This window comes from Vipera ursinii (genome assembly GCF_947247035.1).
Source record: "Vipera ursinii genome assembly, chromosome: 3".
NCBI lineage: Eukaryota > Metazoa > Chordata > Lepidosauria > Squamata > Viperidae > Vipera > Vipera ursinii.
In genome coordinates this window covers 30,999,255-31,071,343 of record NC_139516.1, presented here as the reverse complement: position 1 = coordinate 31,071,343, position 72,089 = coordinate 30,999,255, and positions in this window count along the sequence as shown.

The following is a 72,089-nucleotide window of genomic DNA, read 5'->3' as shown; positions in this document are numbered from 1 at the left end:
GGAATGCATCAGCACAGCAGAGAACAATAAATATGAAAATATATTTAATACTAAAAAGTCAGAAACAAGATGAATGTTTGAGACTTGTGATGCTCTTGAGCTGCTTGAAAGCATTTTTAAATATCAGATTTTTCTGTTTTCACAATGTCCATATTGCTTCCACAAATTCTGGAAAGCAAATTCTCCTGAAGATTTCTCCTTGGGAAATAATGTGGCTAAATAAAAATAATATGGCATATAAAATGAAACAATTTAGATCTTTGAACTTTTCTTCAGGAAATTTGCACTTAAGAAGGAAAGGCATTCCAAACCTCAGTTCTGTAAAATTGGTCCATGATACAATTTCTTGTTATGATTGCCAAAGAACTAAAACTTAGGGCTGGGCAAATATATTAGCTATTGCCAAATACAATAAATGCTTTATATGCATCTTTTCTTTAGAATTGTACATCTGCTTCATATGTGAATACAAAGTTAAGTTCCAAAAGACTTATGTGAGCTTGGCCATTGATGTAGCTACTAGAACAATTTAAACAGGTGAGGTTTGTGTGATGCTCCTGCTTGTTCTGAAACAGCTCTTTTGAAGGTTTTGAACAGCCAAATTGAACTAAAGGTTCTTTCATTCTAGGTCCTGAATATAGTTAATATGCTTGTGGAATGCAATTTTTAGACTTGAAATGCATGTGCAAGATAATAATGGGATACCAGTCTGTAGCATAGCACTTATTTTCTTGAATTCCTGTTATATGTAATTAAAAGAATCAGGTGAATGAAAAAAGGGAAGGGGTTTTCTAAGGTTATAAAGAGCCATGTATAACCAGAGTAGGCAATATTCATTAGACAAAATAATTTGAAATGGCAGAAGAGAGATTCTTGTTATATCTTCTTTTGCTAATTGTCCTGATGCATAGCGATTTCATAATCATAATAGTAAAGTTGGAAGGGACCTTGGAGGTCATCTAGTCCAACCCCTAGCTCAGGCAGGAAACCCTATACTATTTCAGACAAACGGCTGTCCAGTCTCTTCTTAAAAACTTCCGGTGTTGGAGCATTCACAACTTCTGGAGGCAGGTTGTTCCACTGGTTAATTGTTCTGTCAGCAGTGCTTTTTTTTTTAAAAAAAAAGGTGCCAGAACTCAGAGGTGCTGTCACTGGGAGTGATGTCAGTGTCTTGCTATGGCATCACCACCCGTCCTTTGCACCCCCAGCCCTGCGGCTCAGAGCCACATGCTGTGGGGATTCCCCTCCCCACAGCCGCCATGGGGTTTCCCTTCCCCGCAGTTGCCATGCTGTGGCCTGTGCTGAGCCTCCACCTGGAACTGCTCTGAACCCCGACCCAGAGCTGTGTTCCTCGTGGCAGTGGTCTCCGGTGCCAAACAGCTGACGGCCTCCGGCACCAGCACTCATTCACATACTGCCCCAATGCTTCCAAATGCACTAAGTGAGTGAGCAAGCAAGTGGTGTTTGGAAGCATTTGGAAGTGATGGGGCAGTAAGTGAGTGTGTGAATGAGCAAATGGCGTTTGGAAGTGACGGGGCAGTAAGTGAGCGAGCGAGCAAGAGGCCTTTGAAAGAGAGGGAGTGAGTGGGGGAAGAGACTGAACGAGATGCCTTTGAAAGAGACGGAGGAGTAAGTGAGAGTGACTGGAGGCTTTTGTGAGCAAAGTGTGAGTGAGTGGGGGGGCTTTTGTGAGCGAACGGTAAGAGAAAAAGGGAAAAGTGAGGGGGAGAAGGAAAAAAGAAAAGGCACTGACTTCTGACTTCCTCTGTTACAGGAGTAGAAGGAAGGATTAACATTGAACCTCAACTTTTTGCTTTTCTATAATATTATAAACTAGCCATTTCTATCACAATAAATGAATCTAACCAATGAAACCCAAAATACCCTCCCCCTTTTTTTTAGTCATCAGGTTTTTGACACCTTGTTAAGCACTGGTGGTGCTTGAATATTGTCATGTTCTAAAAGTGGTACAATTTCTGAAAAGGTTGAAAAGCCCTGATGTAAATGCAGCCTAAAATGTTTATTGCCATCCTATTTGCAAATAATATTTTACTTACCTAGTTGAGATGGTGTAGTTGGGCAGCAGGGAGGGTGCAAAGTTCCTGCCTTCGCTGCAGACAACTTGCCTGTGCAACATTTGCCAGCCGGGTCTTTTGGCGTGCTCAGCAGCAATTCCTATTGGCTTTCGAAAGCCAATAAGCCAGGCATAGGCAACCTTGGCTCTTTTATGACTTGTGGACTTCAACTCCCAGAAGATGTTACATAACATAACATCAACTGGAAGACGTTAAACTGTCCTTCTGTTTCTTTCCTTCCCAAAAATTGTGTTAATGAGTCCTCTCTAAGCTCTGCTGATCAACTTGTCCTGGATTGTTTTGCCGCAAAATGGAACGGTTTGCAAGTTGCAGTTGAGACAGCCCAACTCATTTTAGATATATCACATATAATTGAAGATTGTAATTAGTTGCGTGTGCACGTTCAGCAAGTGTGATATATTTGTGCTGGCATTTCTAGGCCTCTTTCCAACCACATCCAGAAAAATTTGTAACAAACATTGGAATTCTCAAGGCCATGTTTGGTATTTCCCAGCAATCTGTTACTGGAAGGAAAAAGCAATCCCTGCTACATTACTGATCTCATAGAAGCATTTGCATGTATGCAGGCATCCTTAGGGTGTCATAGTTATGGATGAAAAATATTGGTTGCAAAGTTGGCATTTCTGGATGTAATACAGATATTTTGGACTTATTTTTGTTTCTTTGCATTTCTGATATTTTTAAAAAGGCATATGCTACTGACTACACTTATGCACATACTGTATGTAAAATCTTTTGCTAGGATACATGACCATTGCTTGCCCAGAATGTGAAAAGTGCAAGATTGTGACTAAACAAAATTTTAATGTACAGATAATACCACCAGAAATTATTTTAGCCTTTTTAATAAATGTTGTTATTGATGTTAAGCTCACCATGGAAAACATCATATATTGTTATGTACTATATACTAGGTTAATTATTTAAAGACTGAAGTGCAACATAACTAGATTCTAAATAATCTAATTTTAAAAACACACAACAGTCCAAACAGTAAAAGTAAAGTCCAAATTAAGAATATTTCATTCTTAAGAATTGTTTAATTTAAAGTGGTTTAGTTGAAATACATAGATGGTTATAGATTCAAAATAGTTTTCAAGAGTATTTACAAAAGATACTATTTTTTTTCTAGCATCAGCTAAATTAGACATATTACATTGAGAAAAATGTTTCTCATTTCTTTCCTGTTACCTTTATTGATTTCATTGCAGAGATGTTAACATAGGAAATAAATTATTTTGTTATCTAATTTTACCTTCCAAAAAACAGAAGCAGATGAAAAATGTGAGGTTCTTTCCTGTTGGCTTTTTTGAATTAGCTGTTTTAGATTCTAAAAGTTTAGTTCCTAAAGAAGTAACCTTGTAAATAATTTAAATGTCCTCCTCTAGTGCAGGGTAGGCAACCTTGGCTCTTTTATGACTTGTGGACTTCAACTCCCAGAATTCCTGAGCCAGCATGGCTCAGCTTGGAAAACCTCTCTCTTTCCCCTCAGTGTAACTGGCTCAGGATTTCTGGGAGTTGAAGTCCACAACTCATAAAAAAGAGCCAAGATTGCCTATCCCTGCAATAGGCTTTCAAAAGCCAATAGAGGGAGCTTTTTTTTAAAAAGGTGCCGGAATGTTGTTCTGAGCATTCTATGAGAAAAAAAAAGTCCTGTAAGGAAGTTTCTCCTTAGTTCTAGGTTGCTTCTCTCCTTGACTAGTTTCCATCCATTGCTTCTTGTCCTGCCTTTGGGTGCTTTGGAGAATAGTTTGACTCCCTCTTCTTTGTAGCAGCCCCTGAGATATTGGAACACTGCTAACATGTCACCCCTAGTCCTTCTCTTCATTAAACTAGACATACGCAATTCCAGCAGCTGTTCCTTAATTTTTTTAGTCTCCGGTCCCCTAATCATCTTTGTTGCTCTTCTCTGTACTCTTTCCAGAGTCTCAACATCTTTTTTACATCGTGGTGACCAAAACTGGATGCAGTATTCCAAGTGTGGTCTTACCAAGGCATTGTAAAGTGGTATTAGTACTTCACGTGATCTTGATTTTATCCCTCTGTTAATGCAGCCTAGCACCGTGTTGGCTTTTTTGGCAGCTGCAGCACACTGCTGGCTCATATTTAAGTGATTGTCCACTAGGACTCCGAGATCCCTCTCACAGTTACTACTATTGAGCAAGGTACCATGCATACTATACCTGTGCATTTGTTTTTTCTTGCCTACATGTAGAACCTTACTTTTTTCACCATTAAATTTCATTTTGTTAGATAGTGCCCAGTGTTCAAGTCTGTCTAGATTCTCCTGTACCTTAAGCCTGTCTTCTGGAGTGTTGGCTATTCCTGCCAGTTTGGTGTTGTATGAAAATTTGATGAGTTCCCCATCTATCCCTTCATCCAAATTGTTGATGAAGATGTTGAAGAGCACTGGGCCCAGAACAGAGCCCTGGGGCACCCCACTACACACTTCCGTCCATGTAGATGTGGTTCCATTGAGGACCACACGCTGAGTACGGCCATCAGCCAGCTACAAATCCATCTGGTGGTGATGCTGTCTAACCCACCAAGAAGACATAACAGCTTTAAAGAGATGGTAGAAAGAAGCATAAATTGCCTAACATAAGTTCATGCTTCTAGTGTCAATGCTGCTAACATCAAATGTTATTGCTTGACAAGAGATGAAGAAGTAGCCATTTCATATGTTAAACTTGTGTATTGCTTTAAGAGATTCAGTTTAAAGTTGGGAGGAGGGAAGAGGAGGATTGTACCTTCAAGGCCATCTCTAACTAAAGAAGATAAGACCTTGGCAGGTTTTCTAACAGAAGGGAAACTGATTCTTTAAATTAATTGGAGAATATGATTAATCAAAAAATTAGAAAGGTGGAGAATTGTGTTTTAATATATTGTGCAAGGGGTGGAGATTTCAGATTCCAGCTTCCTGCGAGCAAGCATTTGCCGGTGTATTAGGCTAATAAAGGACTTTTAAGGTAAACAATGCCTCAGAGTCACTTGAAAAGCCCATACGTTGGAAACTTGACATCTAGGAAATCAGGACTTTGGACAGGAGAAAGGAAGGTGTGATTATAGCATTTCAATGACTTGAGGGCAAACAAAGACTATTTAAACCATTGATAATAGCCTGCTATAATCTTTGGTACAGTAATTGATATTTTCAAACTGATAGGACTTAAAGCTGCATGATCTATTTTTATATCTGGATTTCTAGGTTTGAGATGAGCTGAGCATGGATCCTCCTCCTTCCCCTCCTCCTCCTCCTTGGAATTAGCATTGCTCAGGAATTCAGAATTTGAGAGCTCATATGGGACCATAAAGCCTTCTTTGAATTCACTCTTGAGCATGAAAACAATACTAAGAATAATGATGTTATCACAAAAACAACAAAAATATAAAAAATAATTTGGATTAGTTATTATTATTATTATTATTATTATTATTATTATTATTATTATTGTTGTTGTTGTTGTTGTTGTTGTTGTTTCAGTTTATCATTTCATTTTGTCTATGTCTCACTTTTTTCTGCAGGAAAATTTCCTATTTGCTTTCACACTATTTTATTGAAACTTCTGATGAAGAAAGCAAGTGAGGAAGAAGAGCCCATGGTGGCCCTTGAATGTATCTGAGGATACCTACTCCTTGTAGTTCCAAAAAACATTGGGCAATACTGTAAATGAGTTCAGAATCTTACATGGGAATGCATTAATCAAAGATATATCCTGGTTTTCATTAATTATTACAGAGTGTCCTAAGCCTGATGTGTATGGGTTTTTTTCTAATAGGTATTAGTTGGTAGATTTGCACTTAATATAGCACCCTTGTGCACCTTGTGCATGCCCTTGGAATGAGTTAATGAAGGTCTTTGCAACATGTTGAAACATAGCTTAGAATAATTAAAGAATGATTGTATTTAATCATTTATTATTTCTGAAATATTGATATTCTTGAAGTGTAAGCTGGCCACTACCTTCTTATGCTGCAGGCACCATTATTTATCTTCTAAAAACATTATAGAACGCTATTATAAATATTTAGAAACTATTTTTTTTGCCAGTCAGAGACCATGTTTGCACATCACACTAAAATATTCTTCATTATGGAGGAACATATTTGTAGTGCCTTTGGTGCTTCTTAAGTGATTAATGGTTTGTATTGCCTACAGTTAGCTTTAACCAATCCTATTTATAACCTAATATGATTCTGGAACCAATTATAGTCAATCTTCAATCATGATTCCTAGTATGGATGAAAAAATGAGGTGTAAAACTAAAAGTAAAACTTTTGAATTGTCTTCCAGGACACATACATGAAGGTGAAGTCAGTTCAGAGTTTGATGGATCAATTTTCTCAGGGGATGTAAGGGAAGTTCCTATGATATAAAAAAAAGAAAAACCATAGTAAAAACTGTAGGACAGAGAAGATACCGTAGAATGTTTGTGACCAGAAAAATTGATTTTAAAAAATATAACGAGGTAATAGTATGTCGTTTCCAGGAAAGAAGACCTTTGGACTCAAAGATTTTAATAATATTGCATACTTTTAGGGAAAGTTGTTAAGTGGGTACTGCTGCAACAATTATGAAGCCTCTTAAGATTAGATCACTTATGGATTTTTTAGACTATCAATCAAAGTATCTTGTTAGATCATCTTATAGGTTTGGGGATTGGAGGTACTATCTTCAGTAGTACCACTCCTAGCCTAGTGGGGGATAAGCAGTTGGTTTGGTAACACCTGGTCTGCAGACTTGCACAAGGATTAGTTATCTTTTCTACTTGTTAATATCTACATGAAGCTGATGGACGAGATCAACCAATAGCTTGTATGTATTTTGCCATCCCAGGCTATAAGGGAGATTATCTCAACCTATTAGGTCAAGGGAGTAACTAGTGTCCCACTTTTGAGAAGTAAAGGGAGCCGAGACCAAGAAGTACGGCTTCTTAGTAGCAGCACTGATTCCCAGGAACACTCTTCTTGTGGACATCAGACTGACCCCCTACCTGATTTTAGTAATAAATATGCTGAACAACAAGTTATTCCTGACAATGTTCTAACCAGACTGGATCACTTTTTGTTTTATTCTGTTTTTGAATTGCTTTATTTTTTATCATTATTTTGATTATAATTGATTTTATGTTCATGCTAATCATGGTTCCTTTAAGATGTTTTGTTATATCTTATAAACTGCTGAGAGTTGTAGTGATTGTAGCAGGATATCAGTGTGATATCTACTAGATAGCTAGATTCTAGAAGGCAAACTCATGGGAGCATAACTGCTGAGAATCAATATTTGGCATTCCCCACTATACTTTTTAAGAAAGAAAAAATTCTGAATTTTTGTCCCTTATCTAGGAAACCCATTATTAAAACAAGTGAATTTTTCAGGTGAACAGCTTACAATTAATTCTTCAACAATTTTCTTCTTTATTTAACTAGTGTCTTTCCTCAGCTTCTCATTATATGGCGATTCTTCTAGAATTTTCTTTAAATCCAGCTGCCTTGCTCTGGTATTCTGCCAAGTATGAAACAAGGTATATAGTAGACAGTCCATGCTTCGTTTCATATGCAGAGAAAGTCACTCCTCATAGTGGGCTTAATGGGGCAACTTGAGGAACAATACATTCTGACTTATTTTCTTGTCCTTTTATTTTATATATATACATATACATATACATAATATACATACACACACACACACACACATCTTCCCCCAAACTCAGGATGGTTCATTGTATGTTTGTTTAAAATCGTAACATTAAAACCTATTCTCTGTGTGGATATATATGAGATTCCTCATCCTTGCTCTAAAAGAAACTTGGAAGTTATTTGTTAAATGTTTTTTAAAAAGTCATCTCTCTTATGGATTTTGATACCTTGGAAATTCAATACTGCTTTTGTTACAATAGTAGGGTTTGATGATAAGAAAAAAAAGAAACTTTTCTAGAATCATAGAATAGGTCAGACCCACAGAGGCCATTGAGTCCAATTGCCTGATTGATTGTTCCTGATTGTTGCACAAGGACCACCCACCCACCCCTGCCCTGTGTTCAAAAGAGCTTCTAATTAAAGACTCTTTAAACAGTAAGCATCCCAAAGTGGATATGGATCTTAAAAATGGCAACCATGTGGCTCATAAAAAAGGGATGGGTTTTACCGAGGAACAGTAAAATAAATAATAATAAAAATATCATCATAATAAAAACATCATGTCATGGCAATGAAAGAAAAAGTAGCAATCATTGGGAACATCACATTCAAAGGGAAAATAGAGCAATACAAAGTGATGAGGGAATAGCAACAAAAACAGGAAAATGTTTATGAGGCACTCAGTGCGCTGGTTATTGGGGAAATTCTAGGCAACAGACAAATAGTATTCTGGCAGTATTAAGGGAATAGCTGCATACTAGTGCTGGAACAGCATGTTTACTTTTTTTTAATGGAAGAAAGTAAATCCAGTACATTGGGTAAGCTGGAGGGTGGAGGATTTAATATTTAAGGAAATTATTTAGAAGTAAGTCTCACTGTAAATATTGTGGTCTAAGAAAGGAGGTACAGGATCAGAATACCCTTTGAGGATTTGAATGTATTGTTTTGCATTATATTGAAATGATATTAATTTGGCAAGTGAGATTTATTGATGTAATCATATGTTGTTCATGTGTCATCAGGTTCATTGCCTGCTTACCCTATTCAGAATGTGTTAATGACTCCAGTCCTCCTAAGGAAACTCCTCTGAATGTCTACTTCAAAAGAATTTAGCCAGGTGTCTATAAGAATTTTTGGATGGACCTTGAAAGTACTTTAGTTTTTCTGAGAAAGGAATAACTATCTTTCATTTCTTTTTGGAACAAGAAAAATATATCTAAAGGAACTTAGGAAAAAACACGGCATCAAATAGCTGGAATTGATCAATTCTTTTATGAGGATAATTTCACCTAATTCTGCAGACAGAAGAAAAAGTAGTTTTAATGCTTTGAGTTTAGAGAACAGTGGAAGACATGATTCAGATTTTTGAATGCCCCTTTGTTGCTCTGAAAAAGATTTTTAGATCTGGCAAAAAGATCAGCTAGAGTTCTCTTAAAGCCGCAAACAGCAAATAGTAGACTGGAAGAGCTCAAGATCTTCTACGAGATTAGCAAAAACTCCCCTGGAGGGGGGGAGTTTTTCATGTCTTTAAGATAAAGAAATGATCAAATGATCAAAATACTAAACATCCGAGGCTGACACAAAAATAGCAAATGTAATGTCTCTGTGAAATCCCTTTCCCATCCTTTTCCTGCTCAGCCATAGCAGTGTGTTGCTAATTAAGATCATGTTCCAAAGCTCTCTGTAAGTGTAATGAAATCTTTTTTTCAGGCATATAACAGTGTCATGGACAATCCTTTTCTAATCACCATTTAATAAGTTGATATTGTTCTTTCTCCACTAGTTGTGGAAGGAACAAGATAGTGCCTCTGGGCTGATAACACTGATGCTGAATGAGAACAAATTTGCTTGGAAAGAAGCTTCAGTGAACAGAAAACTCTTGAGAAATATAAGGATTCTGTAGCACTGTCACACAGCAAAGAAAGCTTAAGTACCACATATGGCATAAATCAAAGGACAATAAGCCCTCTTACATTTACTTGGAACATTGCTTTCATTCCAGTTTATCAGACCTCAGGCAAATTTAAATTCAGCCTCTTAGTATTTAGAGCATGCTTCATGATGAGATAAAATTAGTGAATGGTATACAGCAACAACTAGCCAACCAACCCAGTTATCTTGGTGGCAGACAAGGATCATAACACATTTAGTGGTGCTAAGTGACAGCAACATCACAAAGAAGGAATATCTGAAGCTGCAAAAGTACCAGAGCCTAAAAGAGGAACTGGAAAGGATGTTGAAAGTAAAGGCCAAAGTGATCCGAGTGATGGTAAGAGCTCTTGGGGCTGTGTCTCCTAAGCTGAGCCAGTGGTTCCAATAGATCCCAGAAATAACATCAGAGCTCTCTGTCCAGAAGAGGGCTGTGCTAGGAACAGCTCATAAGATATTCCACAGAACCCTCAAACTTTCAGTCCTCTGGGAGGGGAACAGAAATTAAAGAGGAAACATACCATCCATGAAGGTGAGAAGAAAGTTTTACACACACACACACACACACACACACACAGAGAGAGAGAGAGAGAGAGAGAGAGAGAGAGAGAGAGACAGACAGACAGACAGACAGACAGACAGACAGACAGACAGACAGACAGACACAGACACACACATTAAGTGTTGAATATGGAAGGCACTTTGATAGATTTAGACAAATTAGAATTATAAGCATTAGAAATGAGACTATTGTAACCACATGGCATCACCATAGCACACAAACCAACTAAAGCCCTCCAAAGCATCCCAAGTAAACCAAAAAAAATAGCAGCACCAGAAGAAAAAAGAGGAGTCATCTACAAAATACAGTGTAAGGTCTGTAATAGCTACTCTATAGGACAAAGAGACAGGACACTAGCAGAGAGCATCCATGAACCCTTAAGGTCAGAGAGCATTAAAGACCCCACAGTTCAACCCTGAGCTACAAATATTCTCTTCTATCTATAAACTTCTAATTCCCTACCTCATTTTCTCTTCCCTCTTTCAGCTTCAAACCTGCCTTTGTATTTACTTAAATTACTAGAAGGTATTTTGATGAATCCTAATTTCCAACCACAGCTCAAATGGGCTGAATGCAGTCTGATTTGATTTAGATGAACTATGGTTTGATGGGAATTCAATTACACTTTTTTAGTAGAACATAATGTATTTTGATACACAGTGGCTTTGGTGCTAATGAGATGCATTCTAACTGCTGCAACAACTGTATTTCCCCTTTGCTTACTTCATAGGATGCACATTAATTATGTTTCAACAACAACAACAATACATTTACCCATTATGTTTCTCTTCTGTTAATAGCAGTTTTCTTTTACTGCCAACAATATTACAGATTTGCTTTCCAACCACATTTTTATTTTAAACAACTTAATTGTGATCTCTGAAAAAGCAATTTAGCTTCTTCTTGACTGCATATCAAGTATCATAACAGGGTCATTTCTTCAGAGAAATGTATACTTCATATGAAAGTCTAAATTGTGTTACCATTATCAAATCCCATGTTTCTAGGCAGAGATGGAAAAATGAGCAGGCTGATACTAAGGTGGAAAGCTTCATCTGAAGTTACAGATTGAATTCTGTTCTCGTCATGAATTTTCAGGGTGCCTTCATTGGCTTCAAATATGATGTATAATTGCCTGGTTTGTTCCTGGGATGCTGGACTGGCAATGTTACAGTGAAAGTATCATTTTAGATTTTCTCCAAAGTGAATATATCATGTTATTTTTCCATTCTGTTGTAGTGCTACTATCCTTCTGATATATGAAATTAATTCAAGCCACTTATTCTACCTCAGATGCTTCTGCACGTCCTAGAAAACCCAAATCTGCAACTCAGCCAATGCTCTTCATGTCTTTGTATGCACTTCTACTCTTACTTGAGAGGTTGGGTATGGCCCATAGGATGTTCTTAATTTATTAGATTTGTTTTTTTACCTTGGTGGTGATTATAGGTTTTAAAGACTGGTTGATTTTTGTTTTTATTTTGTATGTTTTTCTCTGTTATTAATTGCCCAGAGTTGCTATGGGGAGTTTGTCAGTCATATAAATCCAAATAGATACATATACTGGTAAGTCTGAGATTGAAATCTTTGATACCCACCAAAGAAGCAATTACCTTGGGTACCCAATGACTGATATTATAGCAATCAGTAGTGTGTGTGTGTGTCTGTGTGTGTGTATAATGGTGTTTGTGACAGTACGATTGAAGTTCTGTTCCTTTGTACAGTGTGTGCATACAAGATTGATATGGGTAGGAAAGGGATAGGACTACAATCATGCTGCCATGACCATCATATTAATTTTTTGGACCATGAATATTGCTGATAGCAAATTTGTTTCAATTGTACAGTCAAAGCTACCTTCTTACTTTTTTTTATATGCCCTGTTGAGCTTGACTTTGAAATCAAGCATTACAGACATTTCTTCTTTGTTAGATACATCTAGAAGGAAGTCATTGCTCATATTAGCTTTATCTTGCTCAATCTCTTGGGTATCTCTTGTTGCAGTCAGCACAAAAGGAAGGCTGTCACCAGGGAGCTATAACGTCAAGCTGTTCTCTTTATGGACATTATGCAAGGCTAAGCCTGCAAAAAATCCCTGAAAAATTTCTTCTGTTGGGAAATACTTTTCTTTACTTATTGCTGAAATTTATATGCTGTTCATTTCCCAAAAGTTCTCTAAGCCTCTCCGGTTTTGTCAGACTTTTGGAATTTCCTTCAAATTCCTTTGGAGAGTTTTTCAACTTATTATTGTGTGACAGCCTTCCTTAATCAAGAAGAGAGGCAACAACCAGTTCTCTGTGTGGATGCTGCTTCCGGAAGTCCATTCTGAGCCTGGGCAACAAAAAATTAGCTACTGGTTCTGCTGAAGTGGTGCAAACTGGCTGAATCCCACCACTGGTGCTCCAACAATAGAGGTTTTTAAGAAGAGATTGGACAACCATTTGTCTGGAATGGTATAGGGCAGGGGTAGGCAACCTTGGCTCTTTTATGACTTGTGGACCTCAACTCCCAGAATTCCTGAGTCAGCATGGCTGGTGTAGGAATTCTGGGTATTGAAGTCCACAAGTCATAAAAGAGCCAAGGTTGCCTACCCCAGGTATAAGGTCTCCTGCTTGAGCAATAGGTTGGACTAGAAAAGCTCCCAGGTCTGTTATTCTGAATTTTTACTATCATTTCATCCATGACATTTGCTTCTCCTTTGAAAAGAAATTGAAAGCAATTTCTGAAGTAGCCGAAGGACCACTCGGGACGACAGGCTAGTTAACTTAAAGATTTATTTAGAGCAAGACAAAACGGAATAACTCGCCCGGCTTTTATAGCCGGCAGCTGTCAGTGAGGGCCAATCAGGAACGTCCATTTTGGCGCCGCGTCTATCCGGACCAATCCGCGTTGTCTGTTCTTGACAGTTCTGGCTTCCGCATGGCTCCGTGTTTTGACAGCCGCGAGCTGTCAGTGGTTGCGCCTGCGCTGTGCGGGGAACTTTGACAGCTGTCAAAGTTCCCGCGTGTTCTCCTGTCAGATTTGGTTTTCCTCACGTATATGGTTTAACCAGTGATTACATATAACTTTAACTGTTTACAGATATAATACACCCCTTACCCCTCCCCTGGAGCGTTCCCTCCCTCTCGGTCATTGGAACCTGCCCACTGGTAGTCCTTTAGGTAGGCGGGGGCCCTTCGGTTCCTGACGGAACGACGTGGAAGTGGGGCGATGTCTGGGTCTGCCGGTGGTGCGTCTCTTTGCTCTTCTTCCTCTTGGTGTGGCAGCGGTAGTATTTATGGAGGGGGTTGCAGGCTGAGTTCCATCTGATGGGGTTCTGGGGTGTGTGGTGGTTGTCTGGGTCTGAGTTGGTCGATGTGGCGGCGTAGGTTGCCGTGAGTTTGTGTGGATATTAGATAAGAAATGGGTCCTGTCTGTTTTAGCACTGTTCCTTGGACCCATTTGTTTTTATCTGAGTATGATCGTGCCCATATCATTTGCCCTGGTTTGAGTGTGCGGTTGGGGGGGGGTTGTTCGTTTTCTTCCAGGTATGTGTCAGGATGCAGTCTGTCAAGCCGCGTTATTAGCCTCCTCCCCCATCTTAGTTCTGCTGGTGATTTGCCCGTTGTTGTGCATGGAGTTGCGTGTTGTGACATTAGGAATTGGCTGAGTCGTCGTTGCCAGTTCCCTTTGACGAATTTTTTTAAAGCTTCTTTTGTGGAGCGTACCATAATTTTGGCCATCCCGTTTGTCGATGGGTGGAAGGGCGCAGACGTGACCAGCCTAATACAATTCTTCATAGCGAATATCTGAAATTCATGAGAGGTGAATTGGGGGCCATTGTCTGAAACTATGGTGTCTGGGAGGCCGTGTGTGGCGAATATTTTCCTTAGGGCTTGTATAGTGGCTGCTGACGTCGTTTTCCTAAGGGGAGTGACTTCTAACCATTTAGAATAACTGTCCACTACAATTAGGAAACTCTGTCCCTGGATAGGTCCTGCAAAGTCTAAATGTATGCGTGACCATGGGTTTTTTGTCATTTCCCATTTGTGGATTGGTGCCTGGGGGGGTTCGTTCCGGGTTGCTTGACAGGTATAGCACCCTCCCACATATTTTTCTATTTCCTTATCTATGCCAGGCCACCAAACATAACTTCTGGCCATAGCTTTCATTTTGACAATGCCAGGGTGTCCTTCGTGTAAGATGTCTAACGTTTGATTTGTGTCTTTGTTTGGTATTATGACTCGATTTCCCCATAGCAGGCATCCCCTATGTGAAGATATTTCATTTTTTCTGTTGAAGTATGGTTGGAATTGGGGATGTGGGTTTTTCGCTGGCCACCCTGTTGTGGCCCACCTGAGAATTCTGCTAAGTATTTTGTCCCTAGCTGTGTTGTTTGCTATAATCTTAGCAGAGAGGGGACAGTCTGGAAGTTGCGAAATTGCTAGGATCATTCCAGCTGGGGCTGGGTCTGGGTCCTTGCTTGGAATTGGCAGTCTGCTGAGGCAGTCTGCGTGTCCTAATTCCTTCCCTGGTTTATGGATTAACTGATAAGAATAGGCAGATAAGAATGTGGACCACCGTAGTATTCTCGGTGAGAGAATCTGTGGTGTTATTTTATTCCAAGTGAATATCCCTAATAGGGGTTTGTGATCTGTGTATATAGTGAAGGGTCTCCCATAAAGGTAGTCATGAAATTTTTTAACCCCTGCGACTATTGCTAGGGCTTCTCTGTCTATTTGTGCGTAATTTCTTTCTGCTTTTGACAGAGTGCGTGAATAAAAGGCTATGGGTCTTTGGGTGCCATCCTTGTATAAATGACTTAATACTGCCCCCATTCCATAGGGAGATGCATCGCAAGCGATGCATATTGGTGTATCTTCTCGGAAAAGGGTGATTGTTGAACTATTGCAAATAATCTTTTTTAGTGATTGGAAGCTATTTTCCTGAATTTTGGTCCAGGACCAGGCAGTTCCCTTATCCAGGAGTCTATGCAGAGGCTCTGCGATAGTGGCTTTGTGGGGAATGAAGGCATGATAAAAATTTAATAAGCCTAAAAAGGCTTGTAGTTCTTGTTTATTCCTTGGGCTTGGTGCTGTTTGAATAGCCCTTAGTTTGTCTGTGGTGGGGTGGATACCTTGGCCGTCTATTTTGTACCCTAGGAACTCTGTGGAAGTGACTCCGATGGAGCACTTTTCCCGCTTAAGCTTGAGGCCGGCTTCTCTGAGCCGGCTCAGCACAGCTGACAGTCTGTCAGCTAAGTTTTCTTCATTTTCTCCGGCGATGAGAACATCGTCGAAGTAGGGGCAGACCCCGGGTATTCCTTTCAGGGTTTTCTCCATGATACCCTGGAAGATACCCGGGGCTGCTGATATGCCGAATTGTAGCCTTTTTACTTTAAAGGCACCGCGGTGGGTGACAATTGTCTGGGCTTCCGCGGTGTCATTTGTGACAGGCAGTTGCAAATATGCCTGCGTGAGATCAAGCTTAGCAAAAATGGCGCCGGAGCGGATGGAAGCAAAAACGTCCCTTACCGCTGGCACCGGGTAAGCATGGGGGCTGAGAGCTAGGTTGAGGGTCGCCTTATAGTCCGCGCATAATCTTATCTCCCCGTTAGGTTTAACCGGGGTGACTATTGGGGTCTCCCAGCTTCCCCCCTCCGTAGGTTCAAGCACCCTGAGCCCTACGAGGTGCTCTAGTTCCCTTTCGAATTTTTCTTTAAGGGCAAAGGGCACTCTCCTAGCTCTTATCTTTATGGGTTGGATTGCTGGGTTTAATTGTAAAGAGATGGGGGGACCCGTGTATTTTCCTAAAGTGCCATCGAAGACGTCTGCATACTTATTGCAAACGGCTTCAAGGCTGGGTGATTGTACAGTATTTACCCCCGTTATGGCGATCCCTAACGGCCCGAACCAGTTCAGCCCTATCAGGTTGGTGCGATTTCCCGGCGTTACCAGCACTTCTAGGGGACCCCTGAAAGACTTGTACTCTACTTCCACCTTAGCCCTCCCTTCCAGCGGAATAGGGGTTTTCTGGAAGTCTGCTAGGTGGACCTGGGTTTGTCTCAGAGGAATTTTTCCCTTGCCTTGTTGACAGATCTCCTGATATGTTTTAAATGAAATTAAGGAGACTGCTGACCCTGAATCCACTTCCATGAGGCAGGGCACCCCCTGAATTTTTACCCTGATCCTAACCTTAGAGCTCAGGCTGTTTACCCTGTCAATTGTTTCTACCAGGGCCCCTGGCGTTTTTCCTCTGTTGGCCTGGGTAGCTGGCCTACCTGGGGAGTTTGTCTCCAACTCATTGATGTTGTCACGGCCCTTGCTGCGGCACACCGGTTTGATGTGGCCGGTCTTCCCACAATTATGGCACTTAGTATTTCTGAACCGGCAGCTTGCCCGGGCATGGTTGCCCCCGCAGCTGGCGCAGGCGGCCCGTTGCTCGTAGCGCGGTGGTGGTGGCGGAGGGGGGTTCCTAGACCTTCGGCGATCCGAAGTGTCGCTTCTCCTCGGTTGTCTGCGTTCCATTCGGCGCTGCAGGGCTTCTCCGTCGGTGAAATCCACCGACTCTTCGCTGTCGCTGAGGGTTGCGCTCTCTTGGAAGACGGTCGCTGGGCTCTCTGGGGTCGTGGTACTCGGCTTCTTCTTGTGGTTGTACTCGTAGGCCATGATTTCTCTGGTCAACTCTGCCAGGCTCATGTCGGTCTTGGATGTCAGCTTCTTCTGTAAGCGTTCGTCCCTCAGGCCGATCACCACCTGGTCTCTGATGCGGTTTTCTAGATCGGGGAAGTGGCAGTTCCGCGCGGCGTGTCGGACCCCCGCGATGAAATCATTTGCCGGTTCGTCTGGACGTTGCTTCCTCTGGGTGAATTGAACCCGCCAGTACAGTTCGGATCGGGCTGGCATGTAATGCTTCGTCAGCTGGTCTACCAGGTCCGCGTAGGATACCTCGGTGATGGTACCGGGCTGAACAGCCCCACGGCAGCGTCGTAGACAGGGGGTCCGCTGATGTAGAGCAGCGCCGCGGCCTTGGCTCGGTCATCGGTGATTTTGCTGACAAGGAGGAATCCCTCGACCTGACCCAGGTGCGATTGCCACCTTTCGGGATGTCGGGTGTCGAATTCCCTCACGCGGCCGAAGTTTGCCATGTCGTCCGGTCCTGGGTCTCGCTCCGTTGGAAGTTAAAACTTCCCGTGACAGCTCTGGCCGGGAACTCTCTTCCGCGGCCGTGACTTCAGCTCTGGAGCGATCCCACCTTCGTCGCCAGTGAAGTAGCCGAAGGACCACTCGGGACGACAGGCTAGTTAACTTAAAGATTTATTTAGAGCAAGACAAAACGGAATAACTCGCCCGGCTTTTATAGCCGGCAGCTGTCAGTGAGGACCAATCAGGAACGTCCATTTTGGCGCCGCGTCTATCCGGACCAATCCGCGTTGTCTGTTCTTGACAGTTCTGGCTTCCGCATGGCTCCGTGTTTTGACAGCCGCGAGCTGTCAGTGGTTGTGCCTGCGCTGTGCGGGGAACTTTGACAGCTGTCAAAGTTCCCGCGTGTTCTCCTGTCAGATTTGGTTTTCCTCACGTATATGGTTTAACCAGTGATTACATATAACTTTAACTGTTTACAGATATAATACAATTTCTTCTCCATAAACTTGAAAAAAACAAGTTGAAAAATACAGAAAAAATACTGCACTAAATAGAATTCTGGTCTCTTAAGACTACAATTTAGTAGTAGTATAAAATACTGCTCTATCACTAAATGTAGCTGGTACTTTTGAAGTATTTGAAGAATTACCTAATTTTTGTCTAGAGTCTCCATGATTTTATAAACACATTTCTCAAAGGATTTTTTAAAAAACCCTATTGTCTTTGTGTATTTCTTTAATAGAAATTTGCATACTTTTTTGTTTCTCTCAATTAGGGAAGTTTCGTGTTTTCTGAGGATTCTTCCTGCTAATAGCATCATTTGTATGGTTTCGTAAGGTAGCATGTGCTCTTCTGCAATGCTATGGGATTTCTCTACAGCACACAGTACAAGGATACATGTTTCATAAAAACGGGGGAAACTGTCTTTGGAAATATTGCTTTAATTACGTGCAGACTTAAATAGACATGATCAATTTGATCAATTAACCCTCACAAGAATAATAAGATTTCATTAAATTATAATAGAAAAAAATAAAATGAAATTAGTTACATCTATGACTAAGATATTGTCACCCACCATTCACCACTCTCTATTTTCTTGCCATCCTATATTAAACTGAGTACAAATAGAATGGATGGCACTTTATACTTAAGTGTAAGTAAGCATTTAATATCTAAATGGCTGTAATTACTATTGTATATGTTACATTAGTAATAGGTAAACTAATGCATTGTAGAGGAAATGTTTAGCTACAACGCATTAAGCAATTTACTGACATTTGCGGCACGTGCTTAACATACATTTAAATTCAAAAGCCCCAGTTATTCAGTATAATTAATGAATAGTATGTGTCTTTCCTTCTTAACACTTTTTCATGTCAGCATAAGATGTGAGAGTCCATATTTTATTACATTTCCATTTTATTACACTGCACTTCAAGAAATCGTATGATGAATATTTATTTTTGGTGGCTCAGAGGATCACTTGAGAAATATACTTACAGGGGGAAAAAAATGTTGTTGTTGGGAGATTCCAACCTAGCAAGAATATTGTTTATGCTTTTTGTTTGTTTTAGGATCCCTTTTGTAAAGCATTTAAGAGCAATTCATAGAGCAGAAATATTTTTTAACAATATCCCAGAATAAGAGGGCACCAGATACAGAATCGAAAAGCCACAATGATCACCATAGTTCCCATATAACACCTGAAGTTAGTAGCAAAGGCTTATTACTTTTAATATGGAATTGCATGGGATTTGAAATCATTAGCTGAGACCATTCAGGTCCCCTTGCACTCTAAGATATGGATCATGGCAGCTGTCCCTATCCTGGGTGCCCTTCTGATGGATAGGCTTCAACTCCCAAAATTCCCAACCAGCATTGTGAGAAAGACAACGTTTATCAAAAGCTGAATCTACTCATGTGATTTGGTGTTCCCTGAAATATGTTATGTTCTTTTTCATTCCAGATAAGAGTTGAGACCAAACTGATCTTAATCAACACTTAGTTCCCATCTTGTGTCATTGTTTATTTATAAATAAGCAATACAAGCATGACTATTGCTGATAATTCTGGCAGATAAAGTTCATAGAATTACAGGAAGGTTGCATCAAAAATATAAAAAAGCCTCATACTATCCCTAGAGAAGTTCACTTTGATATACATACATACACGTATACCACATTGTGTGTCTATGTATGTGTGTATGTGTATAACAATTCCACTCCTTTTCATGCATTCAAGACTTCCTTCCTTCCTTCCTTCCTTCCTTCCTTCCTTCCTTCCTTCCTTCCTTCCTTCCTTCCTTCCTTCCTTTTCTTGCTTCTCAGAATCCTGAAACTCTTGGATGTTTACAGTAATAAAGACATAGAAATAAATAAGATAAACATTAAAATAAATAATCATAATATCTTTGTTTCTAAGTCTGGCAGATTGATTCCATTTAAAAAAGCTGGTCCTGGAGATCTTTGTTGCCAAGCCATATAAAGCACCTAGAAATGTAATCAGAAACTTTTAGGGTAGAAAGAGAAAAAGCATATTAAACAATATAGATAAGCATTGTCTAGGAAGCTCTATTCCAATGAACTTCCCCATGGTCTGTATTTATATATATGTACAAAAGCAACAGAATGAAATCCTAGAAAAAAAGTGCAAACAATTAAAGCAGTCAAAAAGTATTGCTACCCAGTTCCTTCCACTTTAATTCTGCCTTTCCTTTGGAACTTAAAGGAACTCATTGCCTATCATATACCTACACAATAGTTTATTGAAGTAAATTATGAAATTATTAAGGTCACCCAAGTGAGATCCATTAGCAAGTTGAACTCCTTCTGCCTGGCCTCAATGCCTTATTTGCCACTGATAGAGCCATGGTGATGCAGTGGTTAGAATGTAGTATTGCAGGCTAACTCTGCTGACTGCCAGGAGTTCGATTCTGACTGACTCAAGGTTGATTCATCCTTCCATCCTTCTGAAGTGGGTAAAATGAGGACCCAGATTGTTGGGGGCAATATGCTGACTCTGTAAACTGCTTAGAGTTGGGTTGTATAGCACTATAAAGTGATATATAAATCTAAGTGCTAGTCCTAGTACTTAGTGCTAGTATTATCTTTTCTCCCCAAAAAACATAGTACCCACAAAGACAGTTTTTTCCTTATTCACTGTTAACATGCAACAGCAGCAATGGCAAAAATATTGTCTTCTCTCATTTCTCTTTAAGATATATTATTTCAGCATTCCAAGTAAAAATTGAAAGACTAACAATTGACTGGCACAATAGATGGCTGGGGTGGAGGATGAGGGAGAGATGAAATAAAGGAGGAAGGCTTTTCTGCCTTTCTTCTGATCAGAATTCACCAATACAGCAAAAGAAAGGAAAGTTTAGTATTTGGTAAAGTAGTGAAATGGATATATTTGCGAGAAAATTAATGATGAAGTACTTTTGATAATAATTCAGCTGCTCAGAATAAATGCTTCATGGTTGGAGAAGTTGCTGCTCATTTAAGAATATCATATTTCTCAGGTGATTGGAAAAATCTTCTGAGACACGTACATCAATTATGATCCTGCAAGATGCCTGTTGGAAACTGTTAATGAAATTTAGTTTATAAGTACTGAAATATGAAAGACATTCCTATGAAATGGACTCTAAATGGACTGTTTTAAGCATACATTAATTTGAAGCAGAGCAATACCTTTCTGAGGCTTTAGGGAAACTTATATGATTGATGCTAGACTGATTATTTGGACTCTATTATCTATACATGCTCATGAACACACACACACACACACACAGACTTCCATTTGCATTCCCCATCTATGCCTATCTTTTATTTACAGCCTTTCCTAATAGTTAGAAGGTCATCAGACATAACTAGATGGCCAGAATGGGTTTTCCACACATCAGTGCCCATTCCAATAATGTTGTAACTCACTTTTCTTTGATCTAGCTACAAATAAGTAGCTTCTGACCAATAAATTCACTCTTTCCACTGCCTAAGAGTTGCTGACAATTTATGCCATGTTCAAGCTGAAATAAAACCAGTTCTTGAGCCTGGATAGAAGCATGGACAATAGGGAACAGTCCATCTTATATATAATTTTAAATAACCTTTAGCTAGGAGCAGATACCATGCAAAAATTCTGGCTCATAGGGATATAGATTTGCAACCTTTCTCAGAGGATCTAAGCTCTATAAATTAGTGAATGGATTACAATGAGACATAAATATCTTATTTTCATCTGTGGCAGGTACAACCTTGCACTATTTTTTGTTGTTGTTTGGAATGAACCCACTGGATTCATCCTGCCAGTTTGAAAGTTTTAAAGCCAAGAAACAAATAGTTTTAGAAGATAAAAATGAATAACTTTGTGTCTCTCCAAAATCCTCTTTCAATACTTCTGAGTTACTGTTTTGGAGCATCACATATTGAAAGAGATAATAGCCATCCTTTATGATATAATGGCTCAAGAGGCCTGAAAATAATCTGAAGGCATACACTGAGCTGAATTCCGAGTAGGCCCAAAAGGAACATGAAGAATTGTCCAGACAAAACATGGAGCCATGCAGCAAAATTTTAGAATCAAAAACTGCACTGGGATACAGGGTAATTTGAGGAAGCTTAATTGAAGGCAATTGGATATATCTGGGTGGATTCAGGAAAAGACTGAACAAAACCTGTCACTAAGGGGATAAGAAGGCATCTTCCTTTAGATTCCTAGCTGTATAACTGAGTGAAGACTTTGCTCTCACACGTGAATCTAGTTTGTATGTTATTCAAATCAATTTACTTCTTTCTTAATTTGTATCTCCTGCTTTTCTCTCTTTCTCACACACACCCCTTTGCAAGGAGATGTAGTCTATCACTTTGAGGAATGTGAGATAGCTTTCAGCTGAGCAATATCTCTGTTACTTTTATTCTTACCAGGGTGCATATCCTCTTTTACAACCCAATAGAGCAGGGGTGTCAAACTGCTGGCCTGCGGGCCGGATGCGTCACAGCAAAACCATGCCCACCCCATTGCCAGCAATTGAAAAAAAAAGTTATGATATGTCACGACATGTCACGTAATGTTGAGAGTTTGACACCCCTGCAATAGAGATCCAGGCATAGGTTTAAACTAAGCATCTAGTCATCTATGTCATAGGAACAATTGAAGTTAGTGATACTTCTGAGAGAAAGTGATGGAGAGAAAAAAAAACAGCTGAAAAATCAAAATTTGTACGACAGTCCTCACTATATGGCTCTGAAACAGAACATGCTCCCTAAATCTGGATTGGTTGCGGTGGCCCAGAAACTGATGCTCACCTGCCTGAAGGGGAATGGTTGGTGAAGCAATGAAGCTTTCTTGGAATACCAGGCAGTTGCTTGAGAAAATGGGCAGGGACCCTGTATCTTAAAAGTGGTGACTTTTGACCAAATTACTATGATTATGTGCTAGCAGAATTGGGATTTGCTTGAGTTAGTAGTTAAATGAGTTAAGCAAAATGTTGAAAAAATGAGAAAATACAGGGATAAATGGATCTGACAGCTTGTAATTCATAGCACCATTGCAATCATTACATGTCATATTATTTATTGTCTGCACCAGGAAATTACTGCAACTTTATGCAACAGTTCATAATTATGTTGCTTTCAGTTTCAGTTTCATGTAATTTATTTTCCTCCACTAAATCAATGATCTAAACCTTCAAATTTTCCCATTAGTTTAACAAGCTTACTAATTATTTCCAGACCTATAGATCAAATAACATGCTTGAAAAAATCATTATATATGTAGTGTGTGCCAAATACTGTAATAATGTTTGTATCTTCCAAACATAGGCAAGAATTTGGGGAAGGCATGACTTTTTCAAAGATATTTGATTTATTTTTGGCTTAATACATTTCCTATTAAGAATGCTGCCTAAAATTTAGCTTAGAAACTGTGTTCTTGATAAATTTCATTCCAGGGTAATCCACAGCGAGGATGCATTTCTGTTCCTAAAAACATCTAGCTTTCACATAATTTCTATGAAGTGCTCATCTTGAGGGTAGAATAATATGCAGTGAAATATTAATAATAGTTTTTTACATGAACATTTTATATGATATTGTAGCAGTTCAGTAGTTTTTTCAGTAATTTTTCAATTGCTTTATGACAATGCATGTTTCAGAAGCTTAAGCATGTTGAAGGAATGGGAATATACTTTTATTCAAATTTCTTTAACTTTCGGATTATTTCTTTTAAATCTAGCTCTTCAGTTCATTCTCCTTTTTTTGAAAAAGGGTGAGGTGCACCTGGACTGCACTGCCAAAGAGTTTAGAGCATTGACCTCTGAAGTTCAGATTGTGCCCTGGCAGACAATCCTTTCTATTTAGAAAAAAGAATCCAGACTGACATATTGTGATCATTCTGTGATGGTTCATTAGAGATAGAAGTAGATGGGATAAGGAGGGATGAGAAATAAGGCTAAGATTTATTTTAATACAACTCTATACATACAGTTACTTGATATAAGGGGGGAATTCAACAAGAAATGGCCACGATATGTGTAAAATTTGAATGATGAGAATCACAGAATTAGAATTCTTGGGACTATGATATAAACTTCATTGGGTTTTGTGAGTGGTGGAAATGTTATTTTAAATTACAAATCCATTGAGTAATTAAAAATAAATTAAAATTAAGCACTTGGTAATTCATTTCCTTAGTTTGAGTATCTAAGACTTTGGATTCTTAACATGAAAATTAATCAGCATCATTAACTCTATATTATGGTCTTTGGGGAACTAGGAATCAAATTCAACAAAGCTTATTTACATATTGATGAAGATGACGGAACTAGCCGAGATAGCAAAATTAACTTGTTTGCTCAGAAATTTCATACTACATTTATTAGTGACTGGAAACCCCTTATGGACTTCTTGCTGAAAAAAGAAAATATAAACTGATGATTTATGGATTTGATGATTAGAAAGATAAATTATGGAAAGAAGTAAACTTTGATGCAACCTTGGAGTGAGGGTAAATATAAATGTACTTGTAACTACTATTAATAATATTGGAAGCCACTTCTTTTTTATTCTTTCTTTTCTTTTCTTTTCCTTTTCTATCACTTTTTTATTTCTTTTTCAGTTTTATATTACTTTTCTCTATTTCTCTTATCTATGTTGTGTTTATTCTGTGGAAAAACTTCAGATTTATAGATATAGATGATATAGCTATAGATAAGCATCCTGAATCTCACAATTCTAAATTACCATTCAATCTAATTCCCAAACAGGTTTAATTTGCTGCTATGTAGCAAGAAATGTCTTCCATCTCTGGGTGCTCAACATATTCCAAGTATTCCATGTGCTGCAGTCATTATTATATTCATACCCAATGGAATGATATCAAGCAGGCAAAAATCCAACAAACAAAAAATACCTGTAATCAGAAACTTCCTGCACCAAATCTAAAATAATCTCTATCCCTGGGAGGATAATTATAAAACAAACAGCAAATGCATCATGTGGAAGGTAGGACTGGATAATCTAATTCTAAGAGCGTCCTGTAGATTCAGAGTAAGGAAACAATATTCTGTTCCAGTCTAGTCCTGCTGTATCTTCAGACTACTGTAGGTCAAAGCAGCCCCTAGAAATGCTTTCATGTTTCTCTGTAATTTTCCTATGTTTGATTGGTCCCACACCAGCCTAGACAATTTTTTTGTCTTACTTGGCAAGGTTTTTTTTTGTATATTCAATCTATTAATTGAACTGCTGCTGTTCACTTTGGGGAAACTTATTCTCTCTCTTTCAGTGTCTTCTTTCTTCACTGAAATGTGAAGGCAATTGACTGTAAAGATAATATCTGGCAATGCTATTACTTTGGTCATACTTCGTTTGGAAGGGTCTTTGGATATGCCGTATAATTTCAGTCTCCATGCATCTGCTGAAAACTCAAAGGAGTTTTGTTGTTAAGAAAAAGAAAAACTCTTCCATAGATGCAATGTGCTCATTTGGTTAATCTATTTGAAACCAGCTATTTACATATTTACTAATGATGAATTATTTTTAATACTATTTATTCTCTAACTTTGAATAATACATAGAGGTGTATCTATAGTGGTAATCATGACGTGGAAAAGAGAGCCTTAATTCACATAAATTATTTTAAGACATTCATCATTTATATGACTCTTTATAGCTGTGCTACATTTAGAGGGGAAATTCTGTATATGACTTAATGTTTACATTAGGATTTCATGAATTGAAATGCATATAACCAAATGGTTTTATCTTCTGTCTCTCAATTTGATATGATACTTTCTGTTTTGATATTTTGAAAACAATTCTAAGTGATTGGATTAATTCTATTAGAGCAGAAATGGCAGATTTCTATATCTACATCCTGTTCAATAACATTTTTCCTTGATGCACACAATTACACACACACACACTTACAATTATACACACACAAAGACATATCTGAACTGCCCATCTCCCTCAAAGAGCTTGTTTTCTGTGCTGCAACAACATACAAAGGAACATTGTAAGTTACAATCCTATGAGACATCTTTAATAAGAGTGTGTGGGTTAAGAAATCAGTTAATAATTGTAGGTCCTAGAAGAGTTATTAGACAAGTTATAAAACCAAAATGTCTATGAGCATCCATTAAAAAACATAGTTATAAGGATTTTTCAAAGAACAAATCAAGCTGAAATTATCTTTCTTGTAAGAGTAGTAATTAAATTGGGAAGAGTGAAATAAACATGTTTCTTTCATTAGCATTTTGCATCAGTATATTTCCTGTCATTCTTAGAAATTATTTGGCCATTGATATAAAGAAATCGAAATTGGTAAAGGTTCCTCAATCACCTGTAGATTCCATTCCAGTCTATTCCAGCCTGTTTATTTGTTTACTGAGATTGCTTCAACTGAAACTGTCTCTGAGTAGATCTGCAGGTGCAACTTGATCCAGTCCATTGCCAGTCCAGGCTTCCTCTAGTGTGAGAATGGCTGATCTCATCCTTATCACACTCCAAGCTATTGCAATTGCCTCTTGGACTAAAGTCTTCTTGTTTTGATTTAAAACTTCTGCTTTCCAAGTTGAATTGTCTTATGTATTTCAAAGCACATACCATGTTTTCCCAAAAATAAGACCCAGTTTTATTTTATTTTCGGCTCTTTAGGGCTTATTTTCAGGGGATGTCTTACCTGCTTACCTTAGGACCGCTGCGCCAGGCCTCCCATGCCTCGACACCTAGGGCTTATTTTGGGGGTAGGGCTTATATTAGGCACAAATGTAAAAATCAAGCCAGGACTTATTTTCAAGGAAGGACGGTATTCTCCAGCACTTTATTCCATTTGAGTCACAGCCCCAGTATAATTGGGGTACTCCAGTAACTAATCTCTGTCCCCAGCAGCTGTTTTGTTTTGGACTGGATACATTCTCTGCTGGTAAGATTTACTGTTGTTTTAAAATGTTGCAACTGATCCAACAGTGTTTCCTTAAGGAGATGAATGATTCCCCAAGACTAGAATCCTACACTCTATTCAACCTGTACATTTGGGAAATCCTTCAGTTTCTGCCCAGGCTGCCTGCACTACTGTAAAGTTTCTGCTTTTTGATGAAAATATGTTAATATGTTAAATATGTTAAATTTGGAATAAGGAATGTTGCTGCTATGAAGCTAAAATACCCATCCTTCCTTCCTTCCTATAAAGGTCTTGTAGAAGAACTAGAAATAAAAAAAGAAACAGTTTTGTGTTTCTTGGATTATGAAGAACCAGTACTGAGATGCTAAGGAAAAAAAGAAAGTGTAAAATATCAGAGCAGATAATATACTGTAGAAAAGGGGGTGAAGAAATCCATCTGCACATCATCTGGGAAAGCAAAGAAGAGGCATAGGACTAGTGAAGAAAGAACAATTCTCAAAAGTAAAAGGCAGGTCCTAGCAGACTGCTCCAGAAGGACCCAGGCAATGAGGCTTCTCTTCCTGAATGGATAGGAAGGACAAAGAAAACAAAGATTTGATAGTATTAAGCCTGACATAGAAGAAGAATCTCTAGCATCAGTGATGGCAAATACTCTTGCAAAATCCTTGTGAAATTGTTAGCAGAATGGTTGTCGATGATATAATTTAAGGGCCAGAGCTTTCTCTGGACTAAGGGATTTTCTTTTGCTCACACGACTGGATTGTTCAGATCAGTTGCAGGGAATAGATATCAGGTTTAGCAGAAATGACACTGAATTTAGCTATTTCAAGGGGCAGAGCTGGCAGTAAATAAACAAGAACTCATTTGCAGTCAGCCATGGAAAAGAAACATTTTTAGTCACTTCCATAAAGTGGCTGCTCATTCACCTTTTATTACATCCGAAATGTGTCCAGTGAAGGATGCAGTAGTAAATTTCCACCTGAGCAATTTCCACCTAGTCTAAAAGGTTTAGGCCCACCTCTCTAATTTAATGGTTCACCTCACCCAGGAGAGCTTCTGGGGTGCTTTTTAATTACTAAGCATGAGTGCATGGAGAAGAACAAGCAATTTGCTCACAGTGCCTCCTCCCAGAGGAATAATTATCATTGATAGAATATTTAGAGAATTCTAGTCTCTCTATTTAAAATAATGCCACTAAGCAATTGTGTTAACATGTGAGTAAGAGATTGTGATTGGATTAAAGCCTTTCACAAAGGTCTATTACAGGTTTGGAAAACTTATCACCGTTCAGATATTGATGTACTATAATTTCTAGCAACCCAAATTAAGGCAGAAGAATGCTAGGACCTGTAGTTTATTTATTTATTTTATTACATTTATATACCGCCCTTTCCCGAAGGACTCAGGGCGGTTTATAGGGTAATTAAAAAACCAAGATACAAAAGTTAAAAACAAATTAAAAAAATTATATTTGTCCCTGCATAAATAAAACCCCAGTTAAAATTAAGACTAATTCTCAGCCTGGGCCAGAGAGCTCGAAGAGCCAGGTCTTCAGGTCCCGGCGGAATGAACGGAGGTCGGGGGCAGACCTCAGCTCCACTGGCAGCTGGTTCCAAAGGGCAGGCGCACCCACTGAGAAGGCCCTATCCCTGGGTGTCGTCCGCCGGCAATCTCTTACCGGTGGCACCCTGAGAAGACCCTCCCTGTGGGAGCGCACTGGACGAAGGGAACTTGATGCCGGCAGCAGGTGTTCCCTCAGATATCCCGGACCCAAGCCATTTAGGGCTTTATAGGTCATCACCAGCACCTTGAATCTCACTCGGAGGGCAACCGGGAGCCAATGCAGCTTGTGGAGTAGAGGTGTTACATGGGAGTATCGGGAAACCCCCATCACAACTCGTGTGGCCGCATTCTGCACCAGCTGAAGCCTCCGAGTGGTCCTCAAGGGCAGCCCCATGTAGACAGCGTTGCAGTAGTCTAAACGGGAGGTCACGAGCGCATGAGTGACTGTGCGTAGGGCATCTCGGTCCAGATAGGGTCGCAACTGGCGCACCAGGCGAACCTGTTCAATAGCATCTGGAGGCCTATAGATTCTTCACCCTTCCTTCACTGCAGCTCATCACAGCATATCTCTGGTCTATCAGACCCAGATAGTACTTGTATGGGAGACTAAATGGGAATCCAGAATTGTAGGCTAAACTATGAAGTCTAAAAGCTTCCTAGAATATCAGTGACAAACCATTCCATACTGAAACCAAACTGCATGGGTATGTTTCTTTTCTTATTCACCTGGAGTTGAGCTCAGTTTGAAGATGTCTTTAAAATACTGTATATTTTATAGTACATCAAATTATATAATTACTTACATCATTAACACTTTTATTTAGCTGACCAATATCTTATAATAGTTGTAAACATTTGATGTTCTGAAAACTCTTCTCAGATGATTATGGCACCAGCTAGAAATCAGGAGATCATGGGTTCTAGTCCTATCTTAGGTGTAAAAACTGGCTGGGTGACTTTGGGCCAGTCACTATCTCTCAGCTGACCCCATTTCATAGGGCTGTTGTGAGGAAAAGAAGAGGAGGAAGGACTATTAGGTATGTATACTGTCTTGAGTTATTGATAAAAATAATAAATGTGGGATAGTGTATGTATTCACTGTACACATACGATTGTGTATTGTCCGACCCATCCACTGCAATCATTAAGTTCACAGATGATACCACTGTAGTGGGTCTCATTACAGGTGGAGATGAAACAGCATACAGGGGGTAGGTACAAAAACTATCCTTATGGTGTTTAGAGAACAACTTGCACCTGAACATTGGCAAGACAAAGGAGATGGTGCTAGACTTCAGTAGGAAAAGAGAGGAACCTGCCCCACTTTACATTGGGGGGGGAAGGCTGTATCGTGGTTTGGTATTGTGGTCTGACAGCTACAGATAGGAAGATATTACAGAGGGTGGTGAGCAAAGCACAAAACATCGTGGGCTGTCCCCTGACACCACTGGATGACATTGCCAGGGGTCACTGCCTTGGAAGAGTGAGGAAAATTGTCAGGAATGACTCATACCCTGGTCGGTACCTCTTTACTCTCCTACCATTGGGTAGGAGATATAGATGTATAGCCATCCATACCAACAGGCTGAAGAACAGCTTCTGTCCATGGGCTGTCAGGCTCCTGAATGGGAAATAACTCTATGTATGATTGACTTGTGAGGTCGGTGTGTTGTGCAATTAGCTCACATGGTGTAACAAGATGGTGGGTTTGTTGTCACTGTGAGTTGTGGTGGTGGTGGGCACGAAGGGGGGCTCAGCCAATCTCACTGTACTTTGATAATAAAGGTTCATTCATAAAAATAAATAATAAAAATAAGGTTAAAATCTTGAAAAAAAGGCTGAAAATGGGTGCTATTGTTTCAAGACAATCCCAGATTGCTTGCATTTTACAATGCAAAGAGAAAATATCTCTGGGAATGCATTTTGGATTCTTTGGAAAGAGTGTAGACTATGAAGCTGATCTAAAGAAAAAGCCCTTACTACAGATAATAGGAAGAAGGCAAACAAATATCCTATTTTTAAAGCACCTGTTTTTTATATAAATATATAGGCAGTCCTTGACTTACAAAAGATCACTTAGTGACTGTTTGAAGTTACAATGGGATTGAAAAATGTGACTTATGACCATTTTTCACACTTATGACACAGCATCCCCATGGTCACGTGATTTACATTTGGATGCTTGGCAACTGATTCATATTTATGACAGTTGCAGTGTCCTGGGGTCATATGATCACCTTTTGTGACCTTCTGATGAGAAAAGTCAATGGGGAAGCCAGGTTCACTTAACAACTGTGTTACTAATTTAACAACTGCAGTGAATCATTTAACAAATGTGGCAAGAAAAGTCATAAAATGGAGCAAAACTCACTTAACAAATTTCCCACTTGGCAACATAAATTCTGGGCTCAATTGTGGTCATACGTCAAGGACTCCCTGTATATTGTAAACAATTTTGTAACCTTAATTCATTGTACAGTCTACTACTGGTACTGGAGATCCCTACCATGCTGGTAGAGGAGAAGAAGAACAACCTTGGACTTTCATTTAGGAAGGCCAAGCAGTGGATCAGAAAAAGTAAGTGAAGCGAGGCATGATGGGGAGAGAGAGGAGGCCCAAGGATGTAAGACCCAATGGGGCAGGAAGTAGGCCCAAGGCCTAGGGAATGCCATCCTGGTAAGAGGTAGGTCCAAGGAACCCAGTGAGGTGAAATAGGGGAAGATAGGCAGGTAGGAGCTGCTGAATCATTCCTGTGGTCATTCGCGCCCAAATTTATTCTCATGACCCTAGGGCGGGGGTGTCAAACTGTTGGCCTGTGGGCTGGACATGTCACATGGAAGCTGCGCCCACTCCATTGCTGGCAATGGCAAAACATTCCCGATACGTCGTGCAATGTCATGTGATGTCATGAGTTTGACATGTCTGCCCTAGGGGCACTGCAGTGGTCATAACTTTGAGTACTGTTTGTAAGCCCCTTCATTCAGCACTGTCATAATTTTGAACATTCATTGAACAAACAATTGTAAGTCAAAGACTATGCCTAACTGCATCTTAATTTCATCATGGGGATAGACTCAATCACCCTTTTAAAACAAGACTTTTGTAATAGATAGAGAACAGCCAAAAATCCTCACAGGTGCTGGGACTTATACCATGGTCACCAAAGCATTGCTGGGAAGTCCATCATATGATCTGTCAGTGGTTTCTCTTGATGCCAGACACTCTTCTGCAGTTTACCTGGATATGCCAAAAATTGAAACTTGTACTCCTTGATGCAAAGCAATTACTTTAACAGTGGAATGGGCAAAAATCCTAGTACAGTATAGATTTCTTCTTCTCTATTTGTGCCTATAATTATTATTTCTTCATATATTCTACTTGTGCTTATCTTTATCCTGTAGCTATGTAGGGCAGGGCTAAACAATTTTTGATCTTCACAAACCTTGGATTCTTAGAAATTTTCCAAATGCCACCAAAGTCTACTTGTTAAAGTACCTGAATGAGAAAGTTATCAAATAAACAGGAAGCAATCAAGTTATGTGCATTTAGCTTAATTATGTCTTTAATCTAGTTTTTGTTCTGGTCTCTATCAGTTATTTATCCTATCCATGTTTGCTTTGGGGAATGTAGTCCTTTGGCATACTACACACAGCTGAAGTGCTGCCTTCAGCCATGAAATGGTTGCATGCTTCTGCAGTGGTCTCCTAAGCCCAGACCTATTCTTTACTTCTGACTCCTAAAGCAATTTTTGAAGTGATAAGTGCAAATATTCCCAAATAAACATCCACTCATGACCTCTAGAGATACCAGTTCCATTTGCCCTGGTTATTGCCAATTCAAAACAGTTGGAGGCTGAGTAAGATTTATGTCAGTGGGGTTGGTGGTTTGATGCATGTCTTTACTATTTAGCAAAATATTATGTTTTTTCCTAGCAGAACAAATAACCAGTTTTTGGAGCTAGGAAGTCTTGGATAAGCAAAATAAATTATTAATGATGTGTTCAAGCTCTTAGGAAGGATATTTGCTCACACTTAATATAGTTTCACTTAAAAATAATATTCAAGTTAGACATACAACTTTTGAATGTTCTCCATATATTCAAGACTATCTTTAAGACAGCATTAAAAATGTCAGTAAGTGCCCGTGTGACTTTACAAGCAAGTGTATTCATATTTTGAAAATGCTACATCTAAGATATAAACAAAAACATAAGGTTTTAGTTCATACCATAAAACATATGACTAAAATTCTCTAAGTGCTTGCAACAACAAAAATCCTTTCAATGCCTTATATAAATAAAACACTGTCTAAATTTGCTGATTGATAACTTCCTTCCATGTTCACCACACAATCTCTGCCTTTAATATAAATACGTAGAGAATGCAGTGGTCCAAAGAGAAATTAATATTAAATTATCAGTGAGTCATAGAGTTAATCTTGATACATGTATTCCAGTTCATAAGACTAACACCAAAAAAACAAACTAACAAGTGAACTAGTTAATGGACCATATTTTCCAAATGTAAGCAACTCAGTGTAAGGTGAGCAATAAAACATATTGAGACTGTGATAAAATGTCAGAAATACAAATATTTACTATACAAGCATAACTTTTCTTGTTCACTTTTGCTTTGGAGTTAAGTATAGAGCTTGCTTCCATTTTTTTCCTATCTTTTCTATTCAGTCTGATGAAAGGAAAGTTGTTCTTGAAATTTGTTTCACAGGTGGGACTTAGTAGGCTGAGCAAGCCATTTGAAGGGACAACTTGCCTGATACAGCCAGGAAAGAATCATCTGAGGGAGAGGCAATTGATGATTATTGTCTCTCTTTGAAGGGGGAAGATAGTGCCAACCTTATGAGAAGTGTTGGTAAATCTCCTTTTAAAAGAATTTTGGCAATTTCAAGTATTCCTTTCCTAGTCAAGTAGTTGAAAGAGTGGTGGCAGATCAATCCTGATGGAAAATGATTTTGTAGATCTGTTCCAGACTGGTTTCTCACCATCCATAGAACACAAATGATCATCCTGAAGGACCATTTGATAAAGGAATATACAGGGGTAAGTCAGGGGATAGAGGCGGAACTCATCAAATTTGCAGACGACACCGAGCTTGCAAGAATAGCCAACACTCCAGAAAGTAGGCTTAAGATACAGAAGGATCTTGACAGATTTGAACATTGGGTGCTAACAAAATGAAATTCATTGGTGAAAAAAGTAAGGTTCTACATTTAGGCAAGAAAAACCAAATTCCCAGGTACAGTATAGGTGGTACCTTGCTCAACAGTAGCAACTGTGAGAGAGAGCTTTGTCACTGCGTGTTTTTTTAGTTTTGCCAGCTTCGCTCATTTTTAATTGTACATCTCTTTCTGCTCTGCACCTTATCTTATCTTGTAACCATAGTGACTCCAGCTATGTCCAGCCAATGTTTTTGGTTTTAAACTGTTTTGTGCGCAGGCCTGAAAAAGTTCAGTTTCAGTTTTACCTTGCTCCTTCTGCCTCATGAGAGAATGTGGTCAGTTTAGGTCTTTTGTTTTCTCATTAAAAGTTTTACTATAGAATATGCCTTGGTTTTCTTTTCTTTGATATTGACCATGCAAATGAACCACGGTCCATCCACCTCTGGTCGGACTGTTAATTGTTCCGCGACATTTGGTCCCCGAGGATGGTTTATTTTTATTTTCAAGATTTATTGATAGGCAATTAGCTAGGCAGTTAGTCCAGCACTGAGGAGGCTGTGATTCATTGCTGACAATATGCCCAGGAAAAGCAGAAAGAAAAAGGCCGGTTATCCCTCTGCTGAGGAGGAGGCAGCCGTTCCACAGAGAGATCTTCCTTCAAGTTTACAGACTCCGTTGGCATCAGCTACACGTCTTGAAGAAGCAGCCTCTGAGCCAAGGTCAGTTTCACCATTTTCTGTTTTTACAGACTCTCAAGCTGATGCCCCAGTTGTAACCTCTGCTCATGGGGATCAGGCTGATTATGAGAGATTTGGTACTAGACCTATGGCTTCACTAGGGAAGGAAGTGAGCTATTATTCTCCAAGCCCTGGGCAAACTGTGCATGAGAAGACTTTGCACAGTTATTATGAACAAATTGAAATTTTAGAGAAGGAGCTGCTAAACGCAAAGTTGTGTGCAGCATGGTATGAAAAGCATGGGAGAGCCTCTGCTGGCATTCAGTTTTCAGAATCGGCCATTTTGCCTCCCTCTTCACAAGCAAAGCCACACCCACAAGGGATCGCCATTTTGCCTTCTCCCTCAAAGACAGAGGCACGCCCACAGTGGAATCTTGTGTCAGACGAATGGGAGCCTGACTGTTTTCTGTTTCAAAGAATGCAGAATGCAGTTTCACAGATATCCCTTCAGCAGGCATTGCTCCAAGCTGCCACACCTCCTCATTCATTGAGAGCTTCAGCTAGAATGCCTATTAATACTGCTACTATTAAAGTTCCTGTCTCAGATGGAGCACAGCAGCCTTCACCCCAAGTGCAGCCTCCACTGGTTCCTCAAATACAAAGGCCAGTGCTAACTGCAGGCCAACTTAATGTAGCAGCTCAAGCACCAGCACCTTCTTCTGGCCAGGGTGGCATTGCAGCTCAAGTACAGCCACCCCCAACACCAGTACCTGTAGCAGCTTCAATGCAACTGCCGCAGGCCCTGGCACAGGCGCCACAGGTGCCCCCTGCTGGTTATGTCCAGATGGTACAGCCTGCACAACCAGCGCCTCCTGCAGGCCAAGTCCCAATTGCACAACCTGCACAGCCAGTACCCCAATTGCATGTTCCTCAACAGGCACCCTCTATTGTACCACTGGCTGGTGATTCAAAACTGAAGCGGTCAGGACAGAATTACAGGGCATGGGTCAGTGAAGTTGGACTTTTGCTTCGTAGAGAAGGTACCCATGTGATGGTGTTTAATCCTCCTGCCCAGCCATGGCCTCCTGACATATGGGACTTGAATAATAGAGCATGCACAACGTTATTAATGTCCATGGACACTGAATTGCAGCTCACTTTTTCACAAGATGCAACTGCCCAACAAATTTGGGCTCAATTAGCGGCATGCTACCGGCCTACATCCATTGAGTCTACATGTTTACTTTTGTCTGAGTTCCATGGTTCTAGATTAAAACCTGGTGAGCATATCGGAGAACACTTAACTAAAATGAAAGGAATAAGAAAAGAACTGGGTGAAAGAGGCTATCCTATTGATGACTTTCAAATGAACAGCATTATCATTAACTCTTTGAATTATGAATGGAAAGATGCTATTTCTAAGATTAATCAAGTGCCTATTGCTCAACGCACACTGGATCATGTATGCAGAATTTTAACCGAAGAAGAGGCACTTATGCAAGCCGCGCCACATTTAAGGGAACCACCTGCATCAAAAGCTTCAGCGAGGCGTTCCTTCCGTGGAAGGGCCTACGTTCCAAGGATGCCAAGATGTTACATCTGCAATCGTGTGGGACATGCCACCCGGGATTGTCCCCAACGGTTTCCAGCGCCCGCCATGTACCAGCCCAGAGGAACAGATTCCAGAGGAGGCAGAGGTAGAGGCGGACGACAAGGTCATGGTCATGGTCCCAGGCGTGATCCTCAAGCTCCACTTGCCACATTGGTTGTAACCAACGATCCACAGCCTCAACCAGAGTATGACAGACACCTACTTTGGACTTTGGACAGCGGAGCAGCATTACATGTTACCTACAGAAAAGAGCTTTACACAGAGATGCACGAGCCTGAACCTGAACTTCGTGAACTGTACTCTTTTTCAAATCATCCTGTTCAGGTCATGGGAAAAGGAACTGTCTACATTGAAGAGCTCGGTGCATTCATTCCCGATGTTTACTACGTTCCGTCTGCCAGTAGTAATTTGCTTAGTCAGAGTTACTTGTCTAGGGTGTCAAAATTCCAGGTACACCATCTCGAAAAAGCAAGTTATGTAGTTAAAGATGGAGATATTGTTGCTGAAACCATGTTGATTGGTGGTGTTTATTACTTAAAACCAAAGTCTAAACCGAAAGAGCAGGCAAGTATACAAGCTCCAAAAAGGGAGAGCACAGGCCCAGTGAGAGATGTCCCAGAGAGAGATCCTGCTGCTATTTCAAAGGCTCCTAAAGCCAATAAAAGGACAAATAAGACACAGGTTGCTCACAGCAAGCCTGAGGTTCCTAATAAAAATGCTAATGTTGAGAATTCATTAACAGGTAAACCTTTGCATTCCAGGTGTATCCATAAGTGGCATAGAAGATTGGGTCATGTCAGTTTCCGTGTTCTGAAGAAGATGCCAGAGTTCGCAAGAGGTTTGGATCTTAAAGGGTGTAAGGTGTTCTTGGACTGTGCTGTCTGCAAGAAAGCCAAATCCAAAGCAGCAGCAATTCCAAAACGCGCTACACGCCTGTCAACACGCATTTTTGATTTGGTACACACCGACATAGTGGGTCCTTTTGCACCAACAATTGGTGGTAAAAGATATTTCTTGACAATTGTTGATAATTACTCTAGATATGGATATGTATTTCCTATGAGAGAAAAATCTGAGACCTTTCAGATCTTTAAAGACTTTGCCAATCTTGTCTATACCCAATTCGAAGTCAGCATTGCCAGAATTCAGAGTGATCGTGGTGCTGAATTCATGTCTCAGCGTTTCCAGGACTGGATGCGTAAGAGTGGGATACTACACCAGACCTCAGCTCCTTACACTCCAGCTCAGAATGGAGTGGCAGAACGCAGAAATGGAGTTCTGCAAACCATGATGCGTTGTCTTCTTGAAGATGCTAACCTCAGTCTTCCATACTGGGGTGAAGCTATCAAATATGCTAACCATATCATCAACCGCACTTGGAGTAGTGTGATAAATCAGACCCCTTATTACATGTTATATGGACACAAGCCTGACCTCTCACATCTCCATATTTTTGGTTCCTATGCTATGGTCAATATTCCTTTAGCCCAAAGAAAGAAAGGGGGTCCTGCAGCAAAAAGGATGAGATTTATGGGCATTGATGATAATTCAAAATGGAGCAAATACATTGACTCTCATCATGTCGTAGTCATTTCACAATCTGCTATTTTTGAGGAAGATGCTGACTGGTCCAGGATTCATTCTAACGATCCTGGAGTTTATTTTCCTAGAGATGATGCTGCTGATGCTACGCAGCCTGATGGTCAAGATGTACAGGCGAATGTTCCTTCCATGAGTTCTTCTCAACCCACTGTTCCGTCTTCGCAAGCCGCCAATGCTGCTGGCGATGAAGACGAGGACGAAACGGAAGAAGAATGGACAGTTGTTCCGAGACGTTCCAAGAGGACCACAAAGGGAATTCCTCCAAAACGGTATTCGTGGCAAGTAACGAAAGCACCTTTACCTTTGATTTGTAATGTTACACTTCCTCCTGAGACGTTCACACAAATCAAACATCTTCCTGAATCAGAGCAAGATAAATGGTTTGAGGCAATGCAGGCTGAAATGGACAGCCTAAAGAAACTTCAGGTGTTTACGCCTGCAAGCCCTCCAGCAAACAAGAAAGTTATTGGCACTCGTTGGGTCTACAGAATTAAAAAGAAGCCGAATGGTGAGTCGCTGTACAAGGCCAGACTTGTAGCCCAGGGTTTCGCTCAACGTTATCCTGAGGACTATACAAATACTTATTCACCCACAGTGCGGACGGAGAGTGTGAAAATCGCCTTAGCCACTGCAACTATCCTTGGCCTAGAAGTTTTCCAGTTTGATGTTGAAACAGCTTATCTACACGCTGATCTTGATGAAGAAATTTATGTCAAAGGTCCTCCAGGTTTCCGACAGCAAGAAGGGGATACTTGGTTTCTACACAAAAGTCTTTATGGTCTGAAACAGTCTGGTTTAATGTGGTACTTATGTCTTTCTGACAAACTAAATTCAATGGGCTTTATTAAGTCCGAAACAGATGAATGCGTGTTTACAAAAAGATCCGATAATAGGTATGAGATAATTCTTGTTTATGTTGATGATATTGTTTATATTGGTCCAAATAAGCAGATGAGTGAATGTTTTGCTAAAGCTTTACAACAGTTTTTCACATTGAGGTCTTTAGGACATATTAACACTTATTTAGGTGTTCAAGTTACCAAAACTCAGAAGGGGTTCAGTCTTACACAGGAAGATAAGATTGAACAACTATTGCATCATTGCAACATGAAGGATGCTAAACCTGTGAGTATACCCATGCAAACTGACTTTCACAACTTGACACATGAACCGAGTCCTGAGTTCGAGGATCAAACACTTTATCGCTCTGTCATTGGGTCGCTGCTATATATTTGTAGTTGGACTAGACCTGACATTGCACTTAGTGTTAATCTCCTATCACGACACGTAGGCAAGGCAAAACAGTTTCATTGGACATGTGTTAAGAAATTATTGAGATATCTAAAACACACCAAAGACATGAAGTTGTTGTTAGAACCCACACATACTGACTATGCAGAGTTATGTTGTTATGCAGATTCAGATTGGGCAAGTGATAAGAAATCACGTAAAAGCACTTCAGGTTATATGATGTTTTTGAATGGATGTCCTGTTTACTGGCATGTGCGTAAACAGAATTTTGTTTCTTGTTCTTCTACAGAAGCTGAGTATGCTTGTGTTTCAGATGCATGTAATTCTCTAACGTGGTTTGATGCCTTAGTCACAGATATCTGGACACCTCCGATTCGACCAATCACTGTGATGGAGGACAACGAATCTGTGGTCTATATATCTGAGAATCGCTTTACAGGTTCCAGGTCTAGACACATTGACATCCGTTACCAAAATATAAGACAAGCAGTTAAACAAGGTTTTGTCAAATTGCAGTATGTGCCTACACATGACCAAATTGCTGATATGCTGAACAAACCACTTCCTACAGCCCAACACGAGTACCTACGCAAGAAGATGTGCCTTATCTGATTTTCTGCTTCGCTGACAAAAGAAGAGGATGTCACTGCGTGTTTTTTTAGTTTTGCCAGCTTCGCTCATTTTTAATTGTACATCTCTTTCTGTTCTGCACCTTATCTTATCTTGTAACCATAGTGACTCCAGCTATGTCCAGCCAATGTTTTTGGTTTTAAACTGTTTTGTGCGCAGGCCTGAAAAAGTTCAGTTTCAGTTTTACCTTGCTCCTTCTGCCTCATGAGAGAATGTGGTCAGTTTAGGTCTTTTGTTTTCTCATTAAAAGTTTTACTATAGAATATGCCTTGGTTTTCTTTTCTTTGATATTGACCATGCAAATGAACCACGGTCCATCCACCTCTGGTCGGACTGTTAATTGTTCCGCGACAAGCTTGGAGTCCTAGTAGACAATCACTTAAATATGAGCCAGCAGTGTGCTGCAGCTGCCAAAAAAATCCAACACAGTGCTAGGCTGCATTAATAGAGAGATAGAGTCAAGAACACGTGAAGTGCTAATACCACTTTACAATGCCTTGGTAAGGCCACATTGGAATACTGCATCCAGTTTTGATCACCACGATGTAAAAAAGATGTTGAGACTCTAGAAAGAGTACAGAGAAGAGCAACAAAGATGATTAGGGGACTGGAGACTAAAACATATAAGGAACGGCTGCTGGAATTGGGTATGTCTAGTTTAATGAAGAGAAGGATGAGGGGGACATGATAGCAGTGTTCCAATATCTCAGGGGCTGCCACAAAGAAGAGGGAGTCAAGCTATTCACATGATCTTGATTCTATCCATCTGGTAATGCAGCCTAGCACTGTGTTGGCAGTTTTAGCAGCTGCAGCACACTGCTGGCTCATATTTAAGTGATTGTCCACTAGGATACTGAGATCTCTTTCACAGTTACTACTATTGAGCAAGGAACCACCTATACTATACCTGTGCATTTGGTTTTTCATAGCTCTCAGTTACTTGGAGGAAGACATCCCCACCTCAAGACATTCTCACATTCTCCCTCAATTTGCCCCAGAATGGCTAGGTGTCCTTACTAACTGCAGAAGTAAATCTCTTTTTGATGAGAGCAGGCTGGCTACCATTATCCATGTACCAATTACTTTCTGCTTAGAGCAATGAAATGGTCTCTCGGTGGGGATATTCTTAAAGAAGGTATGGAAATTGCAGCAGGTATAAAATGCAGCAATTATATTCATTTTGGTACTCTGGTGGGAACATATAACACCAGAATTGGCTAAGTTCCAATACTGTAGCATTCAGCTGTCTTTTGTGCCACATTCAAGGTGCTTTTGCTATCCCATATAAATCCCTATATGGCTCAGTCTTGTTCTGCTACAAGGAACAGCTCTCTTCATGTATGGTTACATAGGAGCAACTGTGATTTACAATCTGTTCCATCTGTTCTTTTGGCCTTTGTTCCAAGAAGAAACTAAAACTTTACTTGGGTACTTTATTTTATTGTTTTTCTTGAATGTTCTGTTTTTTATTGCGATAACCTTTTGCTCATTTAACATTCTGATACTGTTTATAATATATACTGTAATTTAAAATATTTTGTAGATTAAACTGTATTTTTTATGGGGGGATTTGATGTGTCTGTGGCTAATGACTATGGACTGTCCTGTTGATTGAAAATATTCAGTATATACATAAACAAAATGCATCACTAAATGTAGGTGGACTGATCTTATGAAATGGAGTTGATGAATATCAGCAGTGCCTGAACAATTATGAATGGAAGAGTTAAGGTATATGTCAGAAAGTATAAATTGGTATTTAGGATGTGGATATTCAGGAAGTTGGATGTTGTTCACAAAAGTGGCACATAATGTGGTTTTGTGTCAAAGTTCTGGTTTTTAAATTAATGTAAAGTTTTACAAGTCCTCATTGTGACTTGTATGTAACAAGTAACACAAATTCACACTAGAAAGCCACATAGCTCAAAGTTAAACTCTCCCATAAATGCATTACCAAGGCAAGTTGTAAGTCCAGCAGAATAGCACTTATAGAAGAATAGCACTGTAGTACAGAAATGAATTAGGATGTGCATTAATCACAAGATTTGATCTGGAAACTGTTTAGCTAATTCAGAAAGCAATCGAATCTGTCTTGGGCTGCTTCAGAAGCTGCCCAATTCAATATAAATCTGAATCAGTTCCTTGCTTTAGGATTTATATCACAGGACACTCAAGAAATACCTGTGATATGTTTGCATTTGGCAGAGTTTGACGGTAGCTACTGGCATACTAGTCCCATCTGAATAGATAAAAGTCTGTCAAAACACAGTTGAAAAAATGTACCTGATTTTATGTAAATAGACTGTAAATTCTTCCTTCCTTCCTTCCTTCCTTCCTTCCTTCCTTCCTTCCTTCCTTCCTTCCTTCCTTCCTTCCTATCTTAGTTTGATTGTTAAGTGAAGATTGCCTTGATTGCCTATTGGTGTGATCTATGCTGGAAAGGAATGTCCCTATTGATATCCTTCTGTAAGGGCTATCTGACTTGGAATGTGGAATATTATACTAGATTCCTTCTGATATTTACTGGATGTCTGATTCAGAAATTGATTTCTTTTTTTGGTTCAGGGACATTTGTACTCTGAAGTTCCATGTGTTTTTCAACTAGTCTACATTAGTTGAAAACCATTAATTGTAGTTTTCTCAATTAACATTTTGGTGCAGAAATGAACTAGATGGTAGCCAATAAACTTAAAATCAGTTCTGGCAAGATGGATAGGATGATGATCAAGATGGTTCTTCTATTGGGCTACATGGTTTTCATCATACTATGGAAGTAATTTCATTATTTTTAAAAGATCAAAGTCACAATGTTGAGATTCTTTTAATTCCATTATTGTCACAGAAAGCAAAGATGAAATACTGAGAAAATTTATCATTTCCTAGATATCCTAATTTACAGTCTTAGAGGCACAAAATATTCCCCAAAATCAGAATTTCTGTTTCAACATCAGGCTAAGAACAGGATGCTTCCATGAAACTATGTACAGAACATCCCAGCACCAGGGCTTTTTTCCTCATAGAATGCTCAGAACGGAGTTCCAGCACCTTTTTTGGATGGAACCTTGTAGGGTAGGCAAGGCAGGTTGTATGACATGTGTGAGTTCCAGCACTTTTTTCTTTTGCAAAAATAAGCACTGCCCAGCACTATTTGCTTTCTAATGTCTTCATATTCAGAGACATATTATCTCTGAACTTGAAACTTGAGAGTCAATTTAGTGTGGGCTAGAAACTGGGATGCCATGAGTTCTAGTCCTGATTAAGCATAAAACCAACTGGTTGACCTTGGGCCAGTCACTTTCTTTCAGCCTTAGGAAGGAGGCAATGGCAGACCACTTCTGAAAATTCTTGCCAAAAAAACTGCAGGGACTTGTCCAGGCAGGCTCCAAGCACAATTGAATGGAAGATTTTTTTTTCATAGTTAGCTAATGTGGTAATGGGTGTTATATCTTCCATTAATTGGGAATGAATCTATGGTAATTTTGTGGTGGTTAAATGTGCTAAATAACAGTACTGAATAATTTTTCATCCATAGTTAATTTTGTCCAAGTGACAATATATTGATAGATGCAGGATGAATAACCAACCCCAGCAATAATAGTAGATTTATGCTACCTGTTCTGTGGTTTTAAACTATTTCATACTCTGGCCCACAAGTTCAAAATAGGATAAATATTAATTACTTGTTGTGGTTATTCTTTATATATAAAGAAACTGACAGGAGAAAAACAAGCTGTTTATTAAAAATGAAAGTTATTGAGTGTGTACATTTAATACTACTGGGGAAAAGCAAAGTGATTTTTTCAGATCAATGGAAATTACTCTGAAAGTTTGACTGAGAAACATCATAAACATCACTGGATTAATGACCATCATATCCACATTTTTCCTCCAAGAATTGCTCCAGGGATTTGGTTGGAGAGGATACAGCAGTAGCACACATCCTGTTTTTTTTTTTTAAAAAAAAGTGTGTCCATCTTTTAGTTATAAGAGGAGCAATCACTATAGAAAAAAGTGTCTGCTTTGAGCCACGGATAAAAACTATCCTTCATTCCATTCTTCTAATGCCATAAGGCCATCAGAACATCTGAGAATGACAGATGCTATAAATAAATTACTCATTGACTGAAATGCTTTCCCACTACCTATTGTGAAGTAATGAATGGATACATCTATGTCACTATTATAGCTTGGCTTTAAACCGAACCTTTCATCTTTAAGCATTTCCTCTTGATCAGCAAACCAGGAAGACCAAAATCACTCTTCTCTTTTTCACAAGAAGCAAAAGACAAAAGAGGGGGAAATGTTATATCATTCAGATCTTCTGTTTTGACTTTTTCCATAGAAACGAAAAGAACACTTTCCTTTTGCAGACTTTAAACACCATATGAGTTCTTTATATGGGCCAATTTCTTTCAGAAACATATCTTTAATTTAGAGGACAAAGTACACCCCCCCTCTTTTTCTTTTTCTGAGAAAGCAATAACCAAGCTGGACAAGCAATAATCTAGACACGTGCATATTTAAACACAAAAAGAAGAAAGGAAGAACCTTTGTTCTCCACACTAAATATATGTTTTTGGAAGAAACTTGTCCATGTAAGAAACATGCATTTGTCTAGATTGTTGTTTGTCCAGCTTGGTTATTGCTTCCCCCCCCTTTTATTTGGGTTAAAAGTAGAAGCATAGCTGAAAGTGAAGATTTTTATAATCTTTGCCTTCTGTCTAAAAATAATAAGTTCCACAATCAGCTCTTTTTGAGGCAATCATTCTGCACACAGAAACATTCATCCCTCATTTCAGCGTTCCTTCTGGATGAAAAAACAGAAGATCAACTTGCACATTTTCTTGCCAATATGCAACGCTTCAGTAGATTTCATACAGCCAGAGGTTTGGGAAAGGTGAAATTAAAAACAAAACAAAACAGATTTGTACCCAAATCATTAAAAAGTAGTAAAAAACCAGGCAAAATGTACTTTTTGTTGTTCAAGAAGACATTATTATTACTTATTTCTTTTCTTTTCCATCTACTTAAACAAGTGGAGATGGAAACATTGGAGACATGATCTGAATTAATATGAACATTCAGATCATCTTTCTTGGTCTCTCTCTCTCTCTCTCTCTCTCTCTCTCTCTCTCTCTCTCTCTGCTTGGCATGCAGTTTGGCATGCAGCCCATTGGAATGGCATTACCTGACCTTATAAAATAATCACTTACAATTTGTTAGGTTTAATTTACATTAGAAATAGAAATGAGCGAGGGAATGCCTTGGAAAGATTATTATTTCTTTTAATCTCTTTTATTATAAAAGAATCGGAGTGAAACCACTCAGGAGAGACTATTATTATATCTTTACCTCCCACTGTCTTTTCTTCCTCTTTTTCCTTGCTATTGTTCCCAGCTTTGTTGAGACTGTGACAGATTTAATTGCCAGCAAACAGTGGGAAATGCTGATGCTAGATCACATTTTAGAACTCCATAAAAGCATCCTATGCATTAATTTAAGACAAACAAGATGATGGCCAGATGGTGCCAGTGTCAGATAATTGTCAGCAGCCACTGATTCCTTTTTCTCTCCAACTGAGTGTTTAAGAAAAGAAAGGGAGAGGAAAAGAAAAGAAAAATAAAAGAAGAGAAAAAAGAATTGGAGGTGAGGTTCTGTCCCTAGAGGCAACAGGCCAAAATTAATAAGAAAATAAGAGAAGAAATATAGATTTTGGACAGAAATATCAATAACATCAGTGTAGCATAGTGATCATAGTTTATCAAGGCATAACTCTGACTTTCCACTCAGCATAAACAAAAGAGATCAATATACAATTCTTCTGTAAGAGTGTGGATTATTATCTTCCATTGCTATTTTTATCAGATTTTAAAATAATATGTGCTTAAAAAGTCTATTTAAAACACTCCTAAAATAATTAAATTTCTAATATACACATATATGGGTTTTTTATGGAAAATTCTCAATTATATTGTAGCTATTCTAATATGTGTTATCTGCTTTATGGGATATTTATGGGAAAATCCCAATATGCACCTTTTTTTAGAATTGCTAAATTCCAAATGTATCACATATGGAAGCCATAAATCAATATTATTTTGGGGAGACAACTGGATAAATAAAGACTGTTTCCTTGTGCTTTCCACTCCTACACTACTTTATGGGCAACTTTTACATTTAAATCTCACTGCACAATTTTGAATCAATCACTAATGTGATTATGTCTCATAGGGTTATTATGAACATAAAATGGAAAAAGATAAATGAAATAAAATGGAAAGGAGAGCTAAATTTGTTTCTGTTGAGAATAAAGGGCACAATGGACATAACAAATCACAAGCCAGAATTCAGAAAAATAGCAACAGAGTTATCTGACAGTCCTGGCAAATAAATTATGGATGATAACAGTACAGGAACTCACCAGTTTAGACTGAAACTTCTGCTCTAATCCCAATGCCAAAATCTCTGAACAGTTTACCAATTTTAGTGGTAGACAAAAGAGATGTAAGATGCAAAGTCTGCAACAAGCTTGCTTGACTTCAAGAGAACTATAAGCAGCATTTCATTGGCACAGAAGACTAGTCTTGTAATAGTTTAGCACCAAGTTGTGAGCACTGATGTGCCATTAACTGCTGAGAAGTGTTAAGTGGGTGTTTAAGATTTGAGCAGACAGCTAAACCAAGGGAGCAATGAAGCTGTGTTGTAATAGAAAATAAGGATTTGTAGTTCAGCTGCTGTAAGATTGCTCCATTTGTATAATGTGATGTTTTTCTCTGAGGTGAAGACTTTTACTCAGGGAGATTATAGTTCCACTGAATACCATATTCATAGGTGGCAGTTTGAGGAAAATGCCGAAAGACTGAAAAGGAGCTTAACGCATGCATGCAGTGGAATAAAGTCCACTCCAAAAACTAGTTCGCCAGAAATACTGCGATCTAGCATTTCATGCACACAGATGCAGAATTACATTAATTACAGGGTGTCAAACCATTCTGATGATATTTTCACCTGACAGAGGTGAAATATTCTGTATTGCAAACATTGAGGTGGGGTTGATTGAGCAGGCTCGCTGCTTTCATTTGATAACAATTGGAGCCAAGTGAAGTGAAGTCAAGTGGAGTAGCAGTCTGCTAATCCTGTTCAGTAGTAGGTATGTTATGAATTGGCTTCACTTTGAAACTTCAGTAAAGGGAAGTCAATTCATAGAGGGACAGAAGTTCAAATACTTCTCCAGTAGAGGAATCCATATTAAAGCACTCTTGACAGACGTTCTGAGGTCTCTGCTTGAACCCAGCCCACCTTCCCCTGTGAATGGGTTTGTCAACTCCCTTATAACACAGTAAGGAACTTCCTTATTGCTTATCATGAGGAAGCCCACCCCTCCACACACATACACCAGAATATATATTTTTCTTTAATATTTTGATTGTTATGCTGTCTGGGACAACAGTAAACCAGGTTATGGACTTCCTCTATGCCCTTTTTGTTTGGATACACACATTCACCCACCTCCTCAACCTTTTGTTTTCAAGGCTACATATATTCTGTTCTTTCAACCTCTCCTTATAGGCCTTAAGGCTAAACCTTGTAACCAGTACAAGCCTAGCCACTAACCATTTCTCCATGGCATATATAAAGTCATGTTTTATTTGCCCGCATTCCACTGGGAAGTCAATTTATGTTCTGTTACATACAAACAGAAGTGCTTTTTGACTTGTGCTGGCTTACACTGTCTAGTTTGCTGTTGCACTTTTCATTGCAGGCAAACACTTCCACTAAATGGTCTACTTGGCAATGTGGTAGTAATATCCCATCCCTTGTTCGCTGGGTTGCTGCCCTTCATGGCCATTTCACCTTGCTGCTGGATTATGGCAATTAACAAGATTTTTAGCAGTTTCCCTTAAACTCAAGTAGGGCTTCCTTCACCTTCTCTGTCTCCTTCTGCTACAAACTCCCAATATAATGGGATTCTGAAAGGCTTTGGAAACCTAACTATACTCCCAGCTTTGGGGAGAGTGGATGAATCCCTGTTTCAGATCATTGCATTGTTTGGTTTGCCAGTTTGTAACTTATGTGCGCCCAGAGTCAGTTGGAGTTACAAAGCATCAAAAATTAGTCAAACAAACAAAGTCCACTCACCAGATGGCAAAAGGTGGTATTTCTGGCTTGCTTATGGGCTTGCACTTGACATTTACAACTTCCCAGATGGGCTTTTTTTTTAACCAAGGGAAATTGACAAGAAATACACCCACTGGTGGCGGGAATAATGGAAAACTGGTGTTGTCTTTTTCTTTTGGTCTACCAGTGGACTCGTCAGATGGGAAGATATCAAACGCACAAAGGGTGGCAGTGGAGAGGGCTCTGATGAATGGTCTATTAATGGAAATGCTGGTAAGATTAGCACTTCCTTTCTCAGAATACCATCATGACATAGGAAGTTGAAGACTAGCTATTCTCCCAGCCCTTAGGCCAGCTTGATTATGGAGCCCTGGTTGGATAGGACTTTTGTTTATATGTCTATCTTCAGGATGCTTATGCATTTTCATTTTCTTTTTAAATTTCCAGCCCATCTATGCACAGAAATCAAGCAACTTAAGGCTGCAGTATCAAAACCCCTTAATTTCCAGCCCCTTTAGAATTTTGAGCAGAAATTATCCAAGGGATTTAGACCAATGTATGATAATATTTGCCCATAGATATATATAAAGGAATTAAAGATGCTGAATGCTCAATTAGTTATTTTGTCCAAGACTTGTGGATAGTATATTTGCTTAGTCAGATATACCAAATAAAAAAAGCTCCTATGGTCTGTATAAGATGACCTAATACTAACAGAAACATACTGTTACAGATAGACATTGCCACTGCTTGGTCCTCTCTCCAAAGCTTTATCAGTCTGCTCAATGGATTTCTTAGGAACATTTTTTTTCCAAACTTCACATAACCGTTTGAGATTTCTCTCTCCCTCTCCTTCCCCCCCCTCTCTGTGTCAATCTCTCCCCTCCCCCACTCTCTCTCTTACACACATAATTATGGATGTACCTTAAAGGAAAATTACACCATTCTGCAAGATATGGAAACACCCAGTACATTATGTTGTATTTCCTTTCTTCTACAATATTTTCAGAATATGATTTAGTCAGAAGAAAAACGAATAATGCTGCAGAATAACAACATTACTACTCAGCAAATTATGCCAAGGACAGCTCCTTTGGTGAATACCAGGTTGCATACTTTATCATTTGTTTTTGGGTTTTTTTAAAAAATAAATTAATGGGAAAATCATGGGAAAATAGTAGGCTATAAAGCAAAATGCTTGCCTCAGCATAATGAATTTCCAAGAAAGCTTCCAATTTCTTAAAGTATTCTTACAGGATCAAAATGACTTGGATGTGGTGGGTTTTGTCTGGAAAAATTCCTGCATGACTTGTGGGTGGAGGCTTGGGAACCAAAACATGGTGAGAAAAATATCCTGGGCATCAGCTTCCTTTGTTTGCCTTATACACAAGCAATTATGGATGTATCCAACGAGTGTTTGCATTCTTCCTACTCACTAAGACAACAATTTTGGGAGCAATTCCATAACTTGCTCTGAACATTCCAGATGTATTTGCTGAACTAAACAAGCAAGTTTAGTTGTACCCCTGCGGCCTCTGACCCGGCGCAGATCCCAGCGAGCCCCATGGTTCACCGCGGAGCTCCGGGAGATGAAGCGTCGGAGACGGGGCCTAGAGAGCCGTTGGAGATCCAGTCGATCCGAATCCGACCGATTGCGATTAAGAATCCTCACCAGGTCTTATCTCACTGCGATAAGGGTGGCAAAATCCAACTACTTTTCCACCCTCATCGCGTCTGCAGATAATCGCCCAGCTGCCTTGTTCAGGGTGACTCGCTCCCTACTGAACCAAGAGGTGAGGGAGGAACCCTTGCAGGGTCGAGCCGAGGAATTCGGTCAATATCTGCTGGACAAAATTGCTTGGATTCGAACCGGCCTGGACTCCAACTGGGCTGAGTTGGAAGAACAAGACATGGACAGTCTTGTCGACGTCATCTGGGAGGAATTTGATCCTGTGACTCCTAAGGAAGTGGACAGGATTATGAGGAGGTTGAGCTCCTCCACATGCTTACTGGACCCATGCCCTTCCTGGCTGGCTTATGCGGCTCGAGAGGGGACACGAGGCTGGTTCCTGGCAGTCATCTCTGCTTCTCTGAGTGAGGGTCACTTCCCCACCGCCTTGAAGGAGGCGGTGGTGAGACCTCTCCTCAAGAAGCCCACCTTGGACCCATCCTCATTGAATAACTTTCGTCCAGTCTCCAATCTTCGCTTCCTTGCGAAGGTTGTTGAGAGCATGGTGGCGCACCAACTTCCTCAGGTCCTGGATGAAGCGGTTTATCTAGACCCGTGCCAATCGGGCTTCAGGCCGGGCTACAGCATGGAGACGGCATTGGTCGCTCTGATGAATGATCTCTGGAGAGCCCGGGACAGGGGCCATTCCTCTGTCCTAGTCTTATTAGACCTTTCGGCGGCTTTCGATACCATCGACCATGGTATCTTGCTGCGGTGCCTCAGGGGACTGGGAGTGGGAGGCACGGTTCTGCGTTGGTTCTCCTCCTTTCTCCAGGGTCACTCGCAATCGGTGCTGGCAGGGGGACAGAGGTCGACCTCGAGGCCTCTCGTTTGCGGAGTCCCTCAGGGGTCGGTCCTCTCGCCTCTCCTGTTCAACATCTACATGAAACCTCTGGGTGAGATCATTCGTAGCTTTGGAGTAGGGTACCATCAGTATGATGATGACACCCAGCTTTTCATCTCAACTCCAAACAGCATCAGTGATGCCCTCGACGTGATGTCCCGCTGCCTGAAAGCGGTCCGGGAATGGATGGGGAGGAACAGGCTTCAACTGAACCCGGACAAGACTGAATGGCTGTACGTACCGGCAAGCCAGGTTACTCAGAGCATCCCATCCCTTAACATCGGGGATGAGTTGCTACCCCCTGTTGATAGGGCCCGCAACCTGGGTGTCCTCCTAGACTCACAGCTCTCCCTGGAAGATCACATAGGAGCTGTGACCAAGGGGGCCTTCTCCCAGGTTCGACTAGTACGCCAACTATGGCCTTATCTGGACCTGGATGCCTTACGTACAGTCACCCATGCCCTTGTGACCTCTCGCCTAGACTATTGTAACGCTCTCTACATGGGGCTGCCCTTGAGATCCACTCGGAAGCTTCAACTGGTGCAAAGTGCAGCGGCACGGACACTTTTGGGAGCCTCCCGATACTCCCATATCACACCTCTCCTCCGTGCGCTGCACTGGCTTCCAGTTGCCTTCCGAGTGAAGTTCAAGGTGCTAACAATGACATACAAAGCCCTACATGGCATGGGTCCGGACTACCTATTGGAGCACCTTCTGCCAATGTCAACACCCCACCGCCCTATGCGCTCCCACAGAGAGGGCCTCCTCAGGGTGCCACCACTCAAGGAATGTTGGCTGGTGGCCCCCAGGGGGAGGGCATTCTCAGTGGGTGCGCCAGCCCTCTGGAACTGCTTACCAACTGAAATCCGGATGGCCCCCGACCTCCGCACCTTCCAGCGCGACTTAAAGACTTACCTATTCCAGCAGTCCGGCCTGGCCTGATAGCTCTAATTGGGGTCCCAGTTTGTTTTGATTATTGTTTTTCAGTACTGTTTCATTATGTTTGCCTACCTTACTCTGTACACCGCCCCGAGTCCCTCGGGAGAAGGGCGGTTTATAAAAACAAACAAATAAATAAATAAATTCCTGCAGTGTTACAAAGTATTATAAAGGTAATTTACTCTTGCTTGGAAAGACCATCCAGATTTCTGTAAGGCAAATGCCACAACAGAAAAAGCAAGAGCAATTTTGTGAGAACTCCTATCCCGTGAGATTTGAGAAAGTTGAAAGCTTTTGGCCATCTTGATACAGAAATTGTGCTATTTAGAGAAAATCAATTTGAAATATATACCAGATGTTTGGTATTTATAAGGACCATGTTGCTAATTTCTGGTATATAAGACTGTGACCCTAAAAAGAGTGTTACCTAAATTTAATATAAAGCTTCCATAAATTCGTAACACATTAATAATTGCCTCCTTTCTCATATAACAATCACGACAGTGAGAACACTTAACTAGCAAAATGGCTTGCCTTCAGAAGTTGTGGCTGTTCCAACACTGGGGTTTTTTAAAATGCCATTGTACACCCATTAGTCTGGCATGGTATAGGGTCTTCTGCCTGGGCAAGGGATTGGACTAGAAGACCTCTAAAGTGCCTTCCACCTCTGTTATTTTATATTCTGTATTTCTCTGTTGTTTACAATTCAGTGACGATAAAGCACTTATTCCCAAACAGTTCTCATGTAGGTAAGTCACATCTCAATCAGGACATGTGTGTTTGTCCTGTACTGAGGAGGTTTCCAGCTTCAGTATTTATAGTAGAGCATTAGAAGACAAAGTAAATTGAACCAAATCTATTATGGGAAAAAACGTAGCTCAATATTATGGATTCTACCCTCTGTCTCTCAATGAAATAGCATCTGTTAGCATTATGTTTTTACCAGACATCTGTGATCTGAACCCATAAAATGATAGGGCAGTTGCAAATGCAGTCTTTGGCACATGTTACTGCAGTCTTGTTATCACAGACTTTCCAACTCTGCAAAGAAAAATCTGAGCAGATGTTACTACAGAATTGTTAAAATCCAACATGTCCTCTAAAATTTGTTACCAGTAATTAATTAAATGAGCTATCATTTAGGAACAACATGGACATTTTTAAAAAAGAAGAGAGGCCATTTTCTTTTTTAAGAAAACAAAAATGCTGTGGGGTCCTTAGTGCTCTCTGAGCTGGTTGTTTTCTTTCAGCTGTTTTATTACCAAACTAGATAACATCATCAGTGCTCATAGGGAGTGGGATTTGCTCTCATTTTGTACACTAGTGATTTCCCTTGTCAGTCTTGGTGGGAGCCAAGTCAGCCAAATGCAAATATGCTAGAGAATTCCTATCAACAGCATCTACATACCATTCAAAAGAGACAATCAAAAAGCCAAAAAGGAAACAAAAAGATCAAAACATCTCTTCATCAGCAATCAATACCCAGATACGCAGAGATTAATTCTAAGGTTAACATTTGACAAATAATCAACAAGCAAACCAGTGGTGGGATTCAGCCAGTTTGCACCAATTTGGCAGAACCGGTAGCTAATTTTTTTGTTGCCCAGGCCCAGAATGGACTTCTGGAAGTGGCATCCACACAGAAAACCGGTTGTTCACATATTTGAATTCCACCACTGAGCAAACAATACCCTAATCAAGAAACTGCTAAACAAGCTAATAGCAAACAAAAAGCAACAATCAAGGAACCACCAAGACCATTCCAACGAACACTGACTGGACAAGCCACCATAATAATAATAATAATAATAATAATAATAATAATAATAATAATAATAATAATAATAATAATAATAATAATACTGTATATATGAAATGAGAGCAAACCCCACTCCCGATCAGCACTTATTATGTTACCTAGTTTGGTAATGAAATGTCTGTAAGATGTCCAAGCTTAGAAAGCATTAAGGACTCCACAGTTCATCTCTGAACTACAAATATTCTCTTCTATCAGTAACAAAAACTATTTCAACTGATCTCTGCTGATTTTATGTTGCTACAGCTACTATGCTTTATCATCTTTATTTGTTTCTTATTCCTATATACTATTTTGTTATGTTTCTTTTAATGCTTGTTGTACAATATTATTTATCATTACTCACTTCCGGTGGCTCCGCGGCGCCGGAGACAGCCTTCCCGGGCTGCCCGCGGCTCAGCTGTGTGATTTTTCGCCCGAAACAGCGCCGATCAGCTGTTCGGGCGAATTTGAAGCCCCCTCCTCGGGAGAAGAGGAGGGGGTGAGCCCCCAGGTAGGGGTCGAGTTCTCTGGGGCCGCCTGAGCTTGGAGCTTGGGCGGCTGAAGGATTGAACTCCCCCGTAGCCTGGGCTGCTCCCAGCTGGCTAGCGTCTCTGCTCCGGACTTTATGGAGCAGAGCCAGGCGTCTGCGACCATCCCTGCTTGAAGGAGAGACTATGAAAGGAAAAGAGCAGGCAGAGCAGTACAAGAGGGAAAGATGAAGAGATGAAGAGGATTATTTTATTTTACTCTCAAGCTTGATGGACTTTGCTTAAAACTTAAAGTGAAAGTGCGTCACAATTGTAAGTAAAAGATGGCGGCTAAACCTCCCCCTAGAACTTTTCGGAGTGCTGGAAATTCTCCGGTGCAACAACAATCATTACTGCAGGCGTTGCATTCTCCTGATGTATTGACATCGAAGGATCTTGAAAAACATACCCAGTTAATTTTGGAGTCAATGGGTGTTAAATTTGCACAGATGGAGGAGAAATTGGAGAAATTGGAGCAGAGAATGGAAGAAAGGATGGAGCAGAAACTTAGAGAGATGAAGGTAGACATTTTGTCCTCAGTGCATAAAGTAGCTAAATGTGTGGAGGTGCTGGATGATCAAGTGGAAGACTTGACTCAAAGGAATGCTATATTAGAAGCAAAAGTATTGGAAATTGAAGATTTAAAAGACAAAATGGATAGCGAACAGAGTTTGGCTCAATTTTATCAGATGCAGTTTGCTGTTAGAATTAGAGGCCTAAAAGAGAATATTAAGGAAGATTTAAAGCAGCTGGTTTCTGAGGCTTTTGAGGGGGTATTGAGCCATCCAGCATCTGAAATAAAACAAGGCATGGACAAAGTGTATCGTGTGAATTCGTGGATTGCTAAGCAGAGAAAGTTGCCTAGAGATGTGGTGGTTTATTTTGTAAAAAGGGAAATTAGAGATGAAGTTATACAAGCTGCCTATGATACTAAAGTTGTGATTGCTGGTCAAGAAGTTTTGGTTCTAAAAGAAATTCCTCCAAAGATTTTAAAGAGAAGGAAGGACTTTATATTTCTTGTGCAAGAGCTCAAGCAAAGAGATATAAGGTTCAGATGGGAGATCCCAGCTGGGTTGAGCTTTATGTATGATGGCAAAAGGTACTGTTTGGGTACTGTGAAGCAAGCGCATGATTTTTACAACAATGTTTTAAAAGCAACCCCATCAACACTTCTGGAAGCTGCAGAGGGATCTGGAGAAGGAGAACATCAAGAGGATGAAGATGGACAGATAGACGAGAAGGGTACAGGAGGAGATCAAGCTGCAACTCTTTTGGATGATCCTAGAGAACAGAGGGTGACGCGTGCTGCCTTAAAACGCTCAAAAAAGATTAAAAAATAAGACCAGTAGAAATCTATGGAACTTCCACAATATACTTATAGTCAAGTGGTAGTTGTGTTTTTAAGAGTTTTGGGATGATATGTATGGTAACAGAATGTTCAATTTGGAATTAATGGACAATTTACTACAGAGGAAGAGGAAGAAAGTTTTGTGGGTTAATGCGGGTTAATTTGTGTAAGAACTATCTATTATAGCCTATTTTGGCTAGAGAGGTTAATAGGGATAGGTGCTTGTGATGTGTAAGTGAGAATATGTCTAGGTAATAGTGAATTGTGGAAGAACATAGATGGGAATGATGCTAGTTTTCTTTTATTTTAGTTTTTTATACATATTTAGTATTGTTAAGGATTGGTTTACTCTATATAAGCTAGAGAGTGATGGATTTTAGAGTTTATAATTGTTAGTATATGATTGTTTATGATTGCTTTTTAGATATATACCTTGTATTTTGCTCTGGGAAGTCGGGGGGGGGGGAGGGGGGGAGGAGGGGAAGTAGAGGAGGGGGAGGCAGGGGAGGGAGGAGGGAGAGGGGGAGGGGGGGAGATAGGGGGGAGGTAGGGAGGGGAGGTGGGAGGGGGAAGGGGGTTTTTTTAAAAGGGAAATTGTATTTTAAAACTTTTCAATAAAAAAAAATATTATTTATCATTACTCTTATATGCTGTCCTGTACTGGAAGTACTTAATGTCTGTATATGACAGACACTATTTTTTTTAATACAGTACCATAGTTTCCCTAAAGCATCTGATAAATTGATCCTTTCCTGAAAGGTCTAATTGGATAGGATTAATTTTTGATTCCTCCCAAACATCTCCCGTATAATCGATTTGTATTTATATCATTCAATGGAATAGAAATTAGGATGATTGTTCAGTTACTCATTTCCTGGTTTGTTGGCTTAACTTATAACAGTTGAAATATTTTATTTACTGGGCAAAGCATTAGTTTCTCCAAACAGGCTATGTTTGCTTATCCTCCCTGCATTGTTTTTCTCCTAAATTTGTCATTTCTAAAATGCTTCTTTTAGTATGTAGGGGATTGGTTTAATTGGTTTAAAATAGAATTTCTAATTAAATGCATTCACATGCAAGACTGCACATTGCGGCAGGTTTCTCTCACTCATAAAGCTTTATTAAATTCTGAATTTAGTGGCTTTGGGCAGGAAATATAAAGCATCTTTCTTTCCATATAGTCTAGATCTGGACTGTAGGGGAAATCTTTGATAAAAAAGCTAAAGGCTCTTCAGCTTTAAGACTAAGATGCAAACTAAGGAATTCAGCCTGACTAATGGCAGCATCTAATAATTCAGTTGTACTGAGGACTACTTGGAAGAGAGGTCTGATAATGAGGCTTAAATTATCCATTATCTTAGTTCATAACACTTAATTTTTTGGGGGGAGAGATTGGATGTGGTTTAATAGGTTCTTATAAGGCTGTTAGTCCTATTTGGTTTTGGATTATAAACACTGTTAGCTTCTAGCAGATTCTGAAAACATTAGAATGGCAGACAAAATTTCAAATGAGCAAAAGTGGCATTTCATAATTATCCTTAGCCTGGTCGGTTCATAAACTGAGTGAATGATTTATCTGAACTTCCTAATGAGCAGCAGAAAGTCTCAAACAATACAGCACAGTAAGAAGGAATGTGGTCTGAGATTAAGAGGTCTGATTAGAATCAGAGACCCAGTTCAGTTCCACTCACAGTTATTGAAACTAACTGATTTTGGCCAGTTATTCTCTCTTAATCCAATTTACCTTGCAAGGTTCTTGTAAAGAAACTTTGAAGGAGAACTATTATGTATGCTTTAAAATGTATATTTTAAGTTGAAAATTAAAAGACAGGGTGTTATCTATGTACTTGAAGCTCTTGAAGAAAAACTGGAATATAAATCTAACAACAACAACAATAACAAAATCCTAAAAAAGGGGCAGATGTTTTATCAACTACTGCTGAAAAAAATAGAAGTTTCCTTATGATATCTTCCCTTCGGATTTTATTGAAACATGGGAAGCCAGAGAGATTACAGATTTCTGGAGAGTGCATTGCACAGCAAAAATCAGTACATCCACATTATGCTTGGCTACCCACCTAAATAAATGAAAGAGCATCATCAACTTCTTTCAGTGAAGGTCACATATACTGCAATTCTCTTCTTGTCTGACAGAAAGTCTGACAAGAAAGTCAAAGAAATTGTTCTCATATAATATATGCTTAACCATTTTTTAAAAAAAATCTATCACATGTATTTGTCAAATATGGTTATGTCAACCTTTATTGTAGGGGTTTTCTTTAACATATTATATAAGCCCTGTTAGGTTTCTTTATGATTTGTTTTATTTTATTTTTTTATTTTAATTCCATTTATATCCCGCCCTTCTCCGAAGACTCAGGGCGGCTTACAAGCTTAGCAGTAGCCTTCATTCTATGTATATGCCTGCTTATTAGGGCTTTCATACACCCCCCAAGCGGCATTATTAAAAAGTCAGCTTAATTGCCCCCAACAATCTGGGTCCTCATACTGTTATCTACAGTATGTGAATCTAGAGCACAGACTAATCCAGTAACAAAATAAAAGTATGAATCCAGCCAGAGAGAATTTCTGAGAAAAAAAATGTAAAGAGTACCTTTGCTCAACTCTCAAAATATATTGATTTATTTAAGCCTGAGCAACATTTAGTAGGTTTCTGAAAAAGAACTCTGACGCTGGTACTTCCTGATTAGCCAGACTTGATAGTATTCTTTCCCCCTATTGTCTATAAATCTGTTGTTCACCAAAATTGTGGGAGGGGGAGGAATCTTTGTTTGGCCAACAATTCAATGGGGATAGGATTGGAAAGATTTCTTAAAGTGCACGAATGAGCAAATTCAGCAACCTGCTGAACAGGTCATATATATTGTATGGGAATATCCTAAAAGCTTCTTCTATATTTATTCATGAACGAAGAGATAACAGGAAAAAGAAATGGTGGTTATTCTCTTGCAGAATAGAGCTTTAGAATGCGCAGTGTTCAACTTGCCAAACATTACAATATTCTTGTGGTGTTATTAATACTTCTGGGCTGACAAGTATCTCCTGCTCTCAAGAGTGTATCCACCAACCAGAAAAATGAGAAGGCATTTTCCTGTGACATTTTGGGAGTTGGAATGCCAGTGGGGTCTTTTTTTTCCTTTCAGATATTCAATACAAGAAATTACTGTCCCTTTCACTTATTTGTATTTCAGCATTTATAGGAAGTAGCAGCGCTAGCTTTGTAATTGCAAGGGCAGAGTATGTTCTTCACTACAAAAATTTGCACACTGCAGAAGGAAGGTAATGCAACAGGTCTGGATTATTTTACTGTCCTCTTCTGAGCTCTCTGTGATCATGTCTGATTAAAAAAGATTTTGATTGAACATCTTATTCGTCTATGTGTATACATTTCTCTGTGTTTTTATAGCATATAGGAACAAACTGCTACTGCCTTCTCCAGGTTCCCCAATTTTTTCATTCTCAATTGATATGATAATTATGTTTTCAATATCTGAAGCACAGAAAAAAGTAAAGCAACAAAAATGAATCACATTGCTCATTATTAACAGCAGAGCAACTAAGAAACACAGTAACAAATGCCTCTTAATTCAGTTTTCTCAATTCACATTTAACCTGAGAAATAACATATTGCAGTCTTATTTTATAGGAGAAGCTACATTTTCATATCTTATTAAGCAGCTTGCCCTCCTTTCTTCTGATTATATTTACGAGTCTAAGCATATGAAATTTCCAAGAAACATAAAAATACAAATGTACAAGTGATTGTTAATACAGAAAGTATTTCAAGTGAAGAAGAATCATCCCTTTTATGGCCAGCCAGTATTATTATTATTATTTTTTTAAAAAAATTCAAATTCTGAGATATAAAGAGACAAGGCAAGGACACAGTTCTTTCCAGGGGACAAGATAATCCTTTTCTGCTCCCTTTTGAGGGTGTTGGGTTCAAGAAAAATTTAAAAGTTAAAGAGGTGCAATAAGTGGAGGTTTAATCTACCTATTTTGATTTTTTTAAAAATATATATATATGAAAATCTCACTAGTAGGACAGAGTGTCTTGTGGATGGGGGCACATGCAGCCTATAACACATAAGTTTATCATTTTGATATAAACTTAATGGCTTGAATGATTAAGCACTAATTCATATTTGTATCTATGGTACATGGCAATAAACATGTATTACTTGAGTGCTAAGCCTCTAGTAGAAATTTTTCAGAGTCTCAGAGGTAAAATTATGGGAAGGAAAATCCTTTCAATTTTCTGTTATTTGAGAATTAATCCAGGAACACTTACATGAAACCTCATAGTCCATGGTGGTAGAAGCTTCCCAATAAAGAAGGCAGAAGAAATGGGGAAAATGGCCTTTTATCCACCAGGTTTTTAATTCCACAAATGAATAAACTGAAAGTTGAAATGTCCTCTTGAGGTGTGTCAGCCAGCCCAAAAAAGCAGCTGATAGGTACTGAGAAGGTAGAATGATGAAGCAGGAAAGTTCAATGAAGATAAGATAGTTAATGGATGTGTAGTAGACAAAACCAGCATATTACAAGGCCGAATCACTAAAAAAAGAAGGCATAATAAGGTTCAAACTTTATCTCTCCCCCCTTTATAGTTATGATTTTTGATGAAGTGAAGGCATATGTTGTTTTATTAAGAGATTTAGGGTACTCTCACACAGTTACTATGTTTGCCTTCCAAGCTCTCATAATTGAAAACACTTTTGTCTACTCTGTAAGTAGTTCAGTGTCCAAAAACAAAAAAGGTCCTGTCTCCCACCTTTTCTCTTCCCTCACAGTACTTGCCTCTGAGATAAAAAAATAAAATAGAAAGAGAGAATACTAAGGAGATACTAGCATGGCAAAAAACTTTAAGAAAGCTTATAAAGAAATGTCCCTGAATAAATTCATGGTTTCAGGGATCCTTCTTCAATCTGGGCTGGTAAGCCCAAGGGGCAGGGGGTGGTCTCTAGAATGACTCAAAGGGGTCACTTTTGTTGGACAAGTTTTATAGCCCTTTTCTCCCCCACCTCCATCCTTGAAGTTGCTTTGTTTACGCATCAGCAAGGGCAGGTAACACTAATAAAGATTAAGCATCTAGCATGTACAAGAAATGCCTGCTACGACAAAAGAGGAAAATAATTATCTAACTGGGGTAGGAGCTGGAAGTTTTCATTTTATAGCTTGTGAGCATAAATAGGAAGAACTAGTTTGTCTAAGCAGCCTCTCTTCCAGGAATTATTTAAAAATGCAGGTCATTCACAGGATACAAGACCTGGTATGAGCCACAAACACTACAGCTATCCAATGGAGAAAATAAAGATAGGAATCCAAGCATATATACCGGCTTTTTCACTTAATATGGATGAAATACCCTTAAGACCAGGTGACTTCCCCACCAACCAAACTCATATAGGATTTACAATTACCCACTGACTCAGGGAGTGAAAAAAACAACAACAACCAGGCAATCCCACTTCTGATTCAAACCAGCCTGGATTTGGACAAGCATACTAATTATGAGACACATTAGAGAACTAAGTTCCAGGATTCAGGCAAGCAAGTGACTGCTCGCCTGAAAATTTGCCATGTTCAATAAGATAAGTTTTTAGGGTGGGAATAGTCTGCTGAATTTCAGTTGCTAGCTAAGGATCTGGGCTGGAATAAAAGTGGCTTAACTGGAGAAACCATGCGTGGTAGACATGGTATGATGAGCAATTAAACTGAAAATGTAATTGCTCACAAATTAAATGGAAAGTCAGGTCTGATGTACTGCTGAGTTGTGGTCAGGGGGTGCTTGAAATCCATATAGTTCTAGCATTTCATATTTGCTCTAGTTAATACTTATCAAATTTACCCTGCATCTATTTGTTCTTTACTTGACCTGGATAAGAATGTTGTATAAGGAAAACAAGCACTATTAAAAGATAGAGTTTTAAACAGCCACCCCCATATGATTGTTAGACTAAATACTCATTGTTTCCTGGGAAATTGATAAAACTGTGCATGATAGACATGTGAAGATTTAACAGCTTACAAAGTCATTTTTGACCAAAAGGAACAGTAGTACTGGTAAATTTTTTTCCAGGAGGTTTTATTAATTTTCAATTTAGAAAAATGTTTTTTTTTTATGCTAGCCTTAATTTCACTTGCCTGCTTCAAGTATAACATAGGCTTTTTATTTATTTATGTGTTGCTTTTCATTTGGGGGTTCAAGGTAATGTACATGATACTCCTTCTTCCTTTTTTTTTACATCAATAAGCCCCAAGAATTGGCTTGGGCTTAAAAAGAATGATTGGCCCAAAGGCTTTCAGTGAGCTTTCGTGTCTAAATGTAGACTAGAACCTGTGTCTTCCTACTTCTAATTCAAGACCTTTATCGCTATATCACACTGGCTTTCTTTTTGTCCCTCTTAGATGATGTAGTGTTTGGCTTTGAAGCACAAAAGGAAGATTCGTTACCAAGGCAACAGTCAGATAAATGAAACTTGGGCTCAGGACAAGAAAATGCCTCAGGAAGGCCCCTCCCTAATTCTCATGAAGATAACAGAGGAAGGAAGGGATACACATTCTGATTTGCAAGATTTTGTGATTACAGATATTCTAGTCCTCAACTTACGACTGATTTAATTTTATGATGGCCTCAGAAAAAGTGATTTGTGACTGATTTTCAAACTTACAATCGTTGCACCATTCCCATGGTCATGTAATTGCAATTTGGGTACTTGGCAACCAGCTCATATTTATGATGTTTGGAGTGTCTTATGGTCATGTGATTGCAATTTGCAATCTTCCCAACAAGCTTCTGACAGGCAAAGTCAGAATGACCCTATGATTGACTTAATGATCATATGATTTGTTTAACAACTGGTAAAAAATAGTTGTAAAATCAGGTCCAGTCACATGAAGAATTGTTTAATGAATGCATTATTTAGCAACTGAAATTCTGGTCCCAATTGTGGATATAAGTCAGGGACTACCTCTACAATTGTTGTATTAGATGTAGCTTAGATTGGCACAAAGTTTGTTTCTCAATCTCATCTACAGAATATTAGAATTACAATCAAATATTGTGATTTTACCAGTATACACAGTATTTTTCATGCTGGCAGCATGGAATCTTAGCAAGCTACCTAATGACTGAGTGTGATGATTGATTAGTTTATCCAAGTACTGTTGACAGTGACCAGCAATCTTTGATTTCAGATGGGATACCTCTCATTATTTTCTTAAAGATGTCAGGGATTCTGCCTTGGGCTATCTAGTATAAGTAAAATCTATATGATATGCTATTAGTACAGCTGTTCCTACAAATAGTTATGAACTACTAATCAAGCTAGGAGTTAAACTTGATATGATGAGTTTTTGCTCAAATGTTGGAACAATGCATGGATGAGGAGAGCTAGAGCTGAATAATTTACCTCATGCCTTTCTTTTCCTCATCCACTGACCATGGCTTGTCCTCTTCAACCTGACTACATTATGAGATGCAGTCTAGCCTAGGCAAATGGTAACAGAAAAACTGGACCATGGGGAAGATAGGGAAGAATCTGTTTTCCTCACCAACTCCTGATTTTAGTGTAAGCTTTTGTTTAGACACCTGCTTTCATTCCTTCCAATTTTGCAATAATTGCTGGATGCTTTGAACTCTGCTGAGTAATGCAGATATTTCCTCAGGTGTGATAAATATAAGAATTGCACAAGATGCAATTAAAGAAGATGTATCCATGTGTTTAGACTCATAAAGGACAGGACTTATATTGCAAAATAAATCCATATATTTGAGCATTAGTTTCTTTGCATATGTTTTGTAGGACTTTGGAGAAAAAAATGAGTTTGTTAGAGAATATAATGACTATTCTTAAACCACAAGCTATTTGAACAGTTGGAAAGAATTTTTAGAACATTGACTTCCTGTTTGCCATGCAGCTGCTATGGATGGCTGGGAGACTTGCTCTCTCCCCCATTCAGTTTCACATTGCTGGGGCCCCTGAAAAGGGCCGAAAGGTGACCCAAAGAGTCGACCAGCAAGGAGGGGCGCTCGCTGATTCACGGGAGAGCTGCAACTCTCCTGTTAGACCTGGACTTCCCTCCAAACGGGCAGACGAAAGGAATGGCCATTATGGCTCATCCCTAGGCTGTGAACAGCCGAAGACACATTTTCTACCAGGCAACTCTTAAAGCAGTGTGGAAGAGACTGGGTGAGATCTACCTCTTTTACACCCTAATTACTTTCTGTACCTCCTTAAGCTTCTAAGCATTTCCCCCCCTGCAGTGAGGGAAGGGGGACTTTTGCCCTCCCTCCAAAAAGAGCAGCGACCAAATACCCAGGGGCATTTTAAACACTGAAAAAGTAACTGAATCCCAATTGGAATTTTATTTCTCAAAACATGTGGATTGAAAGATTTTTTATTTCCTATTTTTCATTGTCTACGTCTGTTGGAAACCTGGATTCTTTCTTATGAAACAAAAGAAAAAAAGAAAAACTGAAAAGATTAAGACAACTTTGGACTCAAAGGGAAACTTTAAAAGGGGCTTGGCTGACTGCCAGGAAAATAGAAAATCTTGAGAACTTTGAAACAACAGCTGTGAAAGGCTTTGGGTTCCCTACCTAGAAAAAAATATCTTTCTTTTGGATTTTTTAAGTGTAAAGCCTTTACCTTAAAATACCAATATGGAAGAAGACCAGGAACAAAATTTCCTTATGGATTAAGATCAACAAACTCTCGCTATGTTGAAAACATTAATCCAAATTATTACTACAACCAATGAAATACTAAGAGGCTATGTGAAGGAACAAGAAGACAGCCCAGATATGAAAGCCCAAACTTTGACTACAACTAAAGAATCATCTATACAAAATACAACAGAAAAAATGAAACATTTAAATACTATGACAGAAGAATCTACTATTCAACAAATGTTGACATTTGAAAATTCAGAAAAGACATCAACAACTTTGAAAAAGGAAAAGGCTTCTTATACAACTCAGAAGGAACTAGAGGATCTAGAAAAAGAACAGTTGGATGAGAAGATAAACAATTCAGAACAACCACGCTGATATGGCAGAATAAAGAGATGACCCACTAGAGCTACAAGTCCTCTCAAAAAAATAGCGACCGGATGGTTTTGTCAATATCAATTAATATACATGATATTACAAGGAGACTGGTTCAATGACCCAAAAACAAGGACATGGAAGATGATTTGGCAAAGGAAGAAAGCCAGAATAAGACTCAAGAAGAATGGAGTTTTGACCATCTTATTGAAATCTAAAACAGAATGTACTTAAATAGATAAGATGTGCATGTTGAACACAAGACATTGTTATGAACTGAGATAAAGAAAAAAAATTGGTCATTAAAATTTAGCAGTATAAATACTAATAGTTAATTTGAATATTTATTTGTGTATAAAGATTACGTAAGGGTGAACAATGTAGATAAGCTAAAAACTTATTGTTAAAAGTAATAAATAGGTCTATATGGAATGTTAAAAATGAAAATTATTATTTTAAGCAAGAGATAGCAGATACAAAGAGGAAGAGAGAGGAAATATTAAACACTGAAATAAAAAGAAATTTTGATTATTACTTAAAAAACTGAAAACTAGCAAAAAGGAAAAATATCATATTGTATCCTTAACTTGTTGACATAGAGGATCAGAAGTTAAGTAGGCGGGATGTGTATATGGTAGGTCTTTAGGTTTGAAGAAGACAGGCTATAGTGCACTTCATTAGTGAACACAGAGGTGGCTCTGGAGAACCAGTCTGGAAGCATAGTAGTAAAATGGGGGCATTGAAAGTCCATTGCTTTAGCAATCGTCTGGCAAATTCTGTGAGTTGAAGGCTGAGAAACAATTTTCTAGAAGGTTATAACAGAAAGTGAATAAAAGACATTATGTCAGGCATAAAGTCTTTTATTTCCCACACTGAATCCAATAAAGGAGAATATTTGTAGCTTAGGGCTGAAATGCACTGATGATGTTACCTAGTTTGGGCAATGAAATGTCTGCAAGAAAACAACCAAGCTCAGAGAGCACCCAGGACCCCTGAACTGAATCTATCAATCCAATAAGAACATCTTAAGTGGACCTGCTTCAAGGCCTCGCCCCACATGAAGTTATTGGGCCCAAACAAGGAGGTAGGTCTTTTTGGTTCTAACATTGTGGAATCCATTACACCTGGAACTTCATGTAGCCCCCTCCCTTATTATTCTATAAGGTAACAAAAACAATTTTGCTGGTTACTTTGTAGTTCCCACCATGAGTGTGCATTTGTTTTCTCACATTAATTTTAGTAGCCTTCTCTTGACATTCATTTTCCTGTTTTATGTCATCCAAAGTATATGGATTGGGTCAGGTTAAAAAATTGTTTCATAAACAATATAATAAATATTAATACAAATACTAATGCTAATAATAATAACAACAATAACACCATGCAGATCACCAGGTAGAATAGAACATCCTAACAGCATTACAAGATACACATAACAACTTACTTCCAAAATGCTGAATAGAATTACTTCAGATGATTATTTTCTAGTATTTCTTTCCCCTGTTTCCATTGCAAACCATACTTTCAGTTCTTTTACTTTGTTTTGTTTTTGTATTTATTCAAGGTTCAAAAGAACGTGTGAAGAAAGATAGTTCATTCACTTACTTTGGGCAGAACAAATCTGATTCAGTAGGAGGGCACCCAAGCAGAAACAAAGAGCATACAAAAGACTTCAGGAAGTACAAGATGCTCAGTGTGTAGCTGGCTTTGCAAAACTCTCAACCAGTCTTGGGATTTGAGTGTGAGATATAAAGCAGCTAGGCTGAGATCTTAGGCAAAGCCTAGGTGAGCCTGAATATTCTCTGGCATTTAGCAATGATACAAACTCACAAAGCATATTAACATGGTATTTTGGTGATATCATTCCACCTGAAGGTAGGCTGGTATTCAATATCTTAAATATCTGGAAACTAGCACTAACTAAAACCATTTAAAAATTATGGATCTGCAGTTTTACATAACTTATTGAACTGAATCTAAATTTCACTAGGCTATTGAATGCTGCTTGGTTGGGTAATAAGAAAAATACTGGGCATCTACCTGGAAAGTTGCAGATTTTTTATAACATATTCCAGAGCTGGAAGCATATGTTGACAAAGAATGTATAATGTATATTCTGCTTTTAGCAATACATTAAAACCTTTATTTTAACAGAAAGGCAAAACGTTTACAGTATGTACAACATGCAGTGACTGCTCCCACCACAACTGTTCTCATAAGTTCTTTCAACCTAGCAATGGGTAAAGTAAAAATGTTCTCAGACGCTCCATTAATCAATTAATAATAATAATCCTTATTTTATTAAAATAAATACACTAGCCATATATTTCTCCCCAAAAACCTTTTGGTGGCTGATGACTAGATAAAAAAGAGAATAACATTTTCCATCCCATGTGTATTGTAATCTCATTGCTCTAATTAAATGAGAGACTGCAGCAGTGTGCTATGCATTAAGGATAACGGAGAGGCAGAAAATTGAGCTATCAGGGCTTTATATAAATCCACAGATTTGAGCTTTTCAAGATTTACACACTTCTAAACATTGCAACCAAACAATGATTTTGAATGTTACATACATAATTTTGAGAAAAAATAATTAAAGACATAAATGGAGAGAAATTATGCTAAGTGTATTTAATTGTAATTAATATCAATTGATTTTTTAAAATATATTTTATTAATTTTTTACAATAACATTCTTTAGTGCTTAGTAAACAGCATGTTGTCTGGGTTCATATGTTTAAAAATCATCAATAATAATTTCTATATCCATAATCAATATATCAATTAATGATATATTTCTTTGATCTTCTCTTCATCCAATAGTATTCTCCTTTTGTCAAGATTAAGCAAATATTATGCTTAATACTCAATACTCAATACATATAAAGTTAAATATAAACTTTTTCTTGTGTTTATACAAATAATAGTAACATCAGCAAATAGCATTTTTATCAGTTATATTTCAATTGTGTTTATAAAAGTCATCTTGTTAGCTCACTACATGTCCTGTTTTCAAGATTTTTTTATTTAAGCTTAATTTCCCCTCTGTATTCAAACCATTCTTATCAGTCATAATTTTCTCAAAGTTAATAACTTTTAAATATCCAACATTTTCATTCATGTGCACCATCCCAATATTTTTACATTTCATATATTATAGAAATTGCTATACTACTTATTTATCTTATCTCTTTTATTGTGAGACCCCTTTATATCCATAATTTATCTATTCTTTTAACCATATTTAAACAGGTGTTTGATCATATAGTACTCCATCTGGTAAGTCTCATCAAATCTCTCAGATCTGTTTCTAGCCTTCTTCTTTTGCCAGGTAGCTTTCCAAGTTAGTGTGTTTGATTTACCCAGGAATTTTTCCTGTATTTTTGTAAATGTTGTTGGGAATGGAAAAAACAAGTTAGATAAGACATGTATTTTTTGTCTCCCAAACTTTAATGATTGTCCTGGTTGCTCTATAGTCCATTTTATTAAGTCTTCTTTCTAATCTTCAAGTTGATTTGGAGGCCCTGAAAAATAGGATATCTTTTCCGTTTCCATTGTTGTGGCAAAACTTTGCAAGCTTTCTTTTGTTTGTATTAATTTGTAGTTCTTTTCCTCTATAGCTTCCCTCTTTGGATCACTGTTCTTTGATTTGTATTCTATTATCTGGTTTGTTTGTTTATTCTTTATCATCATTTTCTGAGAATTTTTTACTTGTAAGTTTAAGTTGGAAGTGTGCTCATTTATGCCATCAAAGTTGTTTTTAATCTCATCATGATTTGAAATCATTGTCATTTGAATCTTTTGCAGCATTTCATACATTTCCTCCTGGAAAGTATTTGCCTTGTCTTGAAGTATTGCTCCTGCAGATCTCTGATGTTCCAGGCTGGGGCCTTCAGAAGGGGATATTAGATGTAGTTTCCTGCCACTTTTGAAAGGTATGCAACATCCATTTTATCTTCCCCTTCCAGATGTTCTTTCTCTGGTACCATAGTCTCTGTGTTTAGCCTTTTAAACCAGACAGTCTTAAAGTCCAAACAGCAAAATCTTATATAGTTCTTATCTTTATATGTAGGTGGTTTTTTTAAAAAAATAATCCAATGTATTTCCAGTTATCAAAGCACCACTGAAGGCAGTATTTTATAACAGTTCTTCTGTTCAGGGGACTTACAATTTTTTATAAGAGTTTTTATTGAATTTTATAGGGTTAGGAAGAGGATATAATCAGGGTAAGGATCAGGATTTGGGATGGGGTTAGGATCGGGATTGGGGTAGGAACAGGGTTGGGAACAACATTGGGTTGTCCCCCCAATAACATTTTCAAGCTTTAGCAAACATACTATTGTCCAGGTACATATGTTCAATTAACACTAATTAATATAACAGTAAATAGCTATAATATATATGCTAAATGATAATCATAAATGGTATCAATTACTCAATACATACAGTATCATTCTCCTTACTAATATATATTCAAAATAACATATCACATTCATTTCTCGCTAGTTCGTTTTCCTAACCATTGGTAAAATTTATCCCATGTTTTAAAATAAATTGAATCCTCTTACAATTTATCTACCAGCCAAAGTTGCAGTCCAGAATGTTTGACTATTCAGTAAAGTTCCCCCCTAGAAGATTAGCCAACAGTCAAAGTTTTTCTTTTTCTGCAGGCAATTCTTGAGCTTAAAGATCACAGCTGACTGAATATTTATAATCACAGAAGGTCAACAGTTTTTAAAACAAATATGGTCCTCAGTCTGTAGTAGATGGCCCAGTATATTTTCTTTCCTTGTTCCCACTGTTTTCTATTTGGCTGAAGGTCACTAAGGTTCAAGGGAACCAATTGTTCTTTGTTTCTGGGTGTTTTGCCAATTTCTGAGTCAGTGTTGCTTTTGTTCTATACTCTAATCCTCCACTAGATGTTAGTAGTTAGTTATTCATTTTCCAACTTTTCAAACAAATAATTTTTTTAATATAATTTCATCAAAACTCCTTCAGATGTAAAATCTTAATGGTTTTCTTAATATTCAGATTTATCCAAACTGTAATATTGTTAATTTCATTTCGGTATATTTCTTTTCCCCATAAAAATTAAATCGCCCCTTCTGTCTATGGAAGGGTGGGGGTATAGTCCCCCCTCCCTTCTCACTTTGGAGGATTTCTTGCTTTGGGGATCTTTTCCAGAGAATCAATTGCAAAATAGAAGAGAGAGGATCGATATTCTCACCCAGTTCCAAGCATGCTGTTTACCATTATTCTGGTTCGTGCTTTTGGACTTTGGCTGCTGGTAGCTTGTGCTAGACACTGATATGCAGCTAGCCTTTCTCCTGTCAGGTTGGAGGGCTTCCCCCAGATCAAATGGATCAACCACCATCATTCTGCAATCATTGGGGTGCCCTCCTTCTTCATTGCCTCTTCAGTGCAACTTTTGACCCATTTAGGGTCCCCTGGCAGGGCCAAACCAGCTATGGGGTACGGAGCTCCACAATCCCTTGGCCACTTCTCTATGATGCAGAACTGGAAGTCAATATCAATTGAATTTTATCTGGCCCCATTTGCTATTTTGGATGATTGCCCCTAGAACATCACTGAACAGTTTCAGCAAAAGTTGAGCATCCCATGTAAACTGAAAGAGGTTGGCAAAAGGGCCCTTATTTTGTCTTCCAACACTGGGTGTGTCTTAGTGTATGTGTATATATGTACCCTAACTAGTTGGGTGACTTTGGGCTAGTTATTCTCTCAAGGCTGGGAAGATGGCAAACTACTTCTAAATCTCTCTCTCTCTCTCTCTCTCTCTCTCTCTCTCTCTCCTTCCCTCTCTCTCTCTCTCTCTCTCTCTCTCTCTCACAAACATACACACACATACACACACACAAACACACAAAGAGAGTCAGACAGAGAGAGAGATTTCTCAGTTAAAACCTCTTATTCTAAAGAGTGTTTTCTATTTATTGGAAGTAGATACAGAATTTATCCTGCTTACTGAGAACTCTGAAGTTGGCTGTGAAATCACTGAGACAGTGTAAAAGCCTACCACAAGTCTAAAGCAAGACAAATCTATGTTGTCACTGAGCCTGTTTTACAGTTTGGCCCAAATGCTTTTTTTCTGCAGCAGGATTTTAATTTTGCCTATACTGATTCTGGCTGCTTAGCATTTATAACATTTTCAGTAGCTCATTCTCAGAATGAAAATATCAACATGTAACTATAGTGAGGTAAGAATCAGGACATGCTGAAAGTATGACCTATTTCACCTCTGTTGTGAATGCTAAAAAAGGATTCTTTTCTCCATATCCCACAACTTCCATGTTGCATCAATCCAAAAGTAATTGAAGAAGCAAAGGAAATAAAAAAAACTTTTACGGGAAACTAAAATGCTAGGTATATACAGTAAGTTGAAACAAAAGCAGAACTCTAAGGAAAGAGCTGTTTACAAAATCTACACTACTGTTTGATTTTGTCCAGCGGAGGCAGGAAAATTAGAAAAACTCAGCAACTGTTTTGATGCTTGCTGTCTTTCCATCAACATAAGCACTTCAGGGTTTCTCATTAACAGCACTCAGGAGCCACAGGTATCTTCTGATACACCCTCCTAAGAGGAAAGCAAAGAATGACTTCAGAAAAAAATAATCAAAACAATATTTTGACAGCAAACCTAGGAAGGGGATTTGGTTATCTATTCATAAAAATTACTCTATTATCTTATTTTACTTTTTCGATCTTCTTTGCCTCTTCAATGACTTTATAAGTCTTTGCCATAATTGACCTTTTGTGCCATTTTAAACAGTACATTCAATATATTCTTTTCAAATAGGTCAGCTGGAACATTTTTCATGATGGTGATTTAATAATGGCCTAGAATTTGGGCAATTATTCTATACAGTTTTTCAACAGTTTGTTTATAGGCAAGGAAGTTGGAAAAGGTAAAATAAGATAATAGAATAATTTTTGTGAAGAAAACAGAAAACCAAATCCTCTTCTTAGGTTTGCTGTCAAAATATTGTTTTGATTTGTTTTCTGAAGTAGCTGTCTCCTATGATCTTTCCAAATGATTATAAGCATTTTTAACAATAAAAATAGACAGACAATGTTTGTGGTTTAAATGGAAAGAAGGATTTCATATTTATGTGCACTGTTCTTAAATTCATGATAAAGAAGTTGATTACAATTATCTTTAATAAAATGTACAAATGACATAAGTGACAAAAGCAGTGTCACGGTTCTGACTGATAATCCCAATGAAATAAGCACAGCTGAGACATTCCAATCTCTAATGCAAAAATTTATTGAGTACAGCTTATCGGCACTGATGAATAGAAAACCAGCTCTGGCTAAACTGGTGCCAGAACCCTAAATTAAAAGTATAGAAACTTCTCTTCCCCCTGACAATGCAAGTCACATTTCCCAATTAAACATCAGACAATTGTTATGAGAGAAATCTTTCATTACTTCCTAAATTATCTGACTATCTGCTATTTGACTAACTGTTATCTGACATGATAGCAATGTTCTAATATCTCAGGGGTTGCCACAAAGAAGAGAGAGTCAAGCTATTCTCCAAAACATCTGAAGGCAGAGCAAGAAGCAATGGATGGAAACTAAGCAAAGAGAAAAGCATCCTAGAACTAAGGAGAAATTTCCTGACAGTTAGAACAATTAATCAGTGGAAAAAATTGCCACCAGAAGCTGTGAATGCTCCAATACTGGACGTTTTTAAGAAGAGACTGGACAGCCATTTGTCTGAAATGTTATAGGGTTTCCTGCCTGAGCAGGGGTTGGACTAGATGACCTCCAAGGTCCCTTCCAACTTTATTATTATCATTATATTATTATGAATGACCTTGATTCCCAGACATCACAGCTCACACCTGCAAATGCACATTCCATTCATCCACTGTCCCATCTGGGTCTGTGGACAAGCCAAGAAGCACAAATGGCTGACACAGCATGAGGCTTCTTTGAGCTTGACAAGTAGTTTATGGCAGTCATTGGTTTGGCAATATCAGGACAGAGATTTGATACTCCAATGTTCAGAAAAGATCCACATCAACTGACGGCTGGTCTAATATGATCAATATTGGCATTTTGGTTAACAAGATTTATTTATAACAAGGTATATGCACTTTCTTTTATGAATTCGAGGTTAGATTTGAATATTCTTGGTCTTTTTGCATTTTCCAATGCTCAAATCCACTTTTCAAATCTATTCAGCATTTTTAAAATTTCCCCTCTTATATAAACTTGAGAATAATTTTTTGTATTTCATTAAAAGAAATAGATTATCCAGTTTGGAAAATGCTATATGGTGCATTGTGATGATATTCTGACTATGTTACTATAACCTTATAATAAAGGTAATATTAGCATGCATAACTCTGACATCCTAGTATGGTTTGTCTTGAGGAGCTGACTTCAATCTTGCAAGTTTGAACCCTCCATTCCTT